The 63,207-nt window shown below is 48.8% G+C and overlaps 1 protein-coding gene across 1 annotated transcript; it reads left to right on the top strand.

Moving 5' to 3' along the window:
* The first annotated feature begins 3,175 nt into the window (after positions 1-3,175).
* LOC119388334 (luciferin 4-monooxygenase) lies at positions 3,176-61,976 on the top strand. The gene is made up of 11 exons (XM_037656038.1): positions 3,176-3,343; positions 3,972-4,055; positions 40,151-40,286; positions 49,743-49,944; positions 50,592-50,695; positions 51,338-51,537; positions 52,843-53,014; positions 53,706-53,990; positions 55,700-55,844; positions 56,476-56,733; positions 61,593-61,976. The coding sequence occupies exons 3-11, from the start codon at positions 40,161-40,163 to the stop codon at positions 61,757-61,759; spliced, it is 1,659 nt and encodes a 552-aa protein (XP_037511966.1). The 5' UTR covers positions 3,176-3,343; positions 3,972-4,055; positions 40,151-40,160; the 3' UTR covers positions 61,760-61,976.
* Positions 61,977-63,207: the final 1,231 nt, after the last annotated feature.

The following is a 63,207-nucleotide window of genomic DNA, read 5'->3' as shown; positions in this document are numbered from 1 at the left end:
GCTTGACGGGAATTATGAGCTGGACGCGAGCGGGATGGTAACTTGATCCTCGAGCACGTTCAGGGCATGGTGACATGGATTCGTATCCGGCGGTGTCGTTTTGTCCGACGATAGGGTTATCGACTTGGTTCTTAAGTCGATGACGGCGCCGTGATGGTTTAAGAAATCCATGCCAAGTATGACGTCCCTGGAGCAGTGCTGCAAGATTACGAAACTCGCAGGATACGTGCGATTATTGATTGTGACTCTTGCTGTGCAGACTCCAGACGGCGTTATTAGATGGCCTCCAGCGGTACGAATTTCGGGGCCTTCTCAAGCAGTCTTAACTTTCTTCAACTTCGTGTGGCGAAAGGCCCACTGATGACGCAATAGTCGGCTCCAGTGTCGACGAGAGCGGTGAGGTTGTGGCCGTCAATGAGAACGTCGAGGTCGCTAGTTCGTCGTCTTGCGTTGCGGTTGGGTTGCGGCGTCGGGTCACGGCTGCGTCGGCTTGTTCCGCTGCTTCGACGTTGCGTCGCCGGGTCTTCTTCGGGCCGTGAAGTTTCGACGTCAGGGCTTCGTTCGGCTTGCGGCGTGTTCTTTAGATTTCGTTGCGGCGTTGTCGTTGGCGGCGGAAGATCTTCGGTAGTTCGTCGTACAGCAACCGCACCTCCATCGGTTGCTGCCCTTAGTTTTCCGGATACGGGCTAGGCGACCGGCCCCGGTTTGGGCCAGTGTACTGCCGGCGGTGCGGCGACATGTAGCGGCCGGGCGACGGCGAGCGGGAAGGTCGTCGTTCTTGCCACTGTGTTCCGGCGAGGTAGTCGTTGATGTCGCGAGGCCGTTCGCCTGGCTGCGGGCGCGGCGCATTAACGGCGAATCCGCGTAGCCCCATCTGCCGGTACTGGCATCGGCGGTACGTGTGGCCGGCCTCCCCGCAGTGGTAGCAGATCGGGCGGTTGTCAGGGGCGCGCCAAACGTCGGTTTTCCTCGGCGTGTATCGCTGGCCGGCTGGCGGGCGGTATGACGTCGGTGGTGGCGGCGGTGGTGCCTCGCGGCGGAACTGCTGGGGCGGCGCGGCGTTTTGACGTGGTCGAGGAGGGGGGGCGTTGCGTCGGGTTGCAGCAGCATAGCTCATTGCTTGCAGCTGCGGCTGCGCTGACTGAGGGACGCCCAGGGACTGCTGGATTTCTTGTCGGACGATGCCTGCGATCGAGGCATCTTGAGCCTGGCACGACGGGAACATTCGACGAAGTTCTTCGCGCACTACGGCCCTTATGGTCTCGCGCAGATCGTCGGCGCCGATAGCTTGAACCGCTGCGTTGTCTTGGATCAAGCGGCGGTTGTATTGCCGGTTGCGCATTTCCAACGTGCTCTCGATTGTTGTGGCCTCGGAGACAAATTCCTCGACTGTCTTGGGTGGGTTCCGCATGAGCCCAGCGAAGAGCTCTTGCCTTACTCCTCGCATGAGGAAACGGACCTTCTTCTCCTCGGTCATGTTAGGGTCGGTGTGGCGGAGGAGTCTGGCCATTTCTTCCGCGAAGATTGTAACTTTTTCGTTCGGGAGCTGGACCCGTGTCTCCAGTAAAGCGGCGGCCCTTTCTTTTCGCACGACGCTTGTGAACGCTGCGAGGAAGCTGGTCCGGAAGATGTCCCACGTTGTCAGCGTAGACTCCCTGTTCTCGAACCACGTCCTGGCGCTGTCTTCCAAAGCGAAGTACACGTAGCGTAACTTGTCGCTGAGGTCCCAGTTGTTGAAGGCCGCAGTCCTCTCGTACGACTCGAGCCACGTTTCTGGGTCCTCACATGATGATCCCCGAAAGATCGGCGGCTCCCTTGGCTGCTGCATCACGATCGCGGGCGGTGGCGCAGTGTCTGTCATCGTTGCCGCAGTCGTGGTCCTGGCCTTTGTGTTCCGAGTCTTGTCGGGTAGAGGCCCGTACTCCGGTGCTAGACCTTGTTGCCTACGGCTAGCTCGTTGGTCGTGGTTGGCGTCGATGTCTTCTCCGCGCTGTGGGCTGGGTTCACGGCTTGACGGGGGCGTCCGGAACATGAACGACCAGCACCTCCACCAGATGTCACGTGCTCGTGACGTTGACGAAGGCAGCAGTGAGCACGTCAGAGATGAAAGTCTTTATTTGGCCGAACTTGTAGCCGGGAAACTGAAAATCAATACACTGATAGTGGCGAACAGAGCGTCGACCGTCGATCAACTGACAAGCGGTGAAGCGCGTCGGTCATTTATACATGTGCCGTCGAATATTCCAGCATTATCGCTGGTTGTCGCGCAAGCTCTAGAATAAACTCGAGTGTTCGCGTCTCGCGCACAATCTTAACAAAACGATCTACAATAGTCGTGAAGCTTCTCGAACAAAGAGGCGCGGTTTGCGCTTAGCGTTGCTGACAGTCTTTGTGGGCGGAAACCGGATACAGCAAAGGTGATAATAAGCAACGCACGTGGCAATATTCACCAAATCCTCTTACCCTCCCATGCCAATTTTGGTCTACACCAAGCTAAGGAGACGATCATGAGATCGCCCAGACGTAGACGGCTCGATAGATAGATAGATAGATAGATAGATAGATAGATAGATAGATAGATAGATAGATAGATAGATAGATAGATAGATAGATAGATAGATAGATAGATAGATAGATAGATAGATAGATAGATAGATAGAAACACTCAAAGTGCCAAAGGTTCGCTAAGAAATGCTTCGCACTTAAATGTAGAGCGAGGTGCTCAATATGCCTATACGTCAATAAAATTGGCGCTGCGCGTGTGTAGGCCTCATGGCGAAATGGATTCTCTTTCCTGACTCTCGCTGTATATCGTATTTTGTGTGGGGGCCGGATAGCAATCGGAGCACTTTAGAAATAGCGAAACCGATCACTTATTATTTCCTTCTACGTCTGGAACGCGAGTATAAGTTTCTCCTGTCAACAACCCTCACTCGGCAGCGACGAGACAGTAGAGCAGGCATCTTTGTGGTATTTCGATGTTCTTGGGAAGCCCGGATGTCCCGCTGCTGTACGCGATCATGGCGACATCGTCCGCACAGATGGCGCTGCTCCAGTTGTTACAGAAGTGCTTTTCGTTCGCCCACTGCGGAGACGACACGCACGTCAAGCCCGACAGCTGGTCCACAGACAGCGCACCCTGTCGAAAAATAAAAATGACGAAAGAATGAGACGAGGATTTGTATCAAAATGAAGCAAAACAGAAAGGTCGATATCATATGATCGCCTTGTCGTTGTATGAGTGCACAACGAAACGCTTGCGTGGGGCCACTTGTGCGACGGGTGACTGTTCTAGACGTTCTGGACTGCGCCTTCTGTGCTGATACCCGCATGCACAATCCTTGTACGTACAACTAAACAGGACTGGCACCAGTCCTATCATTTCTTGTGCTCGTTTCCTTGTGCCTACAAACTTTGTCAGACCTTGTAAATACGCTTGGGTTCGTAGGCGTATAGTGCTTCTTGATATTCTCGTTTTTTTGGTACTTTTTGTTATTTTCCTTGCCAGTGGAGCAACAAATTCATAATTCTGGAATAGCCGGCTCTGACTTAGCCTACCTTCTCACGTTTCCACATCTGAATACTAATAGACAGTTATAGTTGACCGTCCGAACCAGCTCAGCGTACGCAGACCTACGCGTTTGGCTGCGTGCGCCCGTACAGCTGCTGTGGACGCCCTAAATACAATTAGCGAGTTTTATTACTGCATACGTTGCCTACGTAAGAACGCCACGTAGTAAAGTATGTAGCAAAGCACGTATTGACTCATCTAAAGCGTGTATGTGTAGTAAAACGTGTATAGTATGCGTATAATAAAACTCGCTAATAACAACTCCACAGTTAATGCGTGCATTGTGCGTGCGCTATCTGAGCATTTGTGAAGCTGTACGTTGCGCCGTGCGTTTAACACGTAGAAGCATGTTAAGTATGTAGGAGAAAAAAACGAGATATACCTATTGTTACTTTTTCAGATTCAAGTGGCCCAACACAGTGTATCTAACCGGACCACAGTACTTGCAGGACTTAAGCAACTCTAGCGTTCATCTCCGACATAGGTAAATCTCCCACTAGACTGTAATACATATATATAACAGTCTAGTCTAGTATATATATATATATATATATATATATATATATATATATATATATATATATATATATATATATATATATATATATATATATATATATATATATATATATATATATATATATGGTGCTGTCTATAAAGCAATGGAAAAGGAAATGGGGTTGCTTTATAGAATGCACCATGTTTGACGTCTGCATCCCAGGTCAGTGGGCATAGACTGAAGATTGCCGTTGTGAATGCTTCATGCCGCTTGAGTTACGTCGGCGAAAAGCTGGTGGAGATACGAAATTTCAAAAAAAATATTTCTCAAGTTAATAAAATAATACCCTTTTGTAACTTTGCCTATCTTCAGCTGATACATAGAGCTTTCAAATGAAGTATCGTGCATATTTTTAGTCCGACCACCAAGGCAACTTTTTTGAAGCTGAATACAGAGCTTTTCTCAAAAAAAAGTGAAATTCGCAATTTTTTTCAGACGATATGCTACAGCTTCAGCGACTAAATTATTTTTCTTTTGTAGTATGTCGAACAGGCCACCAGTACATAATTCATTTCCACCCTTTGAGTTTGCCTTGTTCCTGGAAAAAAATATCAAACCTTGCAACTTTATTCAATTTCGCTCGTGCGAAAAGCCCTCGAAGAATCGATATACATAAATAAGTCATTATTTTTACAGTTACATCACTTCATTAGCTTGCTGGAAATACCATTTTATCGAGTGCATCCCATAAACGTCTTTTGCAAAAAATTGTTGTTTGATGCCCTTTATCTAAGTCGGCGCAAAACTACAGACTCACAAATAGGCGGGAAACTTTTGGCAACAGAAATAAACGAGCAGAACGAGTTTCGAACTTCAAGAAAAACGTGGAAATTTTTTCAGCCATATTTGTGACGGTCGGAAAAACGCTGGATGATTTGGCATGGAATGACCCACATATATATATATATATATATATATATATATATATATATATATATATATATATATATATATATATATATATATATATATATATATATATATATATATATATATATATATATATATATATATATATATATATATATATATATATATATATATATATATATATTATTGCCACGCGCGTTTCATGCCTTATTTTTCATATTCGGGATGGGTTGCAACTACAAGAACTGTTAACAGCGCACGGCGCAGACCACGCCACAAAGTTCGGGAAGCTTCGCGATTATTTGAGACCATTATGTCAAGATTACGCGCAGGACGCGAACAGTCACGTTTATTCGAGAGCTTACGCGAGCACCAGCGATAACGCTGGAAGGTTCGATGGCTACTGTATAAAAGACGACGCGTTCCGCCGGTGATCAGATTATCGACGGCCGACGCTCTGTTCGCCGCTATCAGTGTGCAGCCTGTGTTGCTTGCAGTGTGACTTTTCGTTTACCGGGCACAGGTTAACCCACATAAAAAGTTTCGTCTTGAACCAGCCGACGGCTGACTTCTTCAACGTCATGCCCACGTGACAATATATATCCCGACTAGGCCTTACCTCGCTGGGGCAGCAGAAGCAACGGATTTGAAAGATTATCTTTGAACCGTCCCTCAATCTGTCCATTTATACGTTTACACCTCATTGATACCCTCAGAACATAGGGAAACTGAATATAGGCTAAGCTTAGTGATCATGGTTTATAGCGTAGTGCACATGAACATACAAGAAAGAAACTTCGTGGAGCTTGGATGTATATTACTCCTTTGGTGAAAAATCATTCGAGGGTTGAAGCAGCCACGGAGTTTGCGCTTTAAAGAAATCTCACTGCTATGTCAAGTATTATGTATAGTCACCTTGAGCTTCAGCTCCGGTAGCAAAGGGATAAGTCTATCGGCTGTTCCGGAGTCGGTGAGCAGGTGCGAGATATCGAGCGTCTTGATGCTGGCCAAGTGCTCCGCTGGAAAAAAAGATTACGAACAAGAAGCGAAAATAGTTTTTCGCTCATGCAAAACGCTGGAGTGTTAACGATATGTTCAGCCACAGGTGGTCGCTCTGGTCACCACACTTTAAAGCAATGGTCTCAATCTCAATCAGCTACCGGGCTGGGCTGCAGTCACGAAATTTAATTCCGCAAGGGCCGGGACCGCGAGGAAGGTGGGAGCGAGAAGCAGAAATGGGGGGGGGGGGGATGTTCGAAAGAACCTATAGGCCTTTCCCATATCTAGGGCTCCGTGTTTTCGTATAAATTCGAAAAAATTCGACAAAACACTCGCCGGTAAATTTTTTGACAATTCGGATTTATCCGACAAACTCTGATTTTAACGGCCAATGTGACCCTGTTTCGTTCTTTATCGAAAGCGCATGTTCTAAGCGGTTATTGATACTGCAGAATAATGGCGGCGCTGGGGTGCGCCAGACGACATCAAATATTGGTACATCGGCCGGTTTGACCGATATAAGCTTTACCTCACGTCAACGGTGTCTCGAAGACCGCAACCATCACACATTCAACAAAGGGCTTGTCGCACACCGAGCGAGATACGTCAGCGTATGTATGGTCCCCGGGAGCGCGAGACGACATCTTGATGCAGTAAAAACTCGATCTAACGAAACCCGATTTCATGAAGTTTCCGACATAACGAAGAAATTTCGATTCCCCGGCAAATACCCACAGATTTCAGTGCTGTCATCAAACCGAACTAACGAACTAATTTGGCCACCAAACCCGATTTAACGAAGTTTTCCTGAAATAACTAGGTAAAAAGCGGCGATTTCCTTCTGATTTTGACCGAGACTGGTTTTTCTTCGCGCGGGCGCGCTAACGCTATCGCGTTAAAACATCTATAGGTGCCATAGTTACGGCCCTAGCTTTGCTTTGATGAGGCTGCACGCCATGACAGTCCACGGAACAACGGACTTGGCAGCAGGTAGCGTTCTTACGTATACAGGATGGTGCTAGAGACGGCGGTGTTTGCTTTTGTTATTTCATGGTTTATGCGACGGATAGCAAAGATCATCGCCCCTCATCTATCGGCCTACTGACACAGTCGCTGCATTCGTTCTCTGCGTCATCGCATATCAGTAATTAGTCATAACTCAACCTGACGTGATCTACCTGCCCTACATCGCCCGGACATTGTGTCCCTTACGTCAGGGCCACACTAGGGCCACCCTAGGGCCGCCCACGCGGACTTTTCAGACGCGCAGGCATGGGTTGCCGACAAAAACAAATGACGTGGGTCTTTTGGGTGCCGCTACAATACAGCTTTAAGTTTCGAAGGACCAACAAATATCTTTCTCTGTTTTACGAAATTCCCGGTTCATCGAAAGAACTGGAGCGTCCCCGTCACTTCGTTAAATGGAGTTTCAACTGTATGCAGTCCCCTGGCGACACTGGGGCGCGCCATACGACATCAAATATAAGGACCTCGCAAAATATGCTTGCGTCTATTACAACAAGCTTTAAAGTTGTAATACGCACAAACGTAGGTGTTTTGCATTCAAGTATTTGTGTTTGTGTGTGTATGTGTTTGTGCGTTCAAGCCTTCTAGACAACTGGAGGCGAAAATGTTTGAGGCCCGTGTACTTAGATTTAGGTGTACGTTAAAGAACCCCAGGTGGTCGAAATTTCCGAAACCCTCCACTACGGCGTCCCTCATATCGTGGTTTTGGGACGTTAAACCCCAGATATTATTATTATTGATCTTCCAGACAACTGAAATACGCTTCGCGTGTTCGGGTGTTTTCCAGTTCAGATGTTGGACTATTTTCCTGTGGGATGTTGGACTATTGACAATAACGGAAAATAAGCTCTCAACTTCGCATAATTGGGAATTTACGAAAAATAAACTCCGATAAACGCCGAATTCCCGCCCCAAAAAATGAACTCCAAAAAGCACCCTCCAAATTTCAAGAAAAATAAACTCCGAAAACACGGAGATACCCATGTCACATAACGCCAACAGGCAGAAAAGGAGTGTTCCACAATCGCCGCCATGGCTGCGATCGGCGCTGACGAACACTCCTATAGGTTTAAATGCACATATATACCCTATAAAGTGGACGGGGGGGATGACCGCCGCCGTAGCTCAATGGTAGAGCATCGGACGCGTTATTCGAAGGTCGGAGGTTCGGTCCCTGCCGGCGGCAAGTTATCTTTTCGTCCACTTTACTTTCTTCACATTTATATCCTAATTACTACTACACATAACATGCCCTCTGCTTTCCTTGGCATTATTGTCTGTTAGTTCTCATTAATATTGTCTCTAACAAAGAAAAACAAGCCCTTGAAAGTCATCTTCTTTCCTTCATACATATATGGGTCATTTCTGAAGGGTAACATATCGATACCGATATGCAGAATGACTAAAATCTGGACGCCGATTCTGTCATATAAACTTTTTCTTCCACCGCATGGGGTGCCTCACGAAAAAAACAAACAAAGAAGCAACAAAAAACAAAACAAAAAAGCAATAAAAACAAAAAAAGAAGAGAAAGAAAAAAATCGGCAGATCCCACGCAGTGTGGGAATCGATGTAATGCGAAGCAGCCAGCATAGAGCTGCATACATCGCCTTGTTTGTCATTGAGGCTAATGAAGTCATTCATCTCGTGACATCTAGTTCCCTATATATTGCGAGATTGTCATACATGCATGCGTGTAAAATCTGGTATATGCCACGCTAATGAAACATCTATTCTGCCACATATATACGATGCGTGACCTGCTATTTATGCTCGTCACGCACTGCTGTCATGCCATACCAATTTAAGTATATATCCACTTAACAAAATGGCCACGAGTGCACCATGAGCGTGGCGTCTAAATCATACTCTATATGACGCACATTTCATGATTTTCGTCTTACCACCTGTTATTTATGTTCGTCACACAGTCACGTTGCGCAATACCAATTTTGATGTATATCGAGCTAGCGAAACGGACGCCAGACACCATGATCGTGGCACGTAAGTCATGCTGTACATGACATGCATTTCATGATTTTCATGGTAACTCCTGTTATTAATGTTCGTCACAGAGTCGCGTCGCGAGGTACCAATTTTGGTGTATATCAAGCTAGCGAAACGGCCACGAGTGCACCATGAGCGTGGCACGTAAGTCATGCTGTACATGACATGCGTGTCATGATTTTCATATTAATCCTGTTATTTATGTTCGTCACACAGTCACGTCGCGAGATACAAATTTTGGTGTATATCAAGCTAGCGAAACGGCCGCCAGCGTACCATGAGCGTGGCACGTAAGGCACGCTGTACATGACATGCGTGTCATGATTTTCATGTTAACTCCTGTTATTTATGTTCGTCACACAGTCACGTCGCGAGGTACCAATTTTGGTGTATATCAAGCTAGCGCAACGGCCGCCAGCGCACCATGAGCGTGGCACGTAAGGCATGCTGTACATGATATGCGTGTCATGATTTTCATGTTAACTCCTGTTATTTATGTTCGTCACACAGTGACGTCGCGAGGTGCCAATTTTGGCGTATATCAAGCTAGCGCAACGACCGCCAGCGCACCATGAGCGTGGCACGTAAGGCATGCTGTACATGATATGCGTGTCATGATTTTCATGTTAACTCCTGTTATTTATGTTCGTCACACAGTGACGTCGCGAGGTGCCAATTTTGGTGTATATCAAGCTAGCGCAACGGCCGCCAGCGCACCATGAGCGTGGCACGTAAGGCATGCTGTACATGATATGCGTGTCATGATTTTCATGTTAACTCCTGGTATTTATGTTCGTCACACAGTGACGTCGCGAGGTGCCAATTTTGGTGTATATCAAGCTAGCGCAACGACCGCCAGCTCACCATGAGCGTGGCATGTAAGTCATGCTGTAGATGACATACGTGTCATGATTTTCATGTTAACTCCTGTTATTTGTGTTCGTCACACAGTCACGTCGCGAGGTGCCAATTTTGGTGTATATCAAGCCAGCGCAACGACCGCCAGCACACGATGAGCGTGGCACGTAAGTCAGGCTGTACATGACATGCGTGTCATGATCTGCAAGTTAGGACCTGTCACTTATGTTCGTCATACACTCTTGTCACGACATACCAATTTTGGTATATATCAACCTAACGAAACGGCTGCAAGAGCACCAAAACAGCGGCATGTAAATCATGTCGTTCATGACATGGGTATCATGATTTTCATGTTATGACCTGTCATTTATGTTCGTCATAAGGTCATGTTACGCCATACCAATTTTTGTGTACATCCTATTAACGAAACGGCCAGGAGAGCACAAAGTCGTAGGCGGCTAGATAGATAGATAGATAGATAGATAGATAGATAGATAGATAGATAGATAGATAGATAGATAGATAGATAGATAGATAGATAGATAGATAGATAGATAGATAGATAGATAGATAGATAGATAGATACGTTCAAAGTCGCAGAAGTTCGCTAAGAAATGCTTCGCATTTAAAAAAGAAACGCTTGAGACCAGTCACGTCTCCGTAGTATACCCGAACAAAGCGTTATTAATCGCAATAGGCGAGAAAATAATCGAGTACCATTTAGCAAAGTCACAAGACTTCTGTCACAAGGTCATAAAAAGATGTGGGGCGAAGGCAGTCACGTGCGGGCGCGGGCCGCTGCCAGAAAGGTCCGCGGGCCGCGTGTTTGAGACCCCTGCTTTAAAGGGCCCCTCACCAGGTTTGACAATTTTGAGCTAACGAGCGCAATGGATACACTGGGCGTTCACGATTACGTCTGCCAAAATTTGCAACGCTACGCGCCGCGGAAATGGGTCAAATTTCAAGATGAACGCTGCTTGCCCTTCCTCTCGCGGGCACGCGCTTTAGAGAATGAGGGGATGACGTACATGATAAAATGGCCCTACGTAGGTGGTAGTGCTGTGACGTCGCTCCTCTACGTAGACGAGTGTGCTCTGACGTCGCCAACAGGAGCACGTGACGCTGCGATAATTATTTGACACGACATGTGTAGTTTGTGTACTTTGTTGCTTGAATAGATTAATAAAACTTGAGAGTAATAATGAGACACACACAGGGAATGCGTGCGGCTTTTTCATTTTTTTTTTCGTGAATTGCAGCGAGATGCGGGGCTAATGTGCCTCCCTTTCCCATGCGTTCGTGTCCCCGCGGTTAGCGCATCGAGCAGACGCCAGCCCTGGAAACGAAAGTAATGTTCTGGCGCGTTCGAGCACTCATTATGCTCGTTTATTCTACCGCGTCCAAGTAAAAGTTAATACGGCACTGGCTCATGATAACGCCACTCTCGTGCCCGTACAAATGTCTCAACTTTCATGCCCGTCCCGCAGAAACAGGCAGTACACCACAGAGAACGCCGACAAAATGCCCATGGCCGCTACATAAAAAAAAAGGTAGCGGCCGTGCAACGCCGCTCGCGTGCTCGGGCTGGCTCGTGCACGTCATGCGCACGTGACCATGCATGCGCATGACGTGTTCATGCGTATGTGTCAAGTGAAGAGGGCAGGGAAGGGATTTGGCTTGCGAAGGCTACACGGGGCGAGCGGCAAGGGTTTGGAACTCGCCTCCTCGCATCATGGTTTCGCGCCGCTACAAATTATTGTTTTTCTCAGCTCGTAATGAACCGATTTGAAAAATTCTTGCGGCATACTGCTCTTAATTCGGCACACAACAACTTCCAGCGTCTAACTAAAATTTGCTATGTGGCCTGGTGAGGGGCCCTTTAAAGCCTGTCTCGTTTTCTTTTCTTTCATTTAGCGGAAGTTAAACTCGGTGTCACCTTGTTGTATAATGAATGGCATGTTGAAATATTTCAAGTGCAATTCTTTATTAACCGCCAATTTGCGGACTTGAGCTCATACAAGCTCAAGTCCGTACGCTCGTCAATTTAAGTTTGTCTCCCCCCCCCCTTTTTTTTAGATCATTGAGCATTCGCATTGTTGCGTAAAGACATTATTGGGACACTGAGTGCAGACGCGAATACGTTGTTTCGCGATCGTTACGAGACACCTCTCCTCACGCCACACCGTATTGCAACCCGACATTTCATATACCCATTAGAAATTTCTATGCTGTCATCATTTTTTAACAAGCTTCCTGAAAATGTTCTTGAGCAACAGCGACACGTGGCTTACTAGATGTGTTACTGTCATTATGGAGCTGAAACTTTGTTTCTCTTGTTTAGGAGTTTTTAAAATTACACCAGGACGAGTTTTCGCAATGACACGGTGTCATCGTCTTGTCGTCTACTGAAGTGTCGGGCCTAGCCATGCAAGCCGTTTCTTGGATGCGGCAGACCATATCATATTGTGCTGTTACGGCGCACGGTTACTGTTACTGATCTTACAATATTGCTTGGTTTGAAAGCGCACTGACACATGAAAGAGCTCGAGGTAAAGAAAGAACAAGGTGGCAGCTGCAAAAGATTAAAGGGAATACGAGAATGCAGTTTTTCAATATATACGAGCGTTGCCTGCCAAAAAGAAGTATTCTGAACAGCAGAAATATGACTTGTTGATTTGTCTTGTTTTACTCACGTTGCTGAATCCTCATCCCCCCCCCCCCCCTATTCTTTAGTTTTGCTGTACAACAAAACAAAAACAGATTATTAGAGCTTACCTATGGCCTCAGTCGGTCAACGGCACCATATGTATAAACTGTTGCAATACTTAATGGCATATATATTATAGAACATATCGTCTCTTCTATTTCGCGGCCTCCTGTGAGCGCAGTCGCTTGCACGTACTTTCCCCGAAGCAATATTGTGTTGTGAAAGTATTTCTATTCATCTACGCGTGCGGGTAAATCGATGGAGGATTTTCTTTTAAATTTAGAAGTGAAAACATCCAAAGGTAGGCTGAAATAGAGCCGGCTATCCCGATCAACTTCAGATCAAAACTCAATTAACAAATTTAGACAAAGAAAAGAGGAAGTAAAAAAATAATCATAAGCACTATACACTTGTATGATTGCAAGCGTGCAGAGAAACCCTCCGTCGGCAGGGTCCGAAACATATCGGGTAGTCACTCATCGGCACTGCGAATAGAGCCCATACAAGCATTTTTCATGAACATAAATATAAGATGACATCGCCTCTTCTTGCGATTCGACGCAAGAAGAGGCGTCGTTGTCGTGTGTGTCTGAGTAGGGCGATGCAAAATTCAACTATGTACAAACAACTATATACCTTACCTTGGCTCTTTAAGATTGTCATGTGATCAGAGTTTGCATGGTCGAGCAACGCGAAGCAGGCATGAATTCTAAATGTACTATGATTTGCGTTCGCTAATAAGGAGAGAGGGAGAGAGAGAGAGACAGACGTGATATGCGATTATAATTTCTGCTTGCGAACTTGTGGTGAGCGGAACTTTCGGCAATGGGATGCACATGGGATCCAATGTTGGCGGATTGCTTACCGTGCGTGAAGTCTCCGACGACGATGACCGTGGCTCCGGTGAAAATCACGGCGCACAGGGCGACTAGGCGGTCGACGCTGGAGCTGCAGAAGCGCGTGTACACGCGGTCACCCCTGCCGAGCCCGAGAGCCTGCAGGCCGGCCGCGCAGGATTTCAAGCGCCGCAGCATCTCGACGTGGGACACTGCTCTGTCGCGGTATAGCTGAAGGTCAGTAAAAGGAAACGGCAAAAGCATAAGGCGGTGGCTTGGTCTTGATATGTGGATGTGCATATTGGAATATTGGAACAAATAGCGTGTACAGATCTGGGGCTCTATGAGATCCAAGACAAAGAGAGAGAGAGAGGGAGGGGGGATTCTTGCCGCCGCCGTCATATTCCGTGCAAATTCCAAATCGAAAGCACGCCAGCATTGCCGCGAGCATTGCCGACGAGCCCCACTCAAGCAGATATGACATGAGTTGGCCGTCTCCGTCGATCGCATTAGACAAGAGCTGGAGGGGGGGTTGCACCGATCCGGTGGGAAATGACCGACTAGGTGTGGTCGCTCGCGCCGTACCTCGTATCTTTAGAGGGGATCGGCGAATGGCTCAAAGCTTAGTGCGTGTTTTACTCTCATAGCAAGGAGCATGCGGAGGAAGGAAATGAATGAAAGGCAGGGAGGTTAACCAGACGCACGTCCGGTTTGCTACCCTACACTTGGGGAAAGGAATGAAGAGATTAAGAGAAAGAAAGAAGAGGGAAGATGGCACATGTCACGGTACATATGCGCCTGTCCATTGAATGCCTACAAGCGGTCGCTTAAACCGGTCGATTTTAAAAACAGTAGCAATGCTCGCGTCGCTTTGCTTCCTCGGATTGTGGCCCTACGTATTACTCTCAGCGAAGTTTGCATTGAAGATATTGTAGCGAAGCCTTGGAACATAGTAATGGGTTGCCCTCTCCAGCGCCTTGTAGTGGGTCGTCCTCTTTGGCTTCTTCTGAAAGGACGCCGCTCGCGCTGAGAGTTCGTGCCTTGCCGTGACTGTCGCCATTACGCATTGTCGCTGAGTGCCGGCTAATAAACACCTTAACAATTTGGTGGAGAGTGCTGTGCTCCCATTCGATGCCCCTGAACCTACGATCCCGTACCCTGCCATCTACCATGCCTCAAGACGCCGCCCAGCAAACGCCTTCTCCCGCAACGACCACATGTCCCGGTGTCCCCCGTATACGCGATCTACCTATCTTCACTGGCGCCGATAACACCGACGTGGAGGACTGGCTCGCAATTTACGAGCGCGTCAGCATCCCCAATAAATGGGACGAAGAAGGCAAGTTGAGCAACTTGGTATTCTACCTGGCGGGAGTAGCAAGCTTGTGGTACAACAACCACGCTTCCGATTTTGCGACTTGGCCTGATTTCAAGACCGCCGTCATCAGCGTTTTTGGCCGCCCAGCAGTTCGTAAGCTGCAAGCAGAACAGCGCGAAGGAGCTCAGCAGGCCGGTGAATCTTTCACAAGTTATATCGAAGACGTCCTCGACTTGTGTAAGAAAGCCGACGGAACCATGTCTTAGTCTGACAAGATCCGGAACGTAATGAAAGGCATTGACGACGACGCCTTCAACATGCTGTTCGCCAAAAACCCTGGCACAGTGGCCGAGGTTACAACGCTGTGCCAGAGCTACGAGGAGCTCGGCCGGCGGCGTTCGATGACCCGTCGCTCCCCATCACGCGACGCAGAGCTTGCTGGCTTCGGCAATATCTGACCAGGCCGCGTTGCTTGTAGAAGTCAAGTCATTCGTGCGCGAGGAAATTGCACGCCAGTTCTCTCTTCTGGCCTTTGCCCACCCGCCGAACGTTCAAGAGTCGTCGACCCACTTTCTTCCTCCCCTCCGCCGAGCGATTGAGCAGGAAATTGCGGAGGCCATGACTGAGTACCACCCGCAACCTCCGGCTTCTGCGCCCCAGAGTTACGCTCAAGTTGTCGCCAGGACGCCGCAAGTAATTCCTGCGGCTGCCCCACTGAGTTACGCCGAAGCCGCCGCTAGACCTCCGTCCTTCGAATCAGGTGTGCCGGCTGCATATGGTGACGTCATCCCTCGGCTTCGACTGCAGCCCACCATGCAGTCATTTCAGCAGCCGCCCCGTCAATCGCGTCCTGCGACATGGGTGGGACCTACCCCGGCGAACCAATGGCGCACACCCGACAACCGGCCCATCTGCTTTGCTTGCCGTTACGCCGGTCCCGTGGCACGTTAGTGCCAACGCGTGCAGCCGCCTGGAGTCGCGTCACCTGTCACCAGCCAGTCAAGCCGTGCATTCTACGACCCACCTCCACCTATGTCACCGACGTCACGCCCACCTCCAGATACTTGCCGCTCTCCGTCTCCACGACGTCGCTCACTGTCACCCATGCGGCCACGTTTGATCGCACGAGAGCAGGAAAACTAGTCGTCTCAGTCCACGAGGCAAGGGCTGCGACGCTATCGAACTGTGAAAGCGCTCAGCGAAGTCCATCGAATGTAATCGATGTGTTTGTGGACGGTTTTCGCGCATAGGGCCTTATCGATACTTGAGTCGCTGTATTCGTTATGGACGCAAAACTTTGCCGCTTACTCCGAAAAAAGATGAAGCCACTTTCTGGGATGTCCCTCCGTACTGCCAGCTCCCAGAGTATTCATCCTACAGCAGTATGCACTGCTCGCGTCGTCATTCAGAACGTTCTGTACGACGTCGAGTTCATCATAATTACGGCATGCTCTCACGACGTCATCCTGGGATGGGATTTTCTCTCCCGCCACGAAGCCGTAATTCATTGCGCACCAGCCGAAATCGAACTCTCACCGTTCTCACATTTGTCGCCGGCAGACAGTTCATCGGCAGTGAGCAAGATCCTCGTCAAAGACGATGCCAAAGTGCCTCCAAACTCGTCAACAGCTGTGTCGGTATACTGCGCCGGTCTCTCCGACACCATTACACTATTTCGCTATGCATTAGGAAAGGGTTTCTGGTACCTTTCGCGACCGTGCAAGTCACTCAGGGCAGCACCGCTATTTTTGTTACCAACCCATCCCCGTACATTGTTACGTTGGTTCGAGGGGAATGTCTCGGCAGAGTGGAACCCGTTGAAGACACACATGTTCTGGACGCACCCGATGACTCGCACTGTACCAGTTCCCGTACCATCAGTGCTGTTTCCACGTCGAATTCGTCATCCGCTGATGTATTTGGTCCCTCCATTGCTGACAACCTTACGTCGGTCCAGCGTTCCCAGCTTCTGTGCCTGTTGGATGAATTTCGTCATTCTTTCGATGTCGCGAAAAGTTCCCTCGGCCGCACGTCCGCTGTTACGCATCGCATCGACACTGGCGCCCAACCACCACTGCGGCAACGTCCATATCGCGTGTCTTCCGCAGAACGTTGGGTAATTAATGAGCAAGTGGACGATATGCTTCGAAGCGATGTAATTCGGCCCTCAGACAGTCCATGGGCGTCTCCTGTTCTCGTTGCGAAGAAGGACGGTTCTGTGCGGTTCTGTGTGGACTACCGACGGCTGAACGAGATCACCCGCAAGGATGTTTATCCCCTGCCGCGAATCGACGACGCGATTGACAGCCTCCAAGTAGTAGAATTCTTTTCATCTCTCGATTTGCGCTCGGGGTACTGGCAAGTACCCATGGCTGATGACGCTCGACCGAAGACAGCCTTTGTCACGCCCGACGGCTTGTACGGGTTCAACGTCATGCCGTTTGGTCCGTGTAATGCGCCCGCGACCTTCTAGCGCATGATGGACACCGTTCTGCGCAACTTGAAATGGCACACATGCCTGTGTTACCTGGACGACGTCGTCCTTTTCGCTCCGGACTTGTCCACGCATCTCCAACGTCTGCGGCATGTTTTGACACGTTTGAGCACGTTTGAGTGCCGATCTGCGGCACGGCAGCTGACAATCCTCGGCTATGTCGTGTCCAAGGACGGAATCCTTCCCGATCCGGCCAAGCTTCGGGCCGTGGCCGAATTTCCCAAACCTACTTCCGTCAAAGAACTGCGCAGTTTGGTAGGACTGTGTTCATACTTTCGACGCTTCATAAGAAACTTTGCCACCATCATAGTGCCGCTGACGAAGCTCCTTGGAAGTAACGGACCCCTAAATTCATGGTCGTCCGAATGTGACGACGCGTTCGCAAAGGTCCGTCGTTTGTTGACGTCTCCCACCATACTACGCCACTACGACCCTACGGCCCGAACGGAGGTACACACGGATGCCAGCGGTATAGGCCTCGGCGCTGTCCTTGCGCAGCGCAGACCAGGGTTCCCCAAATATGTCATAGCGTACGCAAGCCGTACGCTTACTAGAGCCGAGACCAATCACACCGTCACGGAAAAAGAGTGCCTGGCGATCATCTGGCCCTTACAAAGTTCCGACCTTATTTGTATGGTCGCCCATTTGATGTCGTCACCGACCATCATGCACTATGCTGGCTGTCGTCATTGAAAGATCCCTCAGGCCGTCTCGCCCGCTGGGCACTTCGCCTGCAAGACTACGACATCCGCGTGCTGTACCGCAACGGACGCCACCATGCTGACGCTGACGCCCTCTCGCGCTCCCCCTTGCCTGATGACAATGCCCCCTGCTCAGTATCTTACATTACTGTTTCCTCCATCGATGTTCACCCCATCGCTACCGAACAGCGTAAGGATAAATGGATCGCCTCGCTGATCAACGTGCTCACTGATCCGTTGGCAACACCATCCACTCGCGCGTTGCGTCGTCAAGCCCACCATTTTGCCATTCATGACGACCTACTGCACCGACGCAATTACAACGCCGAGGGCCGCCAGTGGCTACTAGTGATACCCCGCAGTCTGCGTTCTGAAATATGCGGGTCCTTCCACTCTGATCCGCAATGCGCGCACTCTGGGGTATCCAAAACTTACCACCGCATTCGACAACGATACTTCTGGCGCGGGATGTACCGCTACGTGCAGAAGTTCGTTCGCTCCTGCCTCGATTGCCAACGCCGAGCACTTTCAATGCACGTGTCGCCAGCCGGTCTACAACCATTACTTTGCCCGAACCGTCCGTTTGGGCGTGTGGGCATCGATTTGTATGGACCACTTCCTCTGACATCGGCTGGTAACCGCTGGGCCATCGTCGCTGTTGACCATCTAACGCGATACGCCGAAACCCCTCCCAGCGGCTACAGAGCGCGATGTTGCCTCGTTCCTGCTACACCGATTCACGCTGCGTCACGGTCGACCCCAGGAGCTTCTCAGCGATCGAGGCCGTGTCTTCTTGTCGGAAGTCGTCGAAGCCATTCTCAAAGAGTGCCATGCTGTTCACCGCAAAAATACTGCATACCACCCGCAGACGAATGGCCTAACCGAACGCTTTAACCGCACGCTCGACGATACGCTCTCAATGTACGTCGCCGCCGATCACACGAATTGGGATGCCATTCTACCCTTCGTCACCTACGCCTATAACACCGCCCCTCAGAGCACTACTGGTTTTTCACCCTCCTTCTTACTGTACGGAAGGCACCCGTCGCACACCATCGACACTATACTTCCACACAAGCCGGATCCATCGGAGTGTGCGCCTATTTCTGACACAGCCAGGCTTGCTGAAGAGTGTCGCGAGCTTGCCAAGACCTTTACGACGCATGAAGAAGAGCGGCAGAAGAGCATTCGTGATGGCACCACCACTTCTGCGCCCACGTTCCTCCCTGGAGCGCTCGTATGGCTCTCGGTCCCTACCACTGCAAGTGGGCTCTCGTCTAAACTGCTGCCGAAATACGAAGGCCCCTACCGTGTCGTCGAGCGCACATCCCCGGTCAACTGCCTGATCGAAACCATCGAGCCATCTTCAGACATGCGCCGTCGAGGGCTCGACATTGTCAACGTGGAGCGAGGCCTACTATGACCTGCTCATAGTGACCAGCTGTTAGGTCGCCGGGCGGCTCCCTTTTGGTGCCCGGGCTAATTGTAGCGAAGCCTTGGAACATAGTAATGGGTTGCTCTCTCCAGCGCCTTCTAGTGGGTCGTCCTCTTTGGCTTCTTCTGAAAGGATGCCGCTCGCGCTGAGAGTTCGTGGCTGTCGTGGCCTTGCCGTAACTGTCGCCATTACGCATTGTCGCTAAGTGCCGGCTAATAAACACCTTAACAATATATAGACAACACGCACGTCACTTCGCTCTCTGCAGCGGCCCGTGTTTAGAATTCTAAACGAGTGAGATATTAGCCTTACTTCGTATCATATTCCAGTTTGTTGCTACCGCATTAATTCCTACGCCATTGAGGGGAACTTTGACCTTTTTTTTATTCCCCACAACTTTTTTGCACAGATGTCTTCCTTTACTGCTTTTCCAAAAATTAATGATAAGTACGCACTGCTTTCGCACTAGCCATAGAGCTATGAAAGTCTAATAACAACAACCAAGAATTAAAAAAAATGACAAAACAGCCTCGAGCGAACAGGTCCACACGTGCACTCCCTCCGGTGTTTTGCCGGATTTTTCCTGCTGGCGTGCGCGCCGACCCAATTTGCTCGTTTCAAGACCTCGACATTTTCCTGTTTGTTGCAAATTCGTGGCACCAGACATCTGTGACACCGCGAAATGCTGCAGAGCCCGCGGTGCGCACATCATTTTTCACCACAGGTGTTTAGTGAGACAAAATGTCCGAAGATACTAGCGCCATATGAACGGCCTTATAGAATCAGCGTTATGAGGTTTGGTTGGCTCATATTTAGAACTGAAGTTGAAACAGCGCGACTGAAGTATCGAGACCAAGAAACAGAAACAGAGCAGAACAGCGATTGTTGACTGGTGCCCTTTTCTTGGTCCCCATGTTATAGAAGCGTTGTTTCGTAAACAACATCAGTTATAAGTGAAATTAACTGACAGCTTTTATTGCAGGAGACGCCTGCGAGCAGCACCGGCAGGCAAGTTCTAACATAGCAGATAGCGAACGAAACAGGTGATAGTAGAGCAAGTTTCACGCACACGCACACACACGCACACATACGCGCACACACAGAGAGAGGAAAGTGAAAAAGGGATGTCACTCTTGTAAGAGGAGCAATCGGAAGGATGTTTGTTGGTATCTGCAGGTGAGCTCATAGGAAGAGGGCAAACCTGCTGGAAAATTTTAAGCTGAGCACAGCTTATCGGGTGCTGTTGATTCCCAACCCAGTCGCAAACACATACAAATGAATATGCGGAGAGTACTTATTTCAGCAGGATTGAAGAGAGAGAGAACACAACTTTATTGTCGTCAGACTTTATGGAGGTAGGTGATCCGCCAGGCTGAACCTGGTGGCCACCTCCTCTGCTCTCTGTATGGCCTGTAGCTGAACTCCCAGGCTGGTGGAGGTCAAAACCTCCTCCCACCCTTCGGGCGAGGGAGTGGCCAGGAGATCGGGAGAGGGGGGGGGTATTCCCTGCAGTCCCAGAGAATGTGATGAAGTGTGGCTATTGACCCACAATGCGAGCAATACGGGTCAATCGTGTCGGGGTATATACGTGCATAAATATATGGACACGGGAATGAATGCGTTTGCAGTCGGCGCCAGACAACCTCCTGGCGCTTAGTTAACTTGTGGTGCGGGGGTGGTGTTAACTGCCTCGATAGGCGGTAATATTGCGTAATGTCGTGATATGATGTCAAGGCTTCACCAGGGTCCCCCGGATCAGAGGCGGGTCCCACCACTCGGCTGACGAATTCTCGAGCATATTGGTGGGCCGCCTCGTTTCCCGGGTTCCCCGCGTGAGCCGGGACCCATATCAGCTCAATGGAGCATAGTGTTTCTTCCTCAGGATCAGTAAGCAGAGTGGGGCGGAGTAAACGCAGTGTTGTGGGGGCCACAATGCCACGTGCAAAGTTGGAAATGGCGGCCTTTGAGTCGCTTAATATAATGGTGAATCCGGCTGCTGCTGCTAAGGCTATGGCCGCTTCCTCGGCTTCTGTCGTGTTAAGCGCGCGGACGGAACCAGCCGTTTTTACTCGGGGTGAATCTGCATTGACGACAGGAAGAGTGATTACACTTATTGCGTATGCATTGGTCAAGTCTCGGTATTGGGCGGCGTCAACGTACGCCACTTCAGGGTTGGACGCGTACTTTTTGTGCAAGGATTTGGCCCTCGCTTTCCTTCTGCCGTCGTGGTGGTTGGCCAACATGTTCTTTGGCAGCGGTTTTATTAGGAATTTTTTTCTGATATTGGGGGGGATTATGGCAGGATCGTTACCCGTTGGAGAAACCTCGTGCCCGATTTTATCAAGGATCCATCGGCCCGTTCTGCTTCCTTGTAATCGGTGAATTTGCGCCGTACGATGCGCTTCGAGAAGTTCTTCTAAAGTGTTATGTAGCCCAAGATTGAGGAGGCGCTCGGTCGAGGTGTTTCGGGGGAGCCCTAGTGCCACCTTATAAGCTTTACGTATAAGGCGGTTTAGTTGGGCTCGCTCAGACTGAAGGAGGTGCAAGTAAGGGAGGGCGTACGTGAAGCGCGACAAAACGAAGGCCTGAATTATCTGGAGTAATTCCTTCTCCTTCATGCCTCGATTGCGCGCGCTCACTCGAGATATGAGATGGGCTGTCTGGTTCACCGTTACGGTGAGGCGGTCCAATGTGATGTTGTTGTGGTGGTTTGTTTGTACAATGAGTCCGACCACTCTCATGTGGCCCACCTGTGATATTGGCGTGTCGTTCACATAAACGTTGATACTAGGGAGTGGAGTCTTAATTTTGCGTCGGTCTGGAGGTCGGAGTATTAGTAGCTCCGATTTGCTCTGCGAGCACTCTAAACCCGCATCCGTCACGTGCTGGACGACTGTGTCCGTAGCCCTTTGAAGGGTCTCTTCGATTTGACCATCGGATCCCACAGTCGTCCAGAGCGTGATATCGTCTGCGTACAGGGTGTATCGCAGGCCGGGTATCGTGTCGAGCTTGGAGGGTAGTGACCTCATAGAGAGGTTGAATAGAAAAGGGGATAAAACGGCTCCTTGCGGAGTGCCGCGATCGCCAAGAGTTATTAGCTTGGAACGGAGGTCGCCCACCGAGAGTTCAACTGTTCGGTCGGTTAAGAAAGCACGGATGTAGTTAAATATGCGTTCTTCGGGTTGTAGTTCAGATAGACTGCCTAGAATAGTAGTGTGCTTGACGTTGTCAAATGCTTTGTGAAGGTCCAGACCGAGCAAAGCCTTGGTACTAGTGCCACTCCCAGGACGTAGAAGATCGTGGTGCAACTGGATGAGTGCATCCTGGGTAGATAGATGGGCCCTGAAGCCCAGCATTGTTGGGGGAAGTAAGCTGTGCTCCTCTGCGAAATTTTGCAGGCGGCAGAGCACAACGTGCTCCATTAGTTTGCCCAGGCAGGAGGTAAGCGAGATGGGGCGAAGATTTTCCAGGTTGAGTTTCTTGCCCGGTTTTGGTATAAAGGCGACCCTTGCGTGTTTCCATTCTCCTGGTAATTGGCCGGACCTCCAGCACTCATTCATATATTCGGTAATGGCCACCACCGACTTTGGATCGAGGTTGCGCAGCGTCTTGTTTGTGACCCCGTCAGGGCCGGGCGCCGATGTTGTGAGCAGTTTGTGTAACGCTACGCAAACTTCAGCTTCCGAAATGTCGGCGTCCAACTGTTCGTTCGGGTTCCTGTGTACTGGGGCAACTGCGCTGTGCTGCTTTGTTTTTGGGAGATGTTGAAGTAGCGTGTGATGAGCTCGTCCAGCAGCTCCTCGTCGGTGCCCGGGTATTGGTGGATAATGCGCGCAAGCTGTTTGCGTGCCGCCGAGAGCTGCCGGGGTCAAGCATGTGCCGCAGCAGATGCCATGTTTTTTTGCAGCCCATCTGGCCATTGAGGCTGTTGCAAATTTGGCCCCACTGCTGGCGTTCTAGCGCAGCAGTGTGGGCTTCAAGTTCGCGTTCGAGCCTCGCAATGCGGCGGCGGAGCCTGTTATTGTGACGCTGGCGCCGCCACCTACGCATGAGGCTTTCATGCGCCTCCCACATATGTAGAAGGCGGGAGTCTGTTGACGGCTGTTCTTGAGTTACGAGTGTTTGATACGTTGTAGTGTCCACATCTCGACGTAACGAATTTATCCATTCGTTCAAGTCTGATATGGATTCGGGCGCCGTTTCTTTGCGCAGTTGGCGGAATTTATCCCAGTCAGTAATGTGAGCCGTGGCTCGCTTTTTTGCATTGCTTGCGGTCACCTCAATGGTTATCGCTAGAATGCAATGGTCACTTCCTACCGTGTGACCCGTGTTTTGCCATCGGGCACCCTGTGTGTTTCTGCATAGGGAGAGGTCCGGCGTGGTGTCCCTACACACGCTGTTTCCGACTCGCGTTGGTTGCTGTGGGTCGTTGAGGATACTGAAACCTAGGTCGTGTATGATGTTCCATAATCGGAGACCCTTGGGATCCGATTTGGGATATCCCCATTCGGGATGTTTCGCGTTGAAATCGCCTAGTACCAGCAGCTTTGCGTCCTTGGCCAGAAGCGATGCCTTCCGAAAGATGTAAGGAAGATCCGCACCTCTTTCTCTCGGTGGACTGTATATATTCAGAATAAGGAGTGGCTTGTCTCCTCTTCGTTTTGGTACGATTTCCACCAGTGTGTGATGGATGCTCGTGCCGTCAATTTCATGTTGATAGCTGTGAGGTTTTGATGTACTAAAATGGCAGTGTGGCACTGTACGCTTACGGAGAGGTCTGTTTTCTGATTATAGGGTACGTATCCGGGCAGGTTAGCGGGACTGTTAGTTTCTTGCAACACTATGATGTCCGGGGTACGTTCTCCATCTTGTGCGTGGTTCTGAATATGCTGGGTATGTTGCTGCAGGTGGCCCCTCTTTTTGCGGTAGCCCCTGCAGTTCCATTGCCAAACGGTGAGCGTTTGGCGTGCAGCCATGACTAAGTAGTTATTGGTGCGGTGGCCGGCGGTTGCCGGCTGTTTGATGGTGTGTGGTGTATGGCCAACTGTACGCTGAAGTCGGCCAGTGCGGCTTCGGTCGAGCTCTTGAGCACGGCGAACGAATTGTTTGTTTCTAGGATGATTTGGTGGATCGCATTAAAGCGTGTTTCTAGTTCGGCTGTTAAATCGGATCGTAGGGTGGAGATGGCTGCCGTAACTGCCGTCGTTACTGTTGCGGTTATGTCCACTTCTGCGTGGAGTGAAGCGGTGGGCGTAGCTGCCTTGCGTTTATTGGCATTTTGAGGTTGAGGTGCTGGCGCTGACGCCGTGTTGGTGGTTGTGAGTGAGTTAGGGTGTGTTTCTTGCGTTTGAGATGGTGTAGGTGTAGCTGTTTGTTTGTTGAAGTTGAGTGCTCTGTCAATTTTGGCTTCTAGAGACTTTATGTAGCTAGTCAACTTAGCTATCTGGGACTGCTGGGCCGAAATTTGTGCCTTAAGTGCAGAATTCTCCTTTGCCAACTCCCTCACCTGTGCATCGGATGATAGTAGCGACGCCGGGGGACCCCGCTGCCAGGCCAGCGACTTTGGCGCCTTTCCGGGGCGTCTACTGGATGACCGTGACGTCGAAGAGGTGCGTCTGGCTGATTGGGACGTCGGGCGCTGCGAGCGAGATCGAGATTTGCTGTGTCGGCGTTGGGCTGAGCGGGACCTCACGCGCCGGGTCTGGGATCGGGACCTGCGCTCTGGGCCTTTGTGCTGGCTGCTGCTGGTCCCGGGTGGTGTGAAAGATGGAGAATGGTCTCGAGGGGATGGTGAGCGGCTGCTTGAGGTGCCGCTGTGGGACGGGTTGCCTTGGGTGTTCGATGTAGGTTCTTGGGCTTCTTGCTTCCATTGCGGGGTGGGTGGCGCTTTCTTGACAAAGCGATACTTGCAGTTTGAGCTGCCGGTGTTGTGTGCACCACAGCAGACGATGCAGCGCGACGTGCACTTGGGTTTCTCGCCTTCTCCTGGTGGAGGGTGTTCCTCGCCGCAGCGGCGGCACCGCTGCTTGCGTGGCAGCGGGCAAACATCCGTGCGGTGACCGACCTTGCGGCAGTTGAAACATGCTTCCACCCTGTTGTAGAACGGATAGAGCCTGATGTCGGTGCCGTGGTAGAATATCCACTTGGGAAGATTCTTGGTCGTGAGTGCGACCACAATGTGCCTAGTTTGGCCCATGCGTCTTCCACTCACAATAGGCATGTCGGGGTTGCTGGCTTCTAGGTCCGCCAGTATTTCGTTGTCCGAGAAGTCATCGTATGCATGGAACATTATGCCTCGTACGGCGTCATCCGGAGGGGGGGCGTAGACATGGAGCTCGATGGTATCAGTGCCCACGTTAATAGACTTCACGCGGAGGTAGGCCTGGGCGCGTTGTGAGTCGATGACACTCAGTGTAAAGGTATTATTGGTGGGGTGCGTCCGAAGACGATCCCGACTTGCGGGTGGCTGATCCGGCAGCGACGCTGCCTTTAGCAGGGCGTCATGCAATTGTCACGGTGGCACTTTCGTCAAGTCGATGGGTGTTCTTGGCCGTCCTACTATATGGATGGTATCTTGCGGCAATCGGGGAAGTGGTGCACGCCGGCGTAATGGAGGCGGGCGTGGCTTAATCTGGTGTTGGCGTTCCGGCACAGCGGCGCGGGCATTGTCCGACGCACTCAGTTGAAGATCAGGCTTGCCTTGGTTTTGAAGTTCCCGTCGGCGTCGTTCCTGGGCACGATAGCCGGGCGACTGCCACGAGTCGTCCGACCACTCCTCTTCAGAGATGGTATGACCTTCTACGACGCACTGCATGCCGGTGGGCGGCAGGGGCACGACGACGGGAGTAGCGACAGGTGCGGCGCAAGGCCTCGACAAGGAGCCGAACGCGCGCTGAGCCAGCTAGGCTCAGGGCGGCGAGCGGCGTTGGCCGGGTAAACAAACTCTCCTGGGAGAATCTTGAGAAATCCAGCGTCGAGTGTGGTATCCGCGCGTTCCTAATAACTTCATGCACCCACTCGTACATAAATTATTGGTCGGTAAGCATTCGTCGCAGCGAAAAAGCCGAAAGACTCGGGAGGCGATGTGCAGTGCGTCCGATCGCTTCGAGCGTTCGCCACGAATCCCAGGATTGAAGGAAACTCATCTCCACCAGCTGCTCATCATTGCATTACCTCCGGCCGCACGGCTCACTGTTCGGGCTTCATCAGCAAAGAATTTTAGAGGGAAGTAGGAAACACCTTCCTTGTAAGATGTCGATTGTTATCGCGATGACAAAATGAAGCGGTAGACTTCGCCGCGTTGTCGTCGTGTGTGCATTTCGAGCTCTTTGCGACGTGGACCTTCTTTCGAGGTGGATGCGGAAATTAAAATTTTAACAGGCGGGCTGTAGGGTGCACTGCTAAACAACAACAACAACAACAACAACAACAACAACAACAACAACAACAACAACAACAACAACAACAACAACAACACAGGAATTGTGCTTAGCAACTCGTGGTATATTGTTTGATTAAATTCCTGATTGTTTCAGCTACTGGTCGATAGGAAAAGGAATGCCTGCAGGAGTATGCCTGGAGCATATTCCTTCGCTCAACAATAGGTGAGACAAGGAGCATACATATTAAAGTACAATTCAAAATAATATCACGACGTCAACGAGGCATGGAAGACAGGAGTGTAGATTCATTGTTCATATTAGATTCCTGCTAGACTTCTCTGAGTATATAGGAATGGAAAATTGATAGCATGCTTCAGTCGCTTTGTACTACAGGGCAATATTTTGATTTTGCAAAATACTATTTCGTAACATTGGATATGCAGTGCACTGGGGATCACACGATACGTTTTTTCGTGGGATCAATTGAAAGAAACGTTATTGTTTTGGGTAGATACCTCGTGCACGAAAAAAAAAAAGAGATAAGATGGTCCACCTTGGACAACTTACAATCGCCGCCTTGTCTCCGCTTCTCAGCATCCGCTCTTCAAGGAGGGCGAACAGTGATCTCGATGGAACGTGGGCGTCCGGATAGGGCGAGTGGATGACACCGTCCTTTATCATAGCCTTCATCTCTCCCGAACAAAGTCGTCAAGCACTGTTTACAAGCCAGGAATGCATGAGCAAATGACGTATGCCAACGAGAGACCAATCTGTTCAAACGGATTAATCGCGACTTCGTGTCATATGGTTTTTAAATGTCTTTATTCAGCCCGTATTTTCAGATCGAGTCTATTCTTACAGCAACAAAGCATCAGCGTGCGGATAACGCTCGTTTGAAAGACAAAACTTTGTACATTAGTGTTGCAGTATGGGCACGTTCGTCTTCGATAAGGACTGCTAAATAACTGGAAAATGCCCACAGAAAAAAAAATGCATACGTACGTGCACAAAAAAGAGTTGTGTTTCTATATATGTCCTTTTTTTACGCCTTTGTCCTGTTTACGTTTAGTTACACGTCTAACGGTACTCTGAGTTTCAGATCGGCTGGTTTGTTTACGGAGTTTCCAATTAATGTGAAGTCGCTCTGCTTGCGATCCCGCGCATCATAGAACCACTGGCGATTGTACATCTAGCGCCGCTTCAAGCGTAGGTTGCACCATATTATACCAATTTCATCGCTATTGACGGAAGCTTTCTCTGACGCCTATGGTTATACCAGCGCTCTCTTCTCTCCCACGGTCTCTCATCTCCGCTGTTTTATCAAAAGAAACCTGCCTAACGAGGCACGTACCGCGAAACACCTGCCGTCAAAGCATTTGCTCAAATCGCCTTCGTTTCAGTTACACGCGCGCGTCGAGCCCGAGGCGAGAGAGGTGTGATGTAAGAAGACTTATAGGCATACAGCGACGTCGTATTGCGGTGCGTCGGAGGCAATATTCAGCTTGCCATGGCTGAAAGCAACTACGGCTTCAGAGACGAGTCGATCAGATCGATGAGTTCACCACCTCCGGCTCAATAAAAAAAAATAAAAAATAAATATGTTGGCTCTGTCTCTTGACATCTCGAATCACGTGCTCCCATTAAGAGATGTACACAGAATGAGCTCGCGTCTATGTATCAAGCACTGTGTAAAGTTTGAATTTCTAGAGTCAGGAACGAGACTTGTTCAAGTGTGCACCTTCGTGAGAACTATACCCCATATTGTTGGCGCCAGGTCAAACGTAAAAACTCTATGCGTTAATGATGTTCGCACTGCTGCGGGGCTCCTCCGCATTGCAAAGCATTTCTAGCTTAAATTGGAATAAAGTTGCGGCGGGATGGTGACTCAAGTTTTGATGATTGCAGTATATACTGGCTGTGAGCTAAATTTCGAGCAGTATACACCTGAGCTTGATACTTATAGCTGAGAGCCCGTATTAACAAAAAAACTTACGATAAAAATGTTCCTAGGAGGACATTTCAGCCAGTCAGGATACTGGATATATGATTAGCGAAGACATTTGGCCAATAAAAAAAACACACTTACGAAAGAGAAGTTGATGAATTCAACCCCCGGTGATTAAAATTTTAAGATAACTTAGATAAAGAACGGTTAAATGTTTCAACCAATAAACGATGGCTGGTGCTGCTGTGTTCACAAACACTTGCATAAAAAACGATATTCATCTTTTTTCTAATGAACGCAGACTACAATACTTAATGGCCCTACTTGCATGGTTGAAGAACATGGGTAAAGAACCTGCGTGGGTGATTATGAATGTGCGCGGAACGTTCTCATATGGTTGAACAAAAATCAACTTCTTTTAAGTGCGGTTTCTCTCCTTAACGGGTGAACGTAAAGTCAAATATCTCAATAATTAGACAAGGATAGAAGAAACCAGGGATATTGATCAAGGGGTATGAACGCTGCTTACCCTCGTTTCCCTGACGGGAAAACTGTACGTATCGCAGTGCACCGATTCGCTGATGTGCGTAGTTGGCCAGTCGGTTTCCGCACATGTTTGCGTGGTCATGGCAAGCAGGGTGGTGCGTCTGAAAATTTATTGACTGACATTATGAAACCGTTAAGCGCACAAAGACGGGAACAAGAAGACGACACACAGAGCGCTACTTCCAACTGATCGCTCAACATCAGTTGGAAGTAGCGCTCTGTGTGTCGTCTTCTTGTTCCCGTCTTTGTGCGCTTAACGGTTTTATAATGTCAGTGTACCAACTAGCTCGGACCCAGCCTCTTATTCAGTTTATTGACTGACATTAGCCTGACATGGTAGATGTTGTATTATTACCATTATTAGACAGACAACCCACAAACACCACACAATATGGAAAGACCAGGCAGGCTCGCAGAGGCATCCCCCCCCCCCCCTGAATGTGTAAAGAGTCCTGTCGCTCGAAGTAAAGCAAAAAAGAAAAAAGAAAAGCAAAACAGGACATTGAAGAAAAATAACACGCTAAAGAAAACGCGATGAGATTTGTAGCTCTGCATACTTGAAGTCGTTTACCGTGGACAGAAAACAATTCAACAGCTTTGTAGGCCTATCACTGACTTGAGGAATGAGCGATGGCTGAATGAGGTATCGTGGCGTGGGGCATCAGGCTATGACATACAAATCACAAAGAAAGTTGTCCGGGCCATCTTACTGCCTCCTCCTCCCTCCCACTCCCCTGACAATCTAACGAAAACTTGACTTACCTGCTGCCTTAGGTTTAATGCATGCGGCGCGAACGTACAGGTATGAAGCAGGTGTACCAGTTTCCCTGCCATAGGCTCATGCTTGGTGTGGAAACTTGTAGATCGCCTTGAAATGATTGCGTGTCGCATCTTTGTTGTTCTGGAAAGTCTTAAGAGTTCTTAATTTTGGAACAGATGTACGCACTTCGCAAGCATGTGTAATCCATGGACTTCCTCGTGAACAAGTGACGCTGTAGCGCATGAGAACCGGCTCTGCATACACCCCGGCTTGGTCATTCAAGACTGGGCGATACGCTTCCCCGTTTTGTGCCTTCTGCGGTGACATCGGGGATATTGAACATTTTATTTATCTTTGCCCGCAGTTTGATGTGGAAAGAGCAGCGATGGTCCGCACCTTGCAAAAAGGTTGTCATAGGCACCGGACAGTTGAAGACATCATTTTTCCTGAAGGGCCCGCGGCAACGAGGAGCAGCGTACAACGAATTTTGCTGGTCTTCTTGCGAGACACTGGGCTGTCCAACACGTGGTGACAGACACTTCCAATTCAGGAGATGCTCAGGCGGAACAATTGCCGGCCATGCAGGCCAGGCTAACCCCGCCTGCTGCAACATCACCACCACCACCACCACCACCACCTGCCAAAGGCAATGTTCAGTCGAGGGCATGTGGTGGAGAGTGTTCTTTCGCCTCTCTGCGGCACTGTTCTCGGTTTGCCTGCTCTTTCAGTGTTCGGTTTTAAAGACGATAGTCTTTCTTGGGGAACTTAAACGCAGAAATTTTGGTCTGTCTGTCTGTCTTTCTGTTTGTCTGTATGTCACCCGATTCAGCCACCCGGCCAAAGTTGAATCACTTGCCGAACGCCCAGCCATCTTGAATTGGTGGCTAGGTTCATACTTGTGTACATTGTCGATCAAAAAGCAAATATTACGCATATCTGAGGCGCAACATCACTAGGAAAGTATTAGGTGGTGTGTTCCTTTACTAGAAAATACATAGATACGTAATTCTAAAGACCCTAGTTTCTTAAGTTGCGCTGAAAATGCAGCTGCACTGAAAATGCGACTCTATGCACGCCAACGAAGGCCCTCTGCCACGGAGGAAGGAAAGAACTTCATTTCCTCCGTGCCCTCTGCACAAGCTCATGTTTCCCGACGTATTGCCAGATGGCGTCCATATCTCACGCAGAGCCTCCTCTATCGTCTTTCGACGACATTTGCAGCAAAGCACGCAGATACACAACCAATTTTTTCTTTCATTTTTTTTTTCCTTTTTGTTTTTCACACCAGCTTCCGCACTCCCAGAAGGCAGACGGCAAATTTCACACGTTAGCCTTGAGCGTAGCGCCTGGTGTTTCCTGTGCAGAAGGTAAAAATTATGATCAGCATCGGTAGTAAGTAAACTCGAGTGTCCCTTCGAAGTTTAGAGCTTGGCAGCTGGTATTGAGGTGCTTAAACTATCTACAGTGGATGAGCGAGTTCGTGAGTAGAAGATAAAAAGCAAGCCTACTATATAGACTAAAAGAGCGACGCGAGCATATATATATATACATATATATATATATATATATATATATATATATATATATATATATATATATATATATATGTGTGTGTGTGTGTGTGTGTGTGTGTGTGTGTGTGTGTGTGTGTGTGTGTGTGTGTGTGTGTGTGTGTGTGTGTTGGCGGCGAGATCGGTATATAGGTGGCAGCATTGCCCCTGCGTTTGTGTGCATCGTCGGCCGTGCGCTGTGTGTAAGTGTACGGGGCTGCTGTTTCTGTGTCGTCATTCTGCGCTCCGCAAGTGTCTAAAACGTTTCACTTTCTAAGCGGAAGTACTGTTCGGTTCCGCAATGCCACACATAATGCACATAGCCAGAGATAAGCTTTCATTCCCACCCCGGAGACGCGCAACAACACTGAGAGTGGCTTGTCAGGCTTCGGATCGGCAAGGCGCTTTGCGATGGTGCGTAGCAACCACTTCGATCACGGTGGGTTGAAGCATTCGCTGACCAAACGTGTCGATGCTCAGTCAAATACGCTAACGCGTTTCTCACTATCAGTCCGTAATATGTGCATTAATGTTTGCTGTATGCGTAATTTCTGCGCGCTACGTGCGTGAACACTGTTACAGTCCGCAAAATATCGTGGCGACTTGGCCAGGGCTGACAGTCATGATTTACTTGCGCTTTTGCGAACTTCCGCTAATAAGTGAATCGATTCTCCAAGTATGCAATGCGGCCTACATCCTCCGTGCGCCACCTTCGCAGTGAATGCAAGGTTTGTCCACGCTAGCTGCGAGTCCCTATAAGCGAGCGTCACCTAGCCTTACCTACTGTTGTTTGCGCGTTTTCCGTCGCGCTTACTCAACTACGAGAAGCGTTCTCAGTGTTCCGAAGTAGAAATATACAGGGTGTCCCAGCTATCACGCAGCACGATTTAAAAAAAGAGGAACGGCGTTACGCGAAGCGAACCTACTGCATATTGTTCCTAGTACACTGCAGTAGCCACTGCTATTTCTTTCGTTAATGAGGTTTAATTAATAGCCATAATTATATTTCTAACTCGACAAGTACTCACCTAATTGTCAAAATGCCAATGAGGCGTATCTATAGGCATGCTCAAATGGCATCTACCAGAGCTATTTTCAACAACGCATTAATTACGTGCTAATTTTTTCCAGCTGATAAAGAAAGCCCACGAAATATGAAAAATAACACGTGACTACGCTCCCACCCGCAAAGGAAGCCAGCGCCCTCAAATAAGCTTACTGCAAACAACCTATTTTCCTGTGGTCCGTTGCCAGAGACAGCGTTCCGCATTTTGGCAAAGGTACAGGTCGGGTGCCAACAATATGCGTCGCAATTTCGCTGGGACTTATTCCGTTCGATAGTACGCCACTATCATTATCCGCATCTCACGGCCGACTGTTCTCATTGATAACGCGGCAGGAGCGCTGTTCTGATTGCGGCCTGACTCTGTAAAACCAAGCGGGGGGTTTCTTCGGCCAGGGAGTGTTAGATAGGGCAATCCAAATATTTTTTCTTTCTGCATTTTATTGCGATAGCAATTATATGGACAGTCTCGGCTGATTTTTGCCATCGGTGGCCGCCGTCATTCACCGTATATGTATATGTGTATATATATATAGAAAAGCCACAAAGAAAAATAATTCAGAAATTCTTCCCGACGCGCGGAATCGAACGGGCGACCTCTCGCTTTGCAGCCCGCCGCGTTAGACGTTAGGCCACGACAGCACAGTCTTTCAGCCTGCTAACGGCGAGCTATTTATATACACCATGTAATTCAGGATGCTTTCTTAGTGGCCACATAGATGGCGCGACGTGCGCGCGCGCTTTAAAGATCGTCGCCCCGCCCCTGCGAACGCCGTTGCTGTTCGCTCTACAGGGCGTCGTCGCTTTCGTACGCTTATCTCAAGGAAAGAAGGGGCGGCCGGCGGGGTGCTTCGCTTCGCTCGCTGCAGCGGCCGCGTTTGCGAAAGGAGCGCGCTGTTCAAACAGAAATAAGTAACAACTGTCACAATTAGTTCGCGCTCGTCTTGTTTATATACACCTCTTACATCAGTATCCTTTCTGAGTTACCACGTAGATGGCGCGATGTCCGCGCGTGGCGCGCTTTAAAGATTGTGACCCCGTTCCTGCGAACGTGGTCGCCTTCGTGCGCTTATCTTGAGGAAAGAAGGGGGCGGCTGGCGGGGGAGCGGGGGGTTGTATGTCTTGTGCTCTCCCGGCGATGTCTGCGCTGGACAGAGCGTACGAAGGTCGCTTCGACGCTGCAGCGGCCGCGTTTGCGAAAGAGGCGCGCTGTTCAAACGGAAATAAGTAACGACTGGTACAGTTCGTTCGCGCTCGTCCTGTGTGTACCTGTTCGTTCGTTTCGTGCGTCCTGCTTTATGTTTGAGCAGTGCGCTTCCAGTGTCGAGCTGTGACGCATGATAGTTCGCGCTCGTCCTGTGTGCGTTCTTTTCGTGCGTCCTTTGGGCTCGAGCGACGCGCTGGCAATTTCGAGCTGCTTTCCGTTCTTCGCGTTACATTCCAATTTATTGCTATCGCATTCATTGCTTCGCCGTTGCGGCGAAACTGTGACTTTTTCTTAATCCTTGATACTGGCTACCTCATAGCGAGGTTGTTTGAGGGCGCTGGTTCCCGAAGCGACCTATACTCGGGGACAACTTTCTGTGGCTACAGAGCCACAATGCACGTATCCTACCGCTAATAAATGTAGTCCCACAATTGCGTCCGTATTTTCTGCGTGAGATATATAAAATACTCCTTCATTTTCTACATGTAGCTTTTTGAGACGGAACGCAGCGCACACAAGCGAGATATTTGTATTTCTTTTACTTTATACGTTGTCACCTTGCGTTTTTGCGTGCGTGAAAAAAACGCCAGGCCTGCGCTGAAATCGCAGCACAGTCACAACGAAAGCTGGAACAGCGGCGTTTCTAGATCTCGTTGTAAGCTCTCTTGGGGCTACAATACAAGTACACTAAAAAGGTACCCACTACGCCATAAATCACAATTTTTGTGAAGTTGGGAAGCACCTACTAAACCAGTATTCGTCATTCGGCGGAAAAGCGAGGCACCAGCTACACGTCTGTAAGGCATTATGTGCACTTTGTTGACGCGACGACTGATGACGATGAAGATTTATGGCTCACCCCTTTGTAATGGGTCGGGAGCTTTAAACGGCCCACCAGTTATGTAATTTGCATTGGGTGACGCCCGGTCGCTATTTCCTCTCCCGTCGTGCTGTATAACATACGTTGACGTGGGAGAGAGACGGCGGGGGGGGGGGGGGGGGGAAGAACTTTACTGAGACCCCGAGGAAATTGATCATGCGCTTATGGGCTTCCTTGGCAACCAATACAAGGGCAATTGCGAGGAAGCCACTACGCTATAAATCATTGTAATTTTTGAGAAGTAGGGCAGCAGGCACTGTGGCATTTTTCGTCATTCTACGGAGAGCATTGGTACCTGCTAAACGCATGTAAGGCATTATGCGCACTTTGTTGATGCTGTGCCTGATGACGATGAAGAATTATGGCAGAGCCCTTTGTAATGGGTTGGCAGCATTCAACAACCTACTCGTTGCGCAATTCGCATTGTGTGACGCCTGGTTACAGAATTCGCGTTGTGCGACGCTTGGTGCTTATTTTACTCTTCTACCACGCTATATTACATATGCTAACGTGGTTCCTTCCCGACATGAAGCCTGTATAGGACCTTTTTGCAAAGCAGTTTCAAGCACCGGCATGGCTCAGAGGTTGAGTACTCGGCTCCCACGCAGAGGGCCCGGGTTCGAACCTCGTTCCATCCTGGAATTTTTTTCTTATTTCGAGCGATACTGGTTACGGACACCGGCGGCGGCGGCGGACAACTACGGCGCCAAAAACGGCCGGTGAAATGATCTCATAACAGCTTTCGCTGTAAAAGTCGCGCCTTTTACTCGTACCTTGATGGATGCAACGCTAGCCACCACTTTCCACGGCGTTACGAGACGCGCGCCAAACCGGACTACTTCGCGTAGCAGTACATGTGCAGACGCTCCGCCGCCGTAGCTTTCCCTTCATTGCCACAGAAAGTTGTCCCCGTGTATAGTCACGTGTCACTTTTCATATTTCGCGAGCTTTCTTGATCAACCGGAAAAATTGAGCGCGCAATTAGCACGTTGTTGAAAATAGCGCAGTTCGATGCCATTTGAACATGCCTAGATACGCCTCATTGACATTTTGACAATTAGGTGAGTACTCGTCGAGTTATAAATATAATTATGACTAATAATTAAACCTCATTAACGAAAAAAATAGCAGTGGCTACTCCAGTGTACCAGGAACAATATGCAGTAGGTTCGCTTCGCGTAACGCCATTCCTCTTTTTTTAAATCGTGCTGCGTGATAGCTGGGACACCCTGTATAAGCGCCGAAACTTGTACAGTTAGTGCATGAACTCGTGCAGAGCAAAAAAAAAAAAATATCGTTTTGCGAGCCAGAACCGGACGGACCATATAAGCGATGAACGAGTATCCGAAAGCGAGCTGATAACCACAGCTCATGCTGATATATTTGTTTTTTTTTTATCTTTTAAACGGATCTTCCAGTAATGTTGAGGCCTGATATAGTACCACAGTTGAAGTTACCGTAGGGCGTATTTGATTAGCATAAGCTAATAGCATAAGCTGTTGCATCGCAAGGGGCGATTAGCATAAGCTGTTGAATCGCAAGGGGCGATTCAACAAATTGCAGTACGCGCGGCGACCAACCATACCGAACATTGTTGTCTCGTTAGTCAACGTGACGTGAACATCTTTATTTGTCTTTGCTAAGCCCGAAAGGCCGGATGACAAGCGTATGTGGTTAAAGGTGACAAGCGTATGTGGTGCGGTCGCATTAAACGAATGCGTTTCGCATCGCTACTTAGAAAAAAAAGTGACTGGCTCTGCGAGCTTCCATTACAAAAAGGAAAGAATGAGTTTACTGAACGTCGACCAAATCGTCCCCGTTGCAACTTACATCGCGAATTCTCCAGCAACAAACACAAGACACACTGCTGGTGGAGCCAGCAGTGTGTCTTCGGGGCTTCGTCCGTTCGCTGCTAGGTGCCGACTTTGTTCGATCTCGCGGCCAATGGGTAGGGGGAAGGTTGCTAATAGCACCGATGTAATCACAGGAGAAATACGAAAACTGTGCGCAAGAACACAGGTAGCAGCCGTCATCAGTAAAGTATTTTCATCAGTGAACTATTGTATCTTTGCTGCCAACAAATGATGCTGTTCGATTTATATTCCAATGATAATGCTTCCACACCGAAGTACGGGTATTAATGACAACTGGGCAGTGTTTTGAACATATGTTGTTGGTTTCTTGGTCCATCAGGCTTAAATAAACGACCATGTTTATTTAATGGCTTCATTAAAGGAGCTTATTTCCTCACGAATTGACCACCCCAAAAATTTTTGGAATCCGTACAGTACGAGCTGAGTTACAAAGATTTGTCGCACGCTGTAATTGCTTTCGCTCTTCTCTCGTCCCCAAAAAAGCGCTGGAAGCAAAGCAGGGAGGGGCGGCCCGGGGGAAGAAGGTACGTCACGCGCGCTTCGTGACCTTCAGCATATTTTCTTTTTTAGATGCGAAGCATCTTATGGCGGAGTTCAAACCGGTGGTGTGCGGCGTGACCACTCTTACTGTGCATGCGCAAACACTCTCCACACACCTCCTCTCGACTCCCCCGCTCCCCTCTCCATCGCCACTCCCTTCTCCATCTCTCCTTTCCCTTCCCCCTCTCCACTATTCCTCTGCCCTTCCGCCTCTCCACTTGCCCTCTCCCCTCCACTCCCCTCTGAAACGCGGGCTCGACATGCCGAAACGCTGCTTCGCATCGCCTGATGGTCCCCTTTAGAGGGAGATGGCGTGATTTTTTTTGAACGCAAGGAGAACGTTCTGTGCGATCGCGCGCGCGCGCGGGCATGTGACGGCCTCCCGCGGCGGACGCTGTAACTAACGAGCGCTGCATGCCCAAATCAGCCACTGGCGTGGCCAGTGGCAGTGACGCCGTAAGCATCATTTTTGTCAAGAGAAGAGGAAGCGCTTTTTAGCTCACTTAGAGAATTTATTGTAAATCTCAGGAAGCGGGCTGCGCTATAATGTTTGGCTCGCGTGTTTTCGGGAGCCTCCACTACCAATCGGCAGCGTTTTCTGACCATGCTGAAAAGTGTTGCAGTGCCCCTTTAAACATCCGGCTATCCAGGCACGCTAGCAGAGCATAGCCTTGTATAGTATTGTATAGCAAGGGGGCGGGAAAGAGAAGTGAGGGCGAGAAGGAGATATGTGAGGGTGAGAAGGAGAGAAGGGAGGAGGGGACAGAGTAAGGCATAGCATATGAAGAATGAGAAAGAGAGAAATAGAGAGGAAGAAATGCAAAAAGAGAAAGAAGGAGAGAACTAAAGAAAGAAAGAGACAGAGAAAGAAAACGATAGAAAGAAAGAGGAAGCAAGCGAGAAATAGAGAAAGAGATACAAAGAGAGGAAAGAAAGAGAAAGAAAGAAATAGAAACAAAGGAAGAGAGAAAGAGAGAAAGAAATAGAAATAGACACATACAAAAAAGAAAAGACGGAGAGAAGTAAAGAAAGAGAGGAAGAAAGAAAAAGTAAACTACAGAGAAACCAACCGAAGGTCGCGGGATCAAATCCCGGCCGCGGCGGCTGCATTTTCGATGGAGGCGAAAATGTCTGAGGCCCGTGTACTTAGATTTAGGTGCACGTTAAAGAACTCCAGGTGGTCAAAATTTCCGGAGCCCTCCACTACGGCGTCTCTCATAATCATATCGTGGTTTTGGGACGTTAAACCCCCGATATTATTATTATAAAGAGTAACCAAGAAGGCCGGCCAGCTCCGCTCTTTCTCCAGGCTTAGCATCAATAGTGCGAAGCTGCCTAAATTTCTCGCCTTTTAATCGTGTATATGTTCCTGCCGGAATAAACCGCGCTCAGTTGTTCGTAGGCGCTTGTGTTATGTGATTCTCTTTCCGTGTCCAGTCTTTGAGCTGTTTCTTCCATCGAAGCAACATGTACCAGCTGGACCTCAAGCAAACCCTATTGACTTAAAGCAGTGTATTGGTACTCTCCCGACCCGGAAAATTTACATAGAAGTCAGGGCGAAGGGCCGAACGATAACTAATGAAAAAAATATGGCTGATCCTTCTGTCATAGGAATCGGTATAACACGAAAGTGAAACGTGTCGTCACAGAAGTATTTGATTGTTTATAGTGCATTGGTATATGAGAACTTGTACAAGTCTATTATTGTTTGGCAGATATAGCACCGCTTATGTGGACCCACCCACGTTGACTCCTAGTGGCGCATCTCCGTACCGACGACTAACGCCCATGATCATGATTTAAGCATTGGGGTAGCTGAAGTTGTCAAGATATACCTGGACACCGCATACGGTGAATCTCGCGCAAAGATGGCATCAACAAGCCCATAATAAACACTAATACTCGATGTGCACTCCTCCAAAGCGTCATGAAACGCAAAGAGAAACGATACGCGCGTCGTGTCTTCCCTCTAGCCTGGCCGGTAATTTTCACAGGGCGAGCGGGGAACGCGGTGCGACAGCCATGCGAGCGTCGGAGAGCTATTTTTCGATATGGATGGATGCTATACGAGCGAGGCTTGCGCTAAAACCACCACCTCGCGGTGTGTTAAAGCGTTGACGAAATTACACTTATATTGGAAACGCGCCGAATGGGACGGTCGTAGCAACGGCGCGTTTTTCTTGTGGTTTTTTTTTCGAGCCTGGTGGCACACAGGTAACAACCCCGTTATAAAGGAGACGCTCATAGCATCGATCCATACATCCTAGAGCACTGTGAGAGGAAAGTGTGAAAGATAAAAAGTGCGCTCATGTAACCTCCGTTATGTATTTGGCGGTAGCTCAGTGGGCTAAACGCCCGCCAGCCATCGTCGCGGGCCGAGAGGTCATGGTTTCGACGCCTGCAACAGAACTTTTTCTTATAGTTTTTTTTCTTTGCCATCTGATGGCGTTAATTTTGCTGACGTATTTCCGTGACGGAAATACGTCCTGAAAGTCTTGGTGGACCCCGGCATAAAACACATTTGTGTTAAAAAAATAGTGACCACAAATGCAATGGCCCAAGACGTGTTTTGCTCCGCCCCTTTCCCACTTTCTTAGTCCGCCGCGGTGGCACAGTTGTTACGATGCTCGCCTGCTGACCCGAAAGTCGCGGGATCGAATCCCGGCCGTGACGGCCGCATTTCGATGGAGGCAAAATGCTAGAGGCCTGTGTACTGTGCGATGTCAGTGCACGTTAAAGAACACCTAATGGTCGAAATGACCAGAGCCCTCCACTACGGCGTGCGTCAAAAATCATACCGTGGTTTTCGCACGTAAAACCCCATACATTATTATTCCCCCCTTTCTTAGATCTTTCCTGCATTCTTTCGCCATCGACTCTGCGGTGGACATGGAAGACCTACATTGGTTGAATAAACGACACACCTATTAGACACATGCACAGCGACATTTTCTTTATTTATGCATTGTTTGCAAAGAAATACTTGGCGTGGGAACTGAAAAAATCTTATCTTCCTCAGTTCATTGAACATGCGAGCACGCATAGAAGCCGGCATCGTGTACTCACCTTATACCTACAGTCCGCTCGCATACGATGGAACGCTCTACGACTATCTCATGGAACGACTAGCGGCACATGGAGCAAGGACTGCTTTGGTAAGACTTCGAACAAATAGCTTGGAAGACTAAGGTGGTTTCCTTTGAGGAGCGCGCCCCAAGCATCGAGACATATCAGATGATTGTAATATGAAGATAATGGTTATTGCATTTCGCAGTATTGGCACTGCGATCTACGTAATGAACGCTGCATACCCTCAAACAGCGTTCCTTTAGTGATCTCAGCGAATAATATAACCACATGTTCATATAGAAGATTAACGTTCACATCTGCAAGGTTTAAGTTAAGGGCAATGGTGCTACGCAATGCAGTGTAGCTTTATTTATAACGAACTGGCGGATGCGCTGCAGATAGTTCGACATATCATGTAATTCTATGTTTCGACACTAGCTCATAACAAGAACGGTGTTCCTGTTGCGTGCCTGAGTCGATGTTTGATATAGCGTCCCAAGGAAACGACATTGTTAGAGTAGGTTAGTTTGATTTGGTCAATTCGAGTAAGTTCGATTAGGTGAAGAAGGCAACGACATGCGTTATTACTGGCGCCTTTGGATGTCCAGGTTGAGAAAGTTAACGGACTGCGTTTGACGTCGTGAAATAATCTTTGCAAGATTCAGAGATTTCCGGAGCAGTTTATACTGCAGACTATGGTGTGTTGCAACATGTGTTATGACGTTGTACATATTGTACGTGTCGTACTGTGTACAAGTGAGTACAAGTGAACTGTAAGTGACTGATACATTGCAAACATTGCGTTTTTTTCACGGACAACTAGGTCCTTTGTACTTTCTGTGAACTAAGTCTGCGCATTTCAATATCTTTCCTCCTTTATATTGTTTGTCTGTTTGCCAGGGCGGGGAAACAAAACAGTGTCTTTCTTGGTTGTTTGTTTGAAACCGGACTATTGTTGACATGCTGTGCTAGTCTAAGAGAGCAGGAGTAGCGTATATAACACATGGTTGGCTAGATACGGTGACACTGTCGGTATTGCGGTGGTGAATTTCAGCCATTTGAGACTTGGATATAGTGGATGTTAGAGACGCAAACAATGAGTATGGTAGCATGTATATATAGCTGGCCTAATAGTAATGAACACGTGCAGTCATATACTGCAGATCAAAGCATCTCTCGTTTATCTGCCAAGAAACTGTACAGCTGAGACACTTGCCGTGTGAGAGATGGCGCACTATTTCCACTTCGTCGCTGAAATCTCACTTAGCTTTTGTGAGACGAGCTCCAAGCTGCGAATGTTACCTTCAGAACAGAAAGAAAGAGGGAGAGAGAGAAAGCTCCTTACTGAAGTACAGAGAATTCTACTGGCGTATATATGGCGCCCACGTGCTACTCTGTAAGGGTAGGGGCAGAAAGGCCCTAGGCGCAGGAGGGCGGGACAGGAAGAGAGATAGAGAGAAAAAAAAGGCGAAGCTTGCACTACGTCGAGCAAGGATTTAAATAGCGACACTGGACGATTCTGAAGTCTAATCTGGTTGCTTCGAGGTTGTTACAAGGGCGTAGGCAGAATTTTTTTTCGGGGGGGGGCACCTCCTTGATCTGAAGAGGGGGCCGGGCAGGCAGATGTGGTCGAGAGTCATTTTGTGCTCCTTATGTCATGGCACAAAAAAAAAATGATGCAGTGGCTTAGCTCGGCTATGGCAGGATAACGTAGCGTTAGCAAAGGTTCATCTGATTATTCTGAGCTTTCCTAATTGTCTAGGATTAGCTTGATTATCATGCTTACTGCGGCTCCAATGACACACACACGCTATACGTATTATGTGGCACATGTATATTCATTTTGCCGGGCAACAACTTCGGGATCCGATGAGTTAAGCTTCTCCGCTCTTCTGCGCCGTTGAGCAGCATTTGCGCTCTCCTCCATGGCTATACCACAGTGGCAAACGCCATTCAGAGGCGCTATCAAGCGGCTCCAGCGCAGTGTCAGACGGCGACTGCACAGCGAAGGCGAATAGCTGCGCGCGCGCCGGCGCCAATACATCTGCCATGGCTACGACGCCACTCCTCTGGAAAGCGCAGACCGGCGGCGGCGGAGTGCGCGGGAGGTGCCGGCTCCGGTGCGTGACATCACTGATCCTCGCGCATGCGCAGCACGGCTCTTGAGGAGCCACGCGAAACTGGCTCGGCTAGGCCAGTGTAGCTAACGCTACAAAAACTATTTCGGGGGGGGGGGAGGGGGGAGGCAGGAAGGGGGGGGTGCCACCCCCTGGCTACGCCACTGGGTTGTTGCTAGGCTTTAGGTAGGTAACTCCAGAAAACTCCAGAACTCCAGAACCGAGCGTTCGTAGCTCTCGTAGAACGGCCCTTTTTTATATCTGCTTTTTAAATGCGAAGCATTTCTTAGCGAACCCCAGGCACTCTGAGCGTTTCTATCTATCTATCTATCTATCTATCTATCTATCTATCTATCTATCTATCTATCTATCTATCTATCTATCTATCTATCTATCTATCTATCTATCTATCTATCTATCTATCTATCTATCCGCCTACGTCTGGGTGCACTCATGATCTTTTGCTTAATTTGGTGTAGACCAAAATCGGCATGAAAGGGTAAGAGGATTTGACGAATATGAAAATCTGGTTATGACATGAATAAGGTCAATAATGTTACTCGACCCCGGAGGAATACGCTAACGAAAGTTACGTGTGATATTCACATCATCGCATCGTAAAGTTCACTTCGTTCTGACAATACTGACGCCTGTGCTAGTTAACATTTAAAACGCCACTGTAGTCGACGATCTGATAAAGCCACGATGTGCACGCAGCTAGCTTACAAAAACACGTCGATGCACCTCGTAACGCTTGGCTGAAAGCCAAAAAATCGGCAGATCCCACGCAGTGTGGGAATCGATGTAATGCGAAGCAGCCAGCATAGAGCTGCATACATCGCCTTGTTTGTCATTGAGGCTAATGAAGTCATTCATCTCGTGACATCTAGTTCCCTATATATCGCGAGATTGTCATACATGCATGCGTGTAAAATCTGGTATATGCCACGATAATGAAACATCTATTCTGCTACATATATACGATGCGTGACCTGCTATTTATGCTCGTCACGCACTCCTGTCATGCCATACCAATTTAAGTATATATCCAGTTAACAAAATGGCCGCGAGTGCACCATGAGCGTGGCGTCTAAATCATACCCTATATGAGGCACATTTCATGATTTTCGTCTTACCACCTGTTATTTATGTTCGTCACACAGTCAGGTTGCGCAATACCAATTTTGATGTATATCGAGCTAGCGAAACGGACGCCAGACACCATGATCGTGGCACGTAAGTCATGCTGTACATGACATGCGTGTCATGATTTTCATATTAATCCTGTTATTTGTGTTCGTCACACAATCACGTCGCGAGGTTTCAATTTTGGTGTATATCAAGCTAGCGAAACGGCCGCCGGCGCACCATGAGCGTGGCACGTAAGCCATGCTGTAAATGACATGCGTGTCGTGATTTTCATGTTAACTCCTGTTATTTATGTTCGTCACACAGACACGTCGCGAGGTGCCAATTTTGGTGTATATCAAGCTAGCGCAACGACCGCCAGCTCACCGTGAGCGTGGCATGTAAGTCATGCTGTAGATGAGACGCGTGTCATGATCTGCAAGTTAGGACCTGTCACTTATGTTCGTCATACACTCTTGTCACGCCATACCAATTTTGGTAGATATCAAACTAACGAAACGGCTGCAAGAGCAGCAAAACAGTGGCATGTAAATCATGTCGTTCATGACATGGATATCATGATTTTCATGTTATGACCTGTCATTTATGTTCGTCATAAGGTCATGTTACGCCATACCAATTTTGGTGTACATCCTATTAACGAAACGGCCAGGAGAGCACTAAGTCGTAGGCGGCTAGATAGATAGATAGATAGATAGATAGATAGATAGATAGATAGATAGATAGATAGATAGATAGATAGATAGATAGATAGATAGATAGATAGATAGATAGATAGATACGCTCAAAGTCGCAGAAGTTCGCTAAGAAATGCTTCGCATTTAAAAACGCAGCATTGACAACTACTCGCTCCTTGCTTCGCATGAAACCGATTCCCATAAGGCGTGGGATCTGACAGTTTTTTCCTCTCTTTCTTTATCATTATTTCTCTCTTGATCTTTCTTTTTTTCCTCCCTTTTTCTTTTTTTTCTCTCCCTGGTTCTTTCTCTTTCTATATCTTTCTCTGTCTTTCTACCTTTCTATATCTTTATTCCCATTATTTCCCTCAAATTTTCTCTCTCTCTCTTTTTTTTCTATAACTTTCTCCCTCTCTTTTTTTCTATAACTTTCTCCCTATCTTTTTTTTTCTATAGCTCTCTATCTCTCAGTTTTAGTGAACCAGTGGTGAGTAGTGGGAATTGCCCAATTCCTGTGGCACATACCCGTTGATGATGATGATGGTCTTCTGATAGGCCGCACAAATTACGGCTAGCTTAAACAGCTTCGCTGTTAAAAAAGAATATGTACTGTCGTGGTATGTGCAGGTGAAACATTAAACGTAACGGTTGTGATGTACGCCACTTTACAGTTTATCATTTAAGTTAATGTCTTCGAGGAAGATAAAATTCTTTTTTTAGATTTTACGTTGCCATAAAGAAGAAGGTTTATGTCTAAGTATTTTTCCGTGACCTAGAGGTTCTTGGGAAGTTGAGCACATTATACTTTGGAGACAAGTTCTTTCTTCTCTGTATGCTTGACATTCTAGAGAAAAATTATTCCACCCATTTTAATGCAGCAACGATGTCACAATATGGGTTAATGGTCAAACCAAGGCGGGACATGTAGCTATTGGTGAATGCGTTGTTGAGGCAAAGGCGGTGACGCTGTCGCAAGGTGACAAGGAAGGTGATGCGGAAGTCTTGATCTTAAGTCCGAGTCTATGGAACGGAGGACGAGATCTTGAGGCGAAAGATTCGATAATCAATTATAAAGTCATTGTGGGCTGATTGAGATAGTTTTATACCAGATACCTTTCGAAAATTAAAAAAATCACACTTTCTCCGCAAGGTCGAAACAATGAATGCGATAGCAACAAGTTGGAACATGACCAGGATTTGGGGACATATGCACGTAGCGCCATCTGTCGTCGGGGACTGCGGTGGCCTGCCGTAACTGAATGGGAAATAGGCGAAAAAAATCATATCTGACGAAAAAATAGAGATATCAAAAACGACTCCCGGTTCTATACAGCAGAGACTTACTTGAACATTCTGTTAAAATTACAGTGTGGCGCTACAAACCGCGTGGATTCCCAGAGTGTTTAAAATTTTACAATGGGGCCCCATGTATTTCTAATGGGCGGTGTTCAATTGCCCTGGGAAGCCACAGGCTTTGTAGTGCGATACTGTAATTTTTCCAAAATGTTCCGGTAGGTCTCTACTATATAGAACCCCGAGTCGTTTTTGATAGCTTGCTTTTTTCAAGAGATATGATTTTTTTTCGCATATCTCCCATTCAGTTACGGCAGGAGGCCGTCGTTACCGCCGAGAGATGGCGCCACGCACAGATGTCCCCAAATCCTGGGAATGTGTGATACGAAGTAAGGCTAGCTGCTAACTCATTTGGATCCCATTTAACGTAATTCTACAAAATGCTGGTTTAAGCGAATACGGCCGCTCCAGGGTACGAAGCGGTTTGCGTGCTGTCTGTCGTCTCAACGCGATGCAAGCGGTGAGAGCACAGCACGTACTAGAGCCATCTACTGATCTAGGCTGAGATAGCGACCGCGACCACGCCCTCGTGATGAAAGGTCGCAGTTGCTGCTCGAGAGAAGCAGTCACCCCCCCCGCCTTTTTGCCCTTCTCCGACCGGCGCTTCTTCACGATCCTTCGCCCGTGCGCTACTCCCCTCTTTCCAACCGTCTTCCTCGTTCTTTCTAGCTCCCAATGATGCCTTCACCAGTGATCGGCGCGAGTCGGCGATTGCCGTGCTAGCGGCAGCAGCGCGTACAGCGCTGGAGTTCCTCCCACTCAGCTCCCCTGCCTACTCGCTGTGCGCGGCGGCTCTCGCCACACACCAGGCCCTGAACCACCATGACGAGTAGTTCACATCATCGCCCCAGGCCACGCATCCTGCAATGGAATTGCCGTTCGCTGCGCCGCCGTCATGCTGAGCTAGCGGAGCACCGGTCTCTGCGCGACTTTGACATTCTTGCTCTGCTTTGACATTCTTGCTCTGCCCCGGGACTGGACGGCATCACGCACAACATGCTGCCGAACCTCGATAACAGCCAGCGCCATCTCCTCCTCGCTGCATTCAACGAGGTCTTTCGAAGCGGCTCCCTCCCGGATTGCGGGCGTACAGCGATGGTTGTGCCGGTGCTGAAGCGCGGTAAACCACCGCGAGACCTGAAGTCATACCGGCCGATCTCTCTCACCTCAGTGCCGGGAAAGACCATGGAGGGGGTGGCGCTTCATCGCCTCCAATGGATAGCCACTGCGCGCGGCACTTTCCCACCACAACAGTGCGGTTTTCGTGCCCTGCGTGCCACAGCCGACTGCATAGCCGCGGTCGTCAGCACGCTTGAGCAGGCACTGCACGACGGAGAGACAGCCCTGCTTCTTCTCCTCGACGTGCAGTCGGCATTTGACTTCCTACCACACGCTGCTATCATCGACGCGGTTTGTGCGCTAGGAGTACAGGGCAAACTACTCCAGTACATCAAGGCCTTCCTCAACGACCACTCGCTGACTGTCCGTGTGGGGAAAGTGTCCAGTACTCCACGCCCTGTCACCACCGATGTGCCTCAGGGGAGTGTGCAGAGCCTTTTCCTATTTAACCTTATCCTCGCACCTCTCATTGAATGCCTCCCGAGAGGTGATACGTTTGCTGTGCGCGCGGTGATATACGCGGACGACATTGCCCAGTATGTGCGCGGTTTCACCCGCTACATCAACGCGCCTCCAGAGTGCTCTCGTGGCCGTGTTCTTGGACGGCATTGGCCTGCGCATCTCGGCTGCGAAAACTGAGACAGTCCTTGTGATCCGCGCGCCAGTGCTCGCCGCACCACTGCCCGCATCACACTGCCGTGGAAAACACACGTGCGCTACCTTGGCACCACCATCTAACACAGACTCCAGTGGATCAACGAGGTAGGCCGTGTACGCCGTGAAACGCGCCGTGTTGAGTGCTGCGTGCGTCGCATACTCGCGCGAGGCGACGGATGCCCCGCCTACTTCACGATGACCATTAACGGGGCTATTGGGATGACCAAGGTGCACTACGCGCTGCCCCTGTGCCTCCTGCGCCCCATCCAGTGGCATGCGATCGACGCCGACCACCGCCGAGTGCTCCGAATGTGCCACGGACTTCCGCGCAATTCGCGCATTGCGGACACACTCGCGGAGACCCGCGCCTGGCCGGTGTCACTCACAGGCGGATTGCGCGCGCTCTACCACCTGGAGCGCCTCAGCCGTGCACCGGATGGAACAGCCATCCTATCCCAGTTGCGCGCACTGCCCGACTCCCGTGTTGGCTTGCTACTCAGCACATTCGATGCCATCGTCGCAGACAGCGCCCCAAAGGTACCCCCGTGGCCTCCCCCTCATCGGCGAGTGCCTCTATCCATAGGGTTCGAGCTCCCGGGGGTCCGCTCCAAGCGGAACACACCCGCCTGTGCCATCGCACAAGAAGCCGCTGCAAGAATGGTACATGACCTGGAAGGAAGAGTGCAGTTTTTCACTGACGGCTATGTGCTCCAGGACCATTCTGCGGCCTCCGCCTGCACGGCACCGCAGCTGGCATTGAAACGCCAATGCCGGCTTGCCTACCTTGCGTCCTCCACCACGGCTGAGCTGGTAGGAATTCACCTCGCTGCTGACCTCATCCGTGAATCGGCGCACAGCGATCGCGCCGCGATCTTCACGGACTCGCGGTCGGCACTCCGCCAGCTCGCCAAAGAGGAGCCCCCCCCCCCCCCCACTCGCACAGCGTGTAGCCTTGAAACTGCGCGCACTGCGAGAACACGATTACGACGTGGCTCTCCAATGGATACCGTCACACGTTGGAATCGCGGGGAACGAAGCTGCTGACGACCTGGCGAGGACTGCACACGACCCTGTGGTTCCACTGACAATGTACGCGGACTCCGTAGATTCAGCACGCCAGTACATCCGGTGAGAGCTCGCTCGTAACCACCCTGATGCGCGCGTAGCCGCCGGCTGCCCCCCGCGTTATCTACCGGAGGGAATGCTAAACCGAAGGAGCGCTCCCTCCTCCTCGCACTGCGGACCGGCTCTGTCTGGCCCGCCGAGCGCCGGCACCGCCTTCGCTGTGCTCCCTCACCCCTACGCTGCGACTGCCGTGAGGAAAAAACGCTGCAGCATCTCCTCATTTCCTGTACCGCACTAGCTCCGCAACGGGAGCACCTCGCGCGCGCCTTCAGGAGGCAAGGGTTACCCTGCGTGACCATGAATGATGTGCTGCACCCGGCCGGAGCCATGGACCGTGTTCGCGGTGCCCTTCGCGCGGTGCTCGAGTACATTCATGCCGCGCAACTCGCCGACCGCCTCTAGGCCGTGCTCAACGCCTGAACAGCGATGGCAACGAGGGATCCCCCCCTTCCTCTGCCCCCAGCCCTCTACCTGTTGTGAACTTTCCGTCCCTCCCACCATCTATCTCCTCCTTCCCTTTTACCCCCCTTCCCTGAAAGTGACGCGGTTGCGGTGTCCTCGACTGTGTCACTCCCCCAACTTTCTATTTTCCATAAAGAACCTCTTCTTAAAGAAATAAAGAATCACTCACCCGCGGGTGGGGCGCTTCCTCTCTGCTTCCAAATACATCGACGGCAGGATTTGTGCGTGGTGCGACGCTATCGCATGCACCCTTCGTGCGACGGAGATGGTCGGCTCGTTTCATCTCTGCTTCAGCCATGTCGATGCGCGGGGTGATGTTATCGATTTAGACTTTATACGGAACATGACGGCAAAAACCCGCCGAGAGTGTCCATATGATTGCTATCGCAATAGGGACATCAGGCTGGTAAAAGTGCCTACGCTGATCGAGGGGGGGGGGGATGCAGTAGGCGAGAAGCGTTTTCTGTTGCGCATATCAGCTCCATATCCTGGTTTGCCGCAGCTATGCGGCATAGATATAGCCGTTTTGGTGTAAAACAAGAGTGGTAACGTCTGCACGAACAGAACACACGTTCGCGGCATCGCGAATCATACTTCTTGTTAAAAAAGGCACCAAGACTAGGCAATGTTTAGCGGAGCCACTAGATATCTGTAATTTGACTATTAAGATGACGAAGTGGAATGTTCGAGACCCGTGTGCTTGGATTTAGGTGCACGTTAAAGAACCCCAGGTGATCCAAATTTCCGGAGCCCTCCAATACGGCGTCTCTGATAATCATATCGTGGTTTTTGGACGTTAAACCCCAGATATTATTAAGATAACGAAGTGTAGTTGCTTTTATGTCGCATGCATTCTACAGATAGTATTTGTGCATTCTCACAGATATGTGGATCCGACAAGCTGACTTACTGGGAGCTGCGAGATAAACTGCAACGCTGCGCGTCAGGATTCCACCACCGAGGTATTGGCAAAGGCGATCGGGTCTTCATGCACATAGACAACTCTATCGAAAGCTTTGTCGCTGTCTGCAGCGTTCCACTCACGGGAGCCACTTTAGTGTCCTCCGACATCATGTGGAGAGAAGGTGAGAGAACACGCGTGCCCTCTAACTTGTACATGGTACTCACTGTAAGGAACTATGGTTTCAACAAATTGTTTTGACAGCACGGCACATCCAAGAGCTGGTCGAAAATCGTCAACTCAGGCAAAAGTAAAAATGCCCGTGATCGTGTGTTTCAAGAAGACGAATTGATGTCTTCGCCACCCTTTTCAATCTTTCGTAGTCTTGTCCTCGATAAGTATAATTTTTCTTTGCTACGCTAATTATTTTTTTCCTTGAAATTTTGTTGCTGTACTGTGAGGGTAGGAAAGTAACATTCTTCGGTGCAATTTTAAAGGATTTACAGCGTAGTGGCTAAGAAAAATACATTACTCCGGCGGCCTGAACCTGCTGTAGGACTGTGTCAACCGTTTCAACAATGCTATAGAGAAGGGGCTGAATTCAGTTTGTTGCACGTGAGCGCTCTGGACAGTCAGAATTGACTGCAACTGCTGATCTTACGAACTAGCATAGCTCTTTTTTTGTGAACCTAAACACAGGTTCTGATTTACCCTGAGCGGGCGCATGGGGCAGATGAACGTAATTACATATTTGTGGAAGAACAGTTGCGTCAATTAAAATCAGAAGCTCAAAACTTGAAAGAAAGAAAACAGCCACACGTCTTCTTTCAGACGACATTATCGACAAAATTGAGAGGTCTGGTGCCACTCACGTTCTTACCAACGCAAGTCACATCGAAATGTTCACTCGAATCATTAGCCACTGCAATATCAAGGTGAGCGTGCGAATTTCTCTGGCCGATACCTCTTTTGTTCTACGTTGTTGCTTTGTGCTATTGGAGGTTATCTCGAACTAAAAAGGAAGAAAAAGCTTCCACTGAACATTTTCTGAATGAACAAGAATTTCTTTAAAGTATGTAATGTTCGTTTACGTAAATCCTTTCTTTTCCGCACCGAAAGTGTAACTTCCCATGCACATCCTGCCTTCAAGTGTCAAAATATAAAGTCATGCATTCCGAAAAAAATAGTCACATTTCGCGGCAGCACTGCAATGGCACTGTGCTCACGTCTGTGCGTCGGCGTGGCTTTCGCGCAGTTTGTAAGCGCTGAAATGTACATTTGTCACTTCAATTTACTCTATATGAATGAATGAATGAATGAATGAATGAATGAATGAATGAATGAATCAGCGAAGTTGCGTGCTCGCACTTGTCGTTCGTGTTCATCGAGTGCTGCTCTATAAAAATTTAGGATCCTAACTTAGAAGGCCCCAGAAAAGGCTGTTATGCCTCATGTGTGCGACTAACTATTGCAGAGTCAGAAATGCGTCGACCAAGCCGCCAATATGTTTGATATAGGCTTGCGCTTATTTTCCGGCCTAGCCATATTCTCGTTCTGGCGTTCTTTTTTCCTCGTAGAAGGCGTTTGTAGTGGGTGAGAAGAGATACGACTTCAACAGCGTCTTCGAATTTGTCGGAAATGACGAATCGCTGAACGAAAACGAAAAGTTTGACCACGGCGACTGCACCTTCGTGGAGTGGACCACGGGCACAACCGGTGCATCAAAAGGCGTCGAGTTTCGTGAAGAGCGCTTTCTGCGACAAATCTCGTGCGTTGCGTAAGTAGACACACTTCTTCTTCTTTTTCTTCTTCTTCTTCTTCTTTGATTTCAATGCGCACCAACTCTATAGATAGAGTCCGGACGCTGGTTATGACGACTGGTGACGCTCCGCCAGCTCTTTTTTTGTTACTTCGATGAAGCTTGCCCTTAGGGCATAGTACTTTGCGTGTATATGTGTATTAGATGCGTGCTGTAAGGCCTGTGTTGTGTATGAATTGACGCCGTGTCTTATAGAATGTATCCAGCGGTAACAGCTGGTCGTGACACTGCAGCGAAGGCCGGCTTGCAGAAGCAGACGGAAGAGTTCCGATTGTAAGCCTCGACATGTCCATATTAGATGGCGTGCATCTGCTTCCATCACTTGGACGGAGCAGTACGGACACGTGGCACCTATAGTGGTAAATGCGACCAGTTCCACGTTGAGAGGACAGCCGGTGTAGAGGCCACCCCGACCCAAAGCCTCTTAAGCACGACTTCCTCAGCCCTAGTAAGGTGAAGAGCACACTGTGGGATCAGAGGGCATATGTCCTGCCGGAGAGAATTTTTGCGGGCTATCCGATCAGTGCTCGCTGAAGTACAGTCCGCTTAGTGAGCTCTTACAGCATCGCCTCCCATCAGCGGCAGAGTATCTGAGCCTTTGCTAATAAATGCAGCATAAGTGGATGCTTGGGCGTATGGGTACGAAATAGCGGAAAGAAAACAGCGTAAAAGACGAAGCACAAGAGAAAAGGAACCACAAACAACCGCGCTGACTTACAACAATGCTTTAATCGTGAATACCACGCAATATATGCTAGCGCAGTGCAAAACGATGGAAAGAAGGGACAATGATAAACAAAAAATAACATGAACAAACTATCAGTAGCATCACAGTAACCCCTGTCCATTTTGCGTACAACCATCAGATAGATAATCAATTTCCTTTCCTGTCAAGGCAATTGAAGGCCTGCTTACGCACACGCTGCACAGCCTAGCCATTTTTTCCAAAGCCTCCATAATTTCTCGTGTCAGCTAGTCCCGACGTCGCTTGACAACCGCACAATGCTGATGCTCAGGAACGCAGCCATAGTCGCGGCAGTGAATACCAAGGTGGCCAGATGCCGGTGGCTCCTTTTCTCTTGTGCTCCGTATTTTGCGCTGTTTTCTTTCCGCTTTGCTAATACCTGCTGTTCAACTTCTGCGACGACTATATAGACGCTGATACTCTCGTATTCAGTTATATTGTGACGCGTTCTCTATAAACGCGAGTTTTTATAAAATGCGTCTGATGAACTAATGTTCTTGAACTCGTTTCTTCCTTAGCGACACCGAGATGTTTGCTTGCAATGACGTCTTCCTGGGCGACTGCAATATTTCCAGCTTCATGGTGTTCTTCCTGTGGCTTCTGGCGCTTCACCCTGGATCTACCATCGCGATCAGCCGAACGTGCGACTCTGTACCTCTTGACCTCTTCGACGTCATGAAAGACTGCAAGGTACTGCGTCACGCATTTGGACGACAGCACAACTACTTTCATTCCGTTCCTTTGTGTTTTCGCAATCATATTACGTCAAAACTGCCTAGCAACATACGGAGCCGGACCAGCCGGACTTGCCAAACTGTTTGCATTTCGTCAGTTGGGACCACGTGCGGCGCGTGACTGTGCCACAAAAAAAAAAGAACAAACTATTCGCCTTAGTACTCTCGGACCCTTCGTAACGTACGATTTGTAGAGAAATGCGAAGGTTTTATGCAGCAATCCAAATTAACGCATGGCCTACATTCTGTGGTTTTACGTGTCGTGTTTCTGGCATTAGATAGAGCTGTTAAAAAAGTGCTTTGTATATGCTTTATATATCTACTGCTACTACTAATGATTGCTAGTGGTATTACTACAACTAACGGTAGTACTATAATAGTGGTATTGCTAGAATCAATAGTGATCTGGTCTGTTATCGTTATGGGTTTTCCTTTACAGCACATATAATTCCAATGCTACCGCAAGTAATCTGAACACAAAAACTATCCATTTGCAAGTGCATCGAGAAACTCATGGCCACAAGCTGCAGGGCTGTTTAAAACACTGGCCGCAATTCAAGTGCTAATCAATCAATCGAGAAGTTCACCTATTAGTAGCGTATAGGCCTAATTGTGATGCAACACGCATTTCTGCATTTTTTTTCCAGGCAGTGACGATAGTGAGCTTCCCTTCGAGGCTAAGGCGGATGCTAAACTTTATGAAAACGTCCGAGGACTGGGACATCGTTTTAAGAAAGTCACTGAGGAGGATCATGATTGTTGGCTCTGTAACGCCGCCAGCGCTGGCAGAAGAGCTGGCGAGCACATTTCAGTTGGACGAGCTTCGCAGCATCTACGGCATGGCGGAAGCCGCAGGATTTATGACTCTTCCTCCTAAAGGAGAAGTGTCTGGTACAAACGCCGGTTTCCCAATACCTGGTGCAAGGATTAAGGTAATCTCGCTCGGTTACAACGGCGTCTCATTTTGTTTGCTTTCTCCAGACCGGTGGCGTTAGAGTGTTTGCTTTCGGGCTTATAGGCTTTGTGCCCTATATGAAACCAGAGCGAGTCTCTGCTCGACTTGTACTTCGTGCGCAGAAACACCGCCTCGAACTGAGGATACGCGCTCAGTACATCGAGACTACGAGTATATATTTGCAAAAAAGAAGGAAGCATGAGAAAAAAAAAGACATAAAAAGAAAGGGGAAAAAGAGGGAGTAGGCTACGCCCGCGCGCGCCCTCACACACACACACACACACACACACACACACACACACACACACACACACACACACACACACACACACACACACACACACACACACACACACACACACACACACACACACACACACACACACACACACACACACATTTTCCGCCCATGTTATGAAGTATCCATAAGGCTATAATCGGAAGCCGTATGTATTCTTATAGATGAAGACCGGACCCCTGTCGAAACGCCGGGAATAAATCATTCCTCCGCTGTTTTGTTCTCAAAGAGGATCCACTTTATATATATATATATATATATATATATGAAACTCTTTATATAATAAAGAGTTTCATCTTCGACACCGACCCCGTGACAATATATATGTCAGTTTTGAAACTTATGATTAGTTGTTGACGAACAGTCACGTGGGCACGTTTTCATCTCGCCAACGGCATATATTGTCCCTAAGTGTCGCGTCCTCCAACGATTTTCGCAATGATTCGCTGCACAATAATCACTCGAAATTGCTGAAATATTTATTTACACTACATACCTTTCCTATTCCGAACTTTCTGCCCTAAAGCGCTACAACACTTCATGTTTCATCGAACCCACCCGTTTTGATAACTTCCGTTCGTTCGTCATCCTATATTGCGCTAATAGGGGTCATAAACCACCCTTCGGGCTTCGTGAGAACACACATCCTGCGGATAGCAGGCACTGCTATGAACAGCTCAGCCAAATCTTGCAGTAGTGCGAGGCAAGGAGAGTTTAGAAGCGGAGATGGAAGTTACCATTTTTCTCAAGCGCGCTTTCTTCGTACAAGGGCACGTCCTCACTCTCTGAGAGGGGAGGGGAGGGCCGGCAGGGTGCCTGCTGTTTGACGTCGAACAGCAGACGGCCTGCTATTGGTCAATAGCCGACATAAATCAAGAGCGACGTTTTCAAATGCGCTTCTTGTACCGCCACATGTTGGCGCCCCGCACCCTGTAGTGCGCCAGCGTTACACAGTAGCCGCACTCGCGCATACGAATCACAGCTAGAGTGTGATCACGTTTCATGACGCGCGCTCACATAACTTCTTTGTCCCGTTCCATCTATTCCTGTGTAGCTTTCAGCGCTCTCGTCGGGTCGAGACAAGAGAGGAAGCACTTAAAGCGTGCAAAAACTCCCTGTTATTACGCTTTTCTTACGGTATCGATTGCCGTAATTTCTTACGGCAATCGATTCATGAAGCAACGAACTGCAATATTGAGATCATTGGATGATTACTTGGAAAAGTGGTTAAAGACCACTTTGAGCTTGTCTCCCGTTGAAGGACTAATAGACGACGTAATGAAAGTACCTGTAAAACATGCACGTTTTCCAACAAGCTAATCAAGTTTCTCGCCCTACTGATTTTGTGTTCTTCCACTGAGCGAACTCTTCCATTAATGAACTGACAGATAATAGACACGACCAGCAGCAAGGTACTCGGACCCATGCAGTGCGGAGAAGTGCTCTTCAATACACCGCTCGCTGCGACTGGGTACTGCGGACATCTCGAAGCTGCGACTGACTTCATGGATACGGAAGGCTGGATACATACGGGTAAATGACAACGAGACACTCCTTTGGTGTGCAGACGCGACTTATAGTCTCGATTCGCGAATTACAGGCACGAGTTATATCAGCTAGCCTTCGCACGTTTCGCAGCTTTACAAATATCTTGTACTTCGTAGGCAGTGAGCTCAGCGTCATAAACTAGGCGGCACGCTCAGTTTCACGTAATGCTCTTGCATTTACTCATCAGAATGGCTTAGGTGCCTCGATAATTTTTGTCGAGTTACAGACGCACAGAACAGTTTGGGGGTTCTTGAATTAGTTTGCGTCGTGAAGTTTTGACGGGTACTATTAATAGTTCCCTAATGTTATGCTATTAGTCTAAGTATTAACACTAGGTTGGGGCACCAAGTCCAGTTAAGAGGCTGAATCCTCATGCTCCATCCGTATACTCCTCGCCAACCGCGATGATAATCGTATGAGCACTCAGCTAGCAATTACAGAAATGCCACCCATACTTTCACAGTTTCCAAGCATATAAACGTGCAATCAATAATGCGCAGATGATTTAAAGGCCGCAATGTGCTATTTCACTTTAGGTGGTGATTCAGCGATGTGAGACTGGAGTTGACAACACAATGGAATGACAGTCGTTTTAATCATAAGTTGTCATTTGCAGGTGACCTCGGTTACTACGATCACGACGGTAGGCTGTTTTTGTGCGGTCGGCTGAAGACAATGCTCGTGTGCCAGACGAGGAAAGTATCGCCATCTGAGATCGAACATTGCCTGATGGAACACGCCGCCGTAGAAGAGGTAGTCGTGCTAGGCATACCCTCTCCGTGCGATGAAGAGTTGCCGGCTGCCTTGGTCGTCACGAAGCGCGGATATTCCCAAGACCAGCGACTCGCCGACGTGTTGAAGCATTACGTGGCAGGTAAGAATAAATAAATTACGTCAACTAACTGTGCGCACGCACAACGGCCTGACGCACATTCCAGACTATTCCCTTCTGGTGGCGCCCAAGTACTTTGTCCGTAATTAGTTACGAAGTGGACCTACTTACTCGCTGTGATATTAGAGCAGGCTGGTCTATAGGGTGCCAGTGGGTGGCGTCTTACACATTTACACGAGGGGTTTCTTCTCCTACTTTTCGAGATACTACGAAGGAAGGAAAACGGGAGAGATAGGACCAGTTTAGAATAACCGGTAAGCTACCCTGCATTGGGGAAAGGGATGGGAGAGCTTGAAGCTTAGAATAGTAAAGAGAAAGAGAGGGAGGGAAGGAGGGAGGGAGGGAGGGAGGGAGGGAGGGAGGAGCACGCACACAACGTCACAGACCGACAGTCCTGTGCGCTATACGGCATCGCCATCAGTTCACAGCCTCTCGCGCAAGTCTGTTTTCCTTAAAAGAATTAGCGATGCCTTCGTAGCCTTCATCCTCGCTCCGCTGGATTTGGCAGCATACCGGCCCATCGCACTAGCAAGCTGCGTCGGCAAGGTCATGGAGAGGATGCTGCTGACACGCATGGAATGGTACCTCGAACATTATAACATCTATCCTGATGCTATGGCTGGCTTTCGACGGGGTCGATCTTCAATCGACAGCGTCATTGACTTGGTGACCTCCGTTCAGCAGCAGAAAGCTAAGAAGCGGCTGTCGGTAGCACTGTTCTTAGACGTGAAAGGTGCCTATGACAACGTGACCCACGAGGCCGTTCTCGAAGCTCTCGAAGCAGCAGAACTTGGAGGTCACGTCTTTCGATGGGTAAGAAGCTACCTCACAAAGAGATACATGTTCGTCCTAACAGAAGATGGGCCTACGAATAAGCATTTCACAAGTCGTGGGGTGCCACAAGGTGGCGTGCTGAGCCCGACTCTTTTCAACCTAGTTCTGGTGGGGCTCACCGAAACGCTGCCACAGACGGCTAATATATCTCTCTACGCTGACGATATCTGCATCTGGGCGTCCGGCGTGACACGGCCTCAAGTGCGCGCAAGAATACAGAAGGCCGCAACATTGACATCTGCATACCTTCGCCAGCAAGGTTTGACTATCGCTACAGAAAAATGTGCAGCAGTGGCATTTACACGCAAACCGATGTCTTTCTACCCAGTGTGCATCGAAGGCCAATCAATTGCTTATAAGAGCAGCCATAGATTCCTAGGTGTCATTGTGGATCGCGACCTAACCTGGAGTACCATGTCGCACATCTGAAGAGAAAACTGATATGCATTGAGAACATATTTAAGTTCGTTGCCGGAAAATCATGGGGACCATCCGTGCATTCAATGCTGCAGCTTTATACATCCCTCTTTCTCGGATTTCTACGGTACAGCCTTCCTGCCCTGTCCAACACGTGCAAGACTAACATCCGTGCACTACAGAGCGTGCAAGCCCAAGCACTTCGGACATGTCTTGGCCTTCCAAGATGCTCATCGACAGTTGCAACTATCGCTATCGCACAAGAACAGCCGGTCGCAACTCATATCATCGTTGAGACGCTGAGAGCGTACATACGGCATTTGTCACGGCTACCGTCACATCATTTAGCGTGTTTGCCAGCGCGGAGGCCCCATGCTTCATTCTGCGGTATTGTGACAAAACACTAAGACATATTACCACCTGGCTTCAAACCTGCGATGCGTCCGGCATCTGCGTTGTGGACTCTGCATCAACCTGACGTGTGCTTATCGGTTCCTGGAATCGTTAAGAAGGCACGCATGTCACCGCTAGCCCTGAAGCAGTTGTCTTTGCGTCTGTTGGAAGAAACCTACATTGATCGCAAGCATGTTTACACCGATGGCTCCACCAATTCCAACAGCTCTTCCGGAGCGGTGGTTTTTCCATCTGATGACGTACTGTTACAGTTCAAGTTTTCTCACATGACGACGTCGACAGCCGCAGAGCTCGCAGCGCTTCAAGGTGCGGTCAAGTACATCCTGCAGCAGCCACCTAATCGACGGGCCATCTTTTGCGACTCCAGGTCAGCCTTACAAACACTACGGTTTGCTTTACGGCATGGATTACACGAACAATCCGTGTACGAGATAAGGCACGACTACCACCAAGCACTCGAGGAAGAACATGATATTATATTTCAATGGTTGCCGAGTCATTGCGGAATTGTCGGCAATGATCGCGCGGATGAAGCTGCACGATCGGCTCATGACCAAGATCTGCGGACACCCATACCACTCTTGAGAACAGACGCCGCGTGGCGACTACAATCACTTGCACGCCGTATCACTCTTCTGCAATGGAGTACGCCGGGTTTTTCCAACGCGCGCCTGTACTCGATTGACCCAAATTTGCAACTTCGTTTGCCATCAGGGCTCTCAAGACGCGATGCAACTTTACTGTGCCGCATGTGGTTGGGCGTGGCATTTACGAATGCGTATTCGTGTCTCATTGGAATGGCCAGCAGTGCGGCATGCAACATTTGCGCCTGCGAGGAGACGCTTGAACACATTCTATGCCACTGCCCATCATACCAAGCTCAACGACGTAGTATGGAAGTCAAGCTCCGTCACCTATACTCAAGACCGCTGACAGAAAAGAAGATCTTGGGACCTTGGCCTGCGATCTCGCATACGCGCAAGGCCACGAAAGCCCTCTTGTGCTTCTTGAGGACCACCGGACTTCACGAGCGCCTGTGAACTAACAGCGCGAGTTCGTGTTGTGTAGTTCATCCATCCCTTTCTTACTCTTCTTCTTTCTTCTTTACCCTTTCTTTTCTATTATTTCCCCTTCCCCCACCCCAAGTACAGGGTAGCCAACCGAGCCAAAGCTTGGTTAACCTCCCTGCCTTTCTTCTTCGTATCTCTCTCTCTCTATTACTCTCGTTACTCATGTGCAGCACCTACCACCAATGTCAATCAATATGAGACTTTCGGCTCCCGATTGAAAAGCTATTATCATCAATATAGCGCATTGTTAACCTTTACAGGACCCCTATAATCAACCCGTGCAAATAAAAAGAACGAGCGCGTTATTCTCTCCAGGCATTTGACGTCTTTTGGGCGCAATTCGTGACGCCAGCAGTCTGTTCACGTGAGGTCATGAGAAAATAAACTCTCGATTAAAGCCTGTACGTAGGGTGCCACTTGCGTATTGTCTGCTATCCTGCCTTGCCATGCAGTAGCACGCCCGCTCTGCCTTGTCTCGCATGACTATCGCGCACGATCAAGTGATATCACTTCGTTTTGCGCGTTTTCGACTGTTCAAGCGGTAGTAATAGCATGTAGCCGATAGCCGAAAAGCGCAAAATCCTGACAGGCTCAACGCTTAATGCTGACATTGTTCACGTCTTTTATGAATAAATAAGAGGCAAGGAGGAGATAGCACCTGTAGGAAGTGTAGTGAAGGCGAGAAAAAACCATCTCATAATTAGAGACTGGATTTTAGGCAAATGCCTATTTTGTTCCTTGCGCTCCTATCGTGCCACTTTGATATATGAGCATGAATTAGGGGCTAAAAATGACTTTTATAGTGGTTTTATAGTGCCTATAAATGCCTATTTTTTGGCGTTTGTGCCTAAATGCTTACAAATGCCTAGAAATGCCTATTTTAAAAATTGGCGCTTGTATTAACACTATTTTGCCTCAAGTTGCGCTACCGGGAGCAGTTTGAGACCGTTATTCATTCTACCGCGCAACACTGACTGTTCGGAACTATGGCGTTCAACCTAATCCTGTAGTTCAACCAACTCCCGGAAACAACTGCTAGCAGCCGTGAAGTGGGACACGCACATTCGCCGCCGCAGAGACATGGCGTGCGCGGTTAGCGAATGCGAGACCGTGGAGAGCCGTCAACAGAAAGGAGAGTGAAGAGAAAAAAAAGAAAGAAAAATATGATGTGCACGCGGCTTTTGTTTTTGTAAGTTAACTTGTAAGCTGTTCACTGCATCAGCGTAGCCAGAAATGTTTTTCGGAAGGAAGGAGGGGGGGGGGGTTCAACGATACGCTATGTATGTTCATGTGTGCGCTTGTATGCATGCGTGCATATATACGCATGCAAAACTGAAAAGTTTCGGGGGGGGGGGGGGGCTGAACCCCCTCTCCCCCTTGGCTGCGCCAGTGATTCACTGGCAGAGGAAAAATTGGCTCTACGCGATTCGACCCGAACAATAGGAGGAATCCCTCCCTTCTGGTGATTTAGAGATCTGGCTATCTGCTCGTGCTCTACCCTTCTCAGTCTGCCGAGAAGACACCCAGGAGTGTGTTGATGCAACAGTGGAATCTTGACTCACCGTGCAGAACACGAGAGAGACCATGTTCTGCTAACCGTGCGGGACAAAGCACATTGCACGGCTATGTTCAACTGTTTAACGCCTTTGTGCGATCTTAAGCGATAAGATTTTTGTTTTCCTTTCGTAGATATGGCTCGCGCACGTCTTCGTTTCAAATTATTTGCATTTATGTGAAAATTTATTGTGCCTACATTTACTATTTTGGAAGCGTAAAACGTTGTTTTGCCTGCCTATTTTTGGGGCCTAAAACGAGCTTTTTTAGTGCCTAAAATTCCGGCCTCTACTCATGATGTTACTTGGAAGCTCAAAACACACAAGATACACAAGAAGTACTAGACAAGACCTGTGTATCTTGAGTGTTTTGCGCTTCCGGATCATTACAAGCTCGCCCAAGTATCTGTTCTTCTAAACCATTTTCGTCTCGGAGTGACTTAGGGACCCTATAAGGATTGTTCTGGCTGTCGTGTTGACCAATCCACTATCGCGATCGATCGTCGTGTCAGCGCAATTTTGACTTTAGCATTATTCGTGTTCGCTCGTTCAGATCGAATGGCTTCCTTCATGCATCTGCACGGTGGAGTCTACTTCGCCGAAGCACTACCGAGGAACACCCGTGGGAAGGTCCGAGCCACCTCACTTCGAGAATTGCTCGGAAAGCTGCGCAGAATGGACAGCACCGACGAAAGTGCCGCCGGCGATTGCATCTACTAGAAGTGCTTCGGGTTCTGAGCGCACGTCCTGCCTGCCATTACTTAGATGCAGGACCTCCGAGGCATTGTCTTGAACATCGTTCAATTACCTGAGCGAGACACCGAGAATTACGCTTATTTAATTACAAGATTCCACCTGTAGCAAGTTGTTTCTTGTACACTTTTTATTTCTATTGTACTTTTCAGTATTGTATTTCAATAAAAATTCTCACTTGATTTCTCCTATAGGGAAGTTCACTGTGTGTAATAACTTCTCGATAAATTGTGTTCTGATATGATTGAAACAACAACAACAACAACAACAACAACAACAACAACAAAACAGAAAAACACTGAGCTTACTTATCGTCCTATCCTTCCTTGCTACGTGCTACGGAGTATTCCTAAACATGTAACTAGTGAGGTGAGTCTCTCAAATCGCAGAGCTCTCAAATGTTTTTATTTATAGCAGTTTGAAAGCAAGAAACATATGTTACTCGATTCACGCAGATTAAGTTGCGGTAGTGCAATATACATTACATCGCTCCTTTCTGAGCAGTTACCTTTAACTTCTCTGCATTTAGAACAGGAGACGTGCACATTTAGGGAACAGAAATGCGCATGCATTGCTGAGAAAGATTCATTCAGGGAGAAATTAAATGGTGCAGTGATCGTTTCACAGTAACAGTGAAATGTCGCACATTATTAAAGGAGGTGGGAGCACTCGTTGAATCACTCTTGTTGACGCCGACGTCGCGGGACGACGGCCAACGCCGACGGTCAACTTTCGCGTTTAAGGAGGCATCTAAGGTTTTTGCCTTAAAGGTGAGCATGTTTGTAACAGTGAGCGTGTTCAGCTACCGTCGCTCGCAGACTGAGCTAGCATGGCAGTCAGAATAACTAAAGTGCGACCATGTACGAAAATCGGGTTCTTTGTTTGCTAATTGAAATTTCTTACACAGGTTTCCCAAAGACACATACAAGTTGTTGCCATAATTGTACAGAATCGCGCCCATTTAATAATCGTATGGCCTTTTAGTGGCAAGAGGTAGGGAGACCGCCGTCGACGCGCACATGTGGTGAAAGCACACTCTAGCTAGAGAATTGCGTGCTGCCCTGTTTCCCTCAGAAGGGCACGCGACCTTTCAGGGTTTTCCACACAGTTGAGTTTACAGAAATACAAAATTGAGAAGCATATCGAACACTTTCATAACCAAGATTTGTCATTTGCGATGCACATTGCACATTGAATTCCTTCCCGCATAATAGACTCACGCGTACGACGTCGAAGCAGTACGAAAAAGAAAGGAATAAAAGAAAATCAATGTGGACAGACTTGGTACTTGAGTATGATGGGGCATCACAATTTGTAAGTGCTGGGTGTGTGCACTTACAAACTGTGCACTTACAAACGCATCGTATCATGTGCTCAGCACATGATACGATGCTTGCACATTTTCGATGGCATAA

The sequence above is a fragment of the Rhipicephalus sanguineus genome, chromosome 3 (genome assembly GCF_013339695.2).
Source record: "Rhipicephalus sanguineus isolate Rsan-2018 chromosome 3, BIME_Rsan_1.4, whole genome shotgun sequence".
NCBI classification, from domain to species: Eukaryota; Metazoa; Arthropoda; class Arachnida; order Ixodida; family Ixodidae; genus Rhipicephalus; species Rhipicephalus sanguineus.
Note: the sequence above shows the minus strand (reverse complement) of the source record. Positions and strands in the feature narration are given on the sequence as shown.

What these genes read in the sequence shown, in the direction of transcription:
- LOC119388334 (XM_037656038.1), top strand. Translation starts at nt 40,161, where the DNA reads ATGCGAGCACGCATAGAAGCCGGCATCGTGTACTCACCTTATACCTAC. An exon ending in ATGGAGCAAGGACTGCTTTG is followed by an intron (nt 40,287 to 49,742) that starts GTAAGACTTCGA and finishes GCATTCTCACAG; the next exon opens with ATATGTGGATCCGACAAGCT. An exon ending in CGACATCATGTGGAGAGAAG is followed by an intron (nt 49,945 to 50,591) that starts GTGAGAGAACAC and finishes GTCTTCTTTCAG; the next exon opens with ACGACATTATCGACAAAATT.